This window comes from Bufo gargarizans, chromosome 2 (genome assembly GCF_014858855.1).
Source record: "Bufo gargarizans isolate SCDJY-AF-19 chromosome 2, ASM1485885v1, whole genome shotgun sequence".
Classification (NCBI taxonomy): Eukaryota; Metazoa; Chordata; class Amphibia; order Anura; family Bufonidae; genus Bufo; species Bufo gargarizans.
Window position 1 is genome coordinate 523,454,473 of NC_058081.1, and position 60,948 is coordinate 523,515,420.

The 60,948-nt window shown below is 44.0% G+C and overlaps 1 protein-coding gene and 2 long non-coding RNA genes across 3 annotated transcripts; all 3 read right to left on the reverse strand.

Annotated features, from left to right (window-relative positions):
* Positions 1-2,773: 2,773 nt before the first annotated feature.
* Positions 2,774-26,178, reverse strand: LOC122926106. Its single transcript, XM_044277492.1, has 11 exons — positions 26,118-26,178; positions 25,881-26,000; positions 22,207-22,404; positions 21,408-21,502; positions 19,324-19,434; positions 19,209-19,241; positions 9,197-9,305; positions 8,003-8,045; positions 6,280-6,405; positions 3,447-3,472; positions 2,774-2,841 (listed from the first exon to the last, which is right to left on the reverse strand). The coding sequence occupies exons 1-11, from the start codon at positions 26,176-26,178 to the stop codon at positions 2,774-2,776; spliced, it is 990 nt and encodes a 329-aa protein (XP_044133427.1).
* Positions 26,179-33,560: 7,382 nt separating this feature from the next.
* On the reverse strand, positions 33,561-49,959 carry LOC122926595. Its single transcript, XR_006387687.1, has 3 exons — positions 49,813-49,959; positions 49,515-49,709; positions 33,561-33,688 (listed from the first exon to the last, which is right to left on the reverse strand). It is a non-coding gene; the product is annotated as an uncharacterized LOC122926595 (long non-coding RNA).
* Positions 49,960-51,177: 1,218 nt separating this feature from the next.
* LOC122926596 lies at positions 51,178-51,825 on the reverse strand. The gene is made up of 3 exons (XR_006387688.1): positions 51,687-51,825; positions 51,409-51,583; positions 51,178-51,305 (listed from the first exon to the last, which is right to left on the reverse strand). It is a non-coding gene; the product is annotated as an uncharacterized LOC122926596 (long non-coding RNA).
* Between the last annotated feature and the right edge of the window lie 9,123 nt (positions 51,826-60,948).

The following is a 60,948-nucleotide window of genomic DNA, read 5'->3' on the forward strand; positions in this document are numbered from 1 at the left end:
TCCTTACGTCCCTGCTGTCCTGGTCGGCCTCCGCGGGCTTCTCTTCCCCTGCCTCGAAAGGGCTGTTGGGGAAGGCTCTTCCCCTTTTTGTCTGATAGACCCTCCATAATGGTGTCTAGCTCAGATCCGAATAGACGATTCGGTTCAAAGGGGAGCCCACAGAGGTTGTATTTGGACGCGTTATCCGCGTTCCACGGTTTGAGCCACAGAGGTCTCCTGGCGGCAGACACTAAAGCCATAGTCTTGGCCGCCAACTTTAATTGGAGTTGGGCTGTGTCACAGAGAAAATCCATGGCTAGGTTGACGGACTTAAAGGCAGCGAGGATATCATCCCGAGAGACACTCTGGTCAACATCCGTCTGGATCTGGTTCAGCTTGGTTCTGAGGAAGGAGGAGACCTCTGTGGCAGCAATAGAAGTCGAGGCCGAGGCTGCGGCCGCCGAGTAACCTCTTCTGAGGGTGCACTCTGCCCTCCTGTCTAGGGGGTCCTGCAGGCTAGACCCATCATCTGCAGGGACCAGAGTGCGCCTGGACAACTTGGCAATCGCCATGTCCACCTTAGGAATGGAACCCCATGATTCCACTAAGGGTATAGCCATAGGAAACATTAGTTTGAACTTCCTGGTAAGGACTGGGCCTTTTTCTGGCTTTTTCCACTCCGTGCGCATCACAGAGAGAAGGGTCTCATCTGCCCTAAAGACCCGCTGGGTCCGGCAGGCGGGATCGGAAGACTCCCCTACGTCAACATCATGGTCCCCCGACCTGATGGACCTTAGAAGCTTCTGGGTCTTTTCCGGCGGAAAGAAGCCAGAAGTCGCCTCTTCCTCATCCGAGGAAGATGACTCCACAGAAAGGGGCATAGGCCTATCGGTGGGGGCGGGCACCTCCATAGGTATATGGGAGGGAACGGGTAGTCTCTCGTTAAGGAGACTTACGACCCCCTTGATGGAGTCGTCGACATAAGTCTTAGCCCACTGGTACATATCCTGCATTGAAGGCTCAGTAGCAGTGGCGGAACGACAGCTGTTACATCTGGAAAATGGGCAGCTGTCCTCAAGAGGCGTATTGCAATCATAGCAAGCCAGGTGTCTCCTCTTGGTGGCTGATTTCCGTGGCGGATCGGGCTCTACAGGAGAGGCCATAGCTACAAGGAAACAAAAGGAGAGGAATTTTAAACATCATAAAAAAATGGAAATAAAGAAAAAAACCCTCAAGATTAGCACGAACCAGAGGAGAGAGCAAAGATAGCTGTTAAAGCAAAAAAGACCGGTCTGAAGGCAATGTCTCACAAATGACAGGAGACTCTGGAGCTAGCTTGTTAAAGCAGCGCAACCAGAGACCGACTGAGGGAATCAGGGAGCTTAAATAGGATAGCTCCGCCCAGGGGAGTGGTGAAGCTCAGGGCTAAACCTCCCCCTGAAAACAGCCATACGAACACAGCCTTCCCTTGTTAAAAAGGGGAAAAGAAGGCCTAAGCCTAAGTGAGAGTGTCCCCCACATCCCTATTCCCCCCTGCGCAAGAAAAACAACAGCCGAAAAACCCGTTCGGCAGACGCCGGGGAAACCGGAAGTGACGTCGCGGCTAGGGCCGCGTCACTTCCGGTTATGGCGGCGCCCAGGCAAACTTTCTCAGCGGAGCGCTGCCGGCTATCGCAGGGGAGAAGACGGAGGGACGACATGTGAGCATGGAAACCACACTGCAATGGGGCGCAAAAAAATAAGCGCATCCCCCATAAGGGACTAAAGGAGACCTTCTCAGGTCACACGGTAACGTCCCAAAACACCCTGTCTAAAATAAATAAACCAGGGAGAGACTCGCCAGTCCACCTGTCCAAAGGACAGAAAAAAACACGGTGGGCTGGGGGATGAACCCCTCCCTTTAAGGGAGCTGGAGTTCTTTTATTGGTTTAGGTCTTTGGGCTCATTAAAAATTCCGCCGGTCCTACCAGTCCACGGGGGGCAGTTAACCCCCATCTGTGCTGCTGGTAGGACGTAAGGGAATGGCCTTGTCCCAACTTTTTGGGGATTTGTTGACACCATGAAATTCTGATTCAACATATTTTTCCCTTAAAATGGTACATTTTCTCAGTTTAAACTTTTGTTCCGTGATTTATGTTCTATTCTGAATAAAATATTAGAAGTTGGCACCTCCACATCATTGCATTCAGTTTTTATTCACTATTTGTATAGCGTCCCAACTTTTTTGGAATCCGTTTGTATATCTATATGATAAAGGACATATAATATCATCTAAATCCTCACCAGGGGAGCAGAGATAAGAACATGTGGACAAACTGTATCAATGGATATATGTAATCAGGGGCTTAAGTACCATAGCTGCAGACCATACGAGTGCTATCGGGCCCAGGGCAAGAAGAGGCCCAGTCTTAGTTGGGGTTATCCCCTCTTCTACTGGAGATGAAAACTTGGTCAGGACTCTACCCTCTAAAGGAACAACTTTTAGCAAATGAGGCAGTGGAACAATAGCCCAAGGGTCATTGAAAAGGGTTTAGGCGGAAACCCTTTTGTCCTGTGTGAGGGCCTGGTTGGATCCTTGCTATGGGGCCCTTACTTCTCTATGTACACCCCTATATGTAATATCCCTTTATTGTGTTACATGTTTTCATTAGTAACCTGGAAATGAAATGTATCACATCACTAAGTGTGCCATGGATCATTTTCTATGAATATTAGCTTTCCACAGAGCACCTTCAACCTATTGTGTGGTACTATTACTTCTAGAACTGTCCCCTTCTCCCGTCTATCTTCTACATTAGTAGAGTCCCAGGGTCCTGAGCATCATCCTCTCCACGCCAGTCATCTGATATCCGTTCTTGTTAGCTGGAAAAATAAAACATATTCTGTTGAAATGTGGAACTGTATAAATCCGGAGTAAAACTCAGATATCTCTATCTTGGAAAGCTGGGTACAGAACCATAGGGTCACCCCTCCGGCTCATACAGACGTTCCCAGACTGCACAGAAGCATAGATAACCCCAGGCAGGGCCCCATACACTTGTGTGCTGTCATGGGAAGGCCGAGCTTGAGCCATAGATATGGTGATAGAAATAGCCTATATGTCAATGAATGCAGGGCTCATGCACACCAAGGTATTTTATTTCTGTGTCCGTTCTTTTTTTGCAGGCTCTATCGGAACCATTCACTTCAATGGGTCCACAAAAAAACGGAAATTACGTGTGCATTTCATTTCTGTATGTCCACATGGCCGTTCAGCAAAAAAAGATAGAACATGCCCTATTCTTGTCTGTTTTGCGGACAAGGGTAGGCATTGTTACAATGGATCCGCAGAAAATACAAAAAACATGCAATACGGACGGCATCCGTATATTTTGCGGACCACAACAAATATACGGTCGTGTGCATGAGCCCGTCCAGAAGCCGTCCTAAACTCTAATAGATGTAAGGATGTAAGATTAATGTCTTACCATATGAAAGGCTGCTGAATCCCCACCTGTAGAGGGCGATAAGGATGCAGGATTACTAATAGGCATATCTTGAAATTGACCGACTGTATCACACATGATAGGATTAGATATAGCAGCTCACAGACAGTATCACACATGATAGAATTAGATACCTTAGCTCCTCAGACAGTACCACATATGATAGGATTAGATACACAACTCAGCACATAGTATCACACATGATAGGGTTATATACATGGCTCAGAAGACAGTATCACATATGATAGGATTAGATACACAACTCAGCACATAGTATCACACATGATAGGGTTATATACATGGCTCAGAAGACAGTATCACATATGATAGGATTAGATACACAACTCAGCACATAGTATCACACATGATAGGATTGTATACATGGCTCTGACTAGAGTATCACAAGGCTTGACACACCGGTCAGCCGACACATGAAAGGCCAAGATACATTGGTTCAGCAGGTGGCCTCACACATGGTAGGCTTAGATACAACAGATTGGCAGACAGTATCGCACATGATCAGTAGAGGTGCAGAAGAATTCGATGGGGTCCTCCACAGCTCCAAGTTTTGCTAATATTTTTATAGGTATGATAAAGAACTGATTTATTTTTTCATGCCCTTACATGAGCCGTGTGGTGAAATGGCTGAGATTTTTTGGCCTGGGGTGGAACTACAGAGGAAGAACTCGTTGGATTTGTCGACTAATTAAGTCAGTGTCATGAATGTATCAAGTTTAATCCCAAGTGGGACAAAAACACAGTAAGGGGCATATATCAATGACTTTACGCCACTATTTTGGCATTAAAAACTAACAAATTATGGTGCATATTCGCTCCGTAACTTGCAACTTTTTCAGCTTCTTGCCACATTAGAAAAGGGAGCAGTGCTTAGTGTGCGAGGGAGGACCCTTTCCTGATTCTTATGATTATTTATTAATAAATTAGGTGCATCTCATTCCAGAACACAGGGGATCAAGACCAGCGTATGGGAATGCCAATCTTGATAAACGTCCCCCAGTATCTTTTTAAGATGTAAAAGATTTGAAACTACTCTGTATGTAAAAAGTATATATCGAAATAATCTGCTTTGTTTTTCAAGTTATTATTCACTTCATGTTTATAAGCTTATCGAGGAGTTAATTTGCTAGGATAAAAAGAGTATCTGGTACCCATAAGTATTCCGAGGAGAGTAAGGAGAAAATATGTAAGACGTTTATAAGAGTACCCTAGACATAAAACTCAAATGAAAATAGAAAGTGATAGGAAAGAAGTGGTTAAAAGTATCACTAAAAAGGTTAAAAAAAAAAAAAAAGATTAAGAAAAAAGGTAGATTAGAATATTAAAGGGGTTGTCCGGGTTCAGAGCTGAACCCGGGCATCCCTCCATTTTCACCCCGGCAGCCCCCCTGACATGAGCATCGGAGCAGTTCATGCTCCGATGCTCTCCTTTGCCCTGCGCTAAATCGCGCAGGGCAAAGGCATTTTTATGAGTTCCGGTGATGTACCGGGGCTCTCCATGGGTCTGACAGGAACCCTGGTGACGTCACCGGCACTGAAGGGCGGGATTTAGCTCTGCCCTAGCCAGTAAAATGGCTAGGGCAGAGCTAAAGCCCACCCCTCAGAGCCGGTGACGTCACTGAACACACTGCCGGGCGGAAGTTACCGCCCAGCAGTGTGTTATTGAAAACAAAAGGGCCCGCGCCCTGCGCGATTTAGATGCTCCGATGCTAGGCTCAGAGATGCTGCCGGGGTGAAAATAAGGGTATGTCCGGGTTCAGCTCTGAACCTGGACAACCCCTTTAAGACAATTATGAGTCAAATATGGCTTTTTTTTTTAAATCTGATTTGAGGTGACAAATATTAGAACAAACCCATACTTTTGGCTCTGGGGGAGTTTATTCAAGGAAGTTGTTACAGAAGGAGGTCTTTTGGATCCAGCACCTTGAGGTGCTGGCTCCAACGGGGGCTAATGAGATGTGTAATTTTGGAGTATTTCTGTAGTATGTTAGGATATTAATGTTTTATTATCTCTGTTGTCGTTGCTGATGACCTATTCTCTGTCATCAGTGTCTGATCAGTGGGGGTCCAACACCTGGGACCCCACCCGATCAACTGTTTGAGAAGGCACCCGCAATTTCACTAGCTCTGCAGCCTTCTCTCGGCTCACGAAGCACAGCGCCGTACATTGTATAGCGGCTGTTCTTGGTATTGTGCTCAGCCCCATTCACTTCAATGGGGTTGAGCTGCGCGTAATCCATGTGACCAATGAACATGACGTCACATGGCCTAAGGAAAACTGAGAGAATCAAGTGGCATTATTGCAAGCGCCAGTATCTTCCTAAACAGTTGATTGGTGGGGTCCCGGGTGTTAGACCCCCACGATCAGATACTCTTGACCTTTCCAGAAGAGAAGTCATCAGTATTAAAATCTCAGAAAACCACTTGAATCATGTTTTTACTATATTGTTCACAATTGATAAATGGTTTAAATGTGGAGATAGTGTGATGATAGCATGCTCTTGACAAAGGTGCGTGTTGACTGTGCTTATGGACAAGATGGCGGACGGGAGTGCAGGAAGCGAGAGAGTGCGATAAATGATAAATCTTCAATTGAGTATGGACATAACGACGTGGATGTAAGGTTATTATAACATTTTCTACTCTAAATGGTAATTTGCAGATGATAAGCTCATTAATAAAGTGGAGGTAAGACATATGCTAGATTGTGAATTGGATTTAAAGAAGAGCTCAGTAGACAGTATCACAAGTAACAGGCTTAGTTACAGCAGTCCAGAAGTTGCAGGTCCTATACTGACCAGTCCCAGCATCCATTGGGGTTAGACAAGTTGGATTTTGCCTGAGGATACAGGATGATGAAGTTATTCAGATCAGCCACCTGGTTGTATCCGGTATTTCTTGCATATTTGTCACCAAGTTTTTCCCTAAAAAACAAAAAGAAATGTAACTTAGTTGCCACGCAGTGATGAGAGTGCCCACCCTAGTTCACTTGGGGTACACCCTGTACTTTGGAGCCTTCTCCAGGTGGTGGCAGGGGTGCCTTTGATGTTAGGTGATCAGCAGGAGAACAGGGTGATAAGGCCCAGTGGATGGATGGTAGAATCAATGAACAGGCCCATTTGGTTATAACAAATAAAGTGTCTCTTTACTGAGTAGATGATGGCAGTTGTAGTACAAGTATATGCAGTAGGGGCAGTTCTGAGGTATATCACACAGTATGCTTTTGCAAAAGGCCGTATAGGCCGCAGTAGAAATGATGGTAGTAATCTTCCCTGAGTCTGTCTCTAGATACACTTTACAATCTTCCCAAATAACAACAGGCGTGCAATTTCATTATCATTAACACTTTCTGCAATGCCAATCTTTTGGGGTGTAGTCTTTAGATCCTGATGGCCAGGCCATCTGAGAATTGTGACGGGTGCCAGAGGGAATTAACTTTTTCCACATGCGGTAAAGTCCGTTGCCATAAACTAGTGTTTGACTTACTGTCTGTCCAGCTTGAATTACAGTTTTCTTTCTCTCAGGGCTAGTCTTTTGGTTTGGTTGCTTTTCTGGGAGCTTCCAGTCTCGGGGATGAAGGTTCCCTGGACTATGGGGTGTTGCCAATACTCATAGAAGCTCCGTTCTCTCTCCTCTGGCCGCACCACAATCATGTTGATTGACAGGGCCAGGCAGGATGATGTGAAATTTCAATCAACATGATGAGGATATGGCCAGAGGAGGGAGAACAGAGCCGTGAATAGGGGCAACACCCCATTGAACCTAGAGGCTCATTTTCATAAAATAAAAGTTACATTTTCACAAAGACAGAGGCACATAGAAAGAAGTTTATTTACAGATGCCTATGCAAGCGTTGAACCTATCTTGTCCCAGGTGAAAATTTAATACTTCACTTTTATTATTATTTGGGTTAAAATACGTGCTTTATACTTTTATTTAATTTTACTTAATGAACCAAATAATAGAAAAAGATAAAAAAAATGATGGTCAAATGATGCTCAGTGAATCAGGAGGGAGAGCACGTGCACTATCTCTCACCCCTGTCACTTATAGGCAGTTGGCTGCCTTCATGTCGCTTGCAGTGACACCTTCATCTAGGCTAAGTTGTTGGAGCTCAACTCACTCTTCTCACATCTAATACAGCACATGGATGATACCATATGTTAGCTGACCTCTGTCTATCCCTTTGGTGGTGCACACTGCGTACATAACATTCACGGTTTGAATACCGTATCACACTGCTAAACTACTCTAGCTTTGATAAGTAGGCCAGCTGGACTACTGCTAACTAAATGACAGTGGAGTGGATCGCTGATTTAAAAGCTAAATCTGCCCCCCCAACATGTTTCACCAGATAACTGGCTTCTTCAGGGGATTTGGGCAGCAAAGAAAGAAGGGACAACAATTTTTAGCTCCAGCTGGCATTAGCGACATGTCTAAAGTCAGCCAGTTTAATAACCATGTCCCTGATGACAGAAGCCCTTTATGAAGGTGCAGCAATAGTGTCTGTCTGGTTCTCACCTTGCTTGCAGGCAGCCATGGAAGACGATATGAAGTCTGCACTCTAAAAAGGATGGCAATATAATAATTAAAAAAAACATTAGTTTAGGTATAGCTCATCTAAAGATAATCCATAACATTCCAGTACGGCCCATGGTAAGAGTAGGAGTAAAGAGTAGTGTTGACCGAACTTATGTTCCGTGGTAGCTAAATCTATAACGGAATTCTTAGATAACCTGAACCCGGATATTATATGCCGAACTTGAAACACAAGTTTGCTTATTCCTAGTATAAAGTATTATCCCTTTCCTCACCCAGGCTTGTGTCTGAGGATCTTGAGCACAGGTGGGGGTCTCTAGCCCTAAGAAATTAGGCCCTGGGCAATTGCCATTTTAAGATTTTCTCTTTGACATATTGACATATAGGACACAGAAACTAAGATGCATATTTACTACCAAGAACACTAGATACTACCAGGATCACTAAATATTATCAGGGATGTCTAGTTCTGTTCAGACTACCAGATACCCCCAGGACCACCAGATACTACCAAGGCCACTAGATACTGCCAGGATTACTAAATATTGCCAGAACCAGCAAAAACCACAGACTACCATGTATATAACACTAGGGCCATAAGATAAATTTAAGAGTATCACATAGTACCAGAACCATTGAATACTGCAGAGCATAGAAACTTCCAAGACCACCTGATTCCTTTAGTGTCATGAAAAAAAACAAAGGTCATTGAATACTTCCAGGACAATCAAATACAACAAGAACTGTGAGATAATAAAAAGACCATCAAATATGACAAGGATCACTAGAAACTGCTGGTGGCAAATGATAATGCCAAGACTGCCAGATACATCCAGGGCCACCAGATGCAGCTAGTTCCACCAAATACTATCTGGACCATGAAATAATATGAAGCCCATTAGATACTACAAGTACCACCACATATGGCCAGGGGTACCTGCTACTGCTAAAACTACCAGACATGATCAGGGCCATGAGTTAAAACCTAGACCGCAAGATACTACTTAAATGCTGGGGCACCTAATATTGCTAGGATCATCAGACACTATTGGAATCACCAGATTATACAAGGATCAACGCAGAGTAACGCCAAACAATGTCAGGGTCAAAACAGGACATAGCCAAGCTACTGCACAACAAAACCACCAAACATTACCGCTATAGCCAATCACTTACTTGCTCCACTCTGGCATGAAGAAGGGACGTAGATATATCCAGCAGTGTCCATCCCATAAGTTGAAGGAAGAGCCAGTTTAAAGAATTCACTCTGGTCAAACAAGATCAGCTGAAAGACAAAAGACAATACAAGATCCCTTCATATAAATGTGCAGTGAGGCAGGAGGAGATAAAAGTTCAGCTAACCCATTACATAGGCAGATTAATATTAAGATGATCGCTAATGAGAATTCGTAGTAATGCTCATTAGCGATCATCTGGCAGTGTAATACTGCCGCTGATTACCAGATGAATGAGCAAACACTTATTCATAGGGCAATTGTTAACACTCTTAAAAATCATTGTTTGCCAGTGGCAGTTCTTGCAGTCAAATTACAATCTGCTGCCGATAAACCACTAGACAGCATGGGAAGAAGCGATGGCATAGTGATCACTCCTCCCTATGTTGCGGAGGAGATAACTGCATGTAATAGCAGGGGTCTCCCCCTCTAGTCAGCAGGCGATTGCTGGGAGGGAAGGCTTCCTTCCAAACAATCGCTTGCTCAATCGGCCTTTGTAATGCCAGCTTTACTGCCTAAAAAACAAACTTCAGAAGTTGATCTTAAAGTGGGTTTTACAGAAAGACAAGACAGCTTTATTCTAGAAACAGTGCCACACTTGTTCATTGATTGTGCTTGGCATTGGAGCTCAACTCTAATGAAGTGGATTTGGTTGTGCTGCAATACCACATGCAACCTGTGGACGGATGTGGCACTCTTACTGGAAGAAAGTGTAACACGCCAGAGTTGTGTTACTACACGCCTCTACCCCGCTACTGTCTTCTAAGAGCCTTTGTATTGTCATCTGCTGTAATTTATATTATGGCTTCACAAATGTGCATCTAAAACCATGTTAAATGTAATTGTTTCCTGTTATTTTCCATGTTCACCAGCAGGTGGCAGCATCTCCATTGGCAAGGTACTAGTCCTAGTTTAGTATATGTAGGCTGGAATGGATCATTCCAGCTTAGCTACCCCTTTGTGGAGGTGTGGACTGTTCCCACATCCTGCACCATGGGTGGAGAAGGAAGTTAGAGTTAGTGTGCCAGCCACCCCTGTTGGGGAAGGCTGTGTGATAGTGTTTGTTCAGGAGATCCCCTGCATAGGGAAGACAGCAAGGATCTTGTCTCGGCTGAGACCTGATCAAATATCCAGTCTGAGCACCTGTAGCCTCAGCTGGATGAAAAAGAAAGCAGAGAACCACATACAACCTCCAGAGTTCCAGGAAGAAAGCATCCCCTGAGAAATTATCTGTGAATTAAGTCCAGAGACCTAGGAGAAGACATTCCTCCTCAGCTAGTCTGTCCCCACAAAGCAGAAGTTATAGAAAAGTGCAGAAGATTAATTCCTGCCACAATTACAGAGCTATCAAGCAGACGACTTATCCTGCAAGCTCACATTTAAAGAGCAGAAGCACTAATTTCCTGCCGATCTTTGCTAAAACCTGCTGGGACCAGAGACCAAAGCTGTATACTGCTTGGATACAAGTTATCTTCAATAAAGAAACGTTTGAACTTTATCTAAAGGTCTGGACATCATTTCTGCTGCAAAATTCCTCTATTACTCCTACTATCACTACACTCAAATTTATTGCAAGTCAGCCAGGAGTCCAGCCATACCCAGGTAGGAGACACCGTGACACAATTATCACCACCCTATAGGGACTTTACATAAAATACAGTTATTAGCATAAAATCCCTTTAAAGCAGCTCTGTCACCCGGATCAACCCTACCCTACCAGGCATATAGCCTGCTAGGGTGGATGATGCTGATTAAAACGATACCTGTCTTATGTCTGTCGGTGGTATAATTGCGGAGAAAAGTAAAGTTTTAAAATTCTGCAAATGAACTATTCGAGCACCAGTAGGCGGGCTTAATGCAGTTCAAGCACCGCTTCAGCGACGCCCCTGGTGCTCCATAATGACTCCCTCTGCTTTTCATCACGCCCCCCCCTGCCTTTAGATTGACAGTGCTAGACCCAACTTATGTTGAAAGCGGCATCCAAAACAATCTGGGCAAGCGCAATATATATACAGGGAGTGCAGAATTATTAGGCAAGTTGTATTTTTGAGGATTAATTTTATTATTGAACAACAACCATGTTCTCAATGAACCCAAAAAACTCATTAATATCAAAGCTGAATATTTTTGGAAGTAGTTTTTAGTTTGGTTTTAGTTTTAGCTATTTTAGGGGGATATCTGTGTGTGCAGGTGACTATTACTGTGCATAATTATTAGGCAACTTAACAAAAAACAAATATATACCCATTTCAATTATTTATTTTTACCAGTGAAACCAATATAACATCTCAACATTCACAAATATACATTTCTGACATTCAAAAACAAAACAAAAACAAATCAGTGACCAATATAGCCACCTTTCTTTGCAAGGACACTCAAAAGCCTGCCATCCATGGATTCTGTCAGTGTTTTGATCTGTTCACCATCAACATTGCGTGCAGCAGCAACCACAGCCTCCCAGACACTGTTCAGATAGGTGTACTGTTTTCCCTCCTTGTAAATCTCACATTTGATGATGGGCCACAGGTTCTCAATGGGGTTCAGATCAGGTGAACAAGGAAGCCATGTCATTAGATTTTCTTCTTTTATACCCTTTCTTGCCAGCCACGCTGTGGAGTACTTGGACGCGTGTGATGGAGCATTGTCCTGCATGAAAATCATGTTTTTCTTGAAGGATGCAGACTTCTTCCTGTACCACTGCTTGAGGAAGGTGTCTTCCAGAAACTGGCAATAGCACTGGGAGTTGAGCTTGACTACATCCTCAACCCGAAAAGGCCCCACAAGCTCATCTTTGATGATACCAGCCCAAACTAGTACTCCACCTCCACCTTGCTGGCGTCTGAGTCGGACTGGAGCTCTCTGCCCTTTACCAATCCAGCCACGGGCCCATCCATCTGGCCCATCAAGACTCACTCTCATTTCATCAGTCCATAAAACCTTAGAAAAATCAAGTCTTGAGATATTTCTTGGCCCAGTCTTGACGTTTCAGCTTGTGTGTCTTGTTCAGTGGTGGTCGTCTTTCAGCCTTTCTTACCTTGGCCATGTCTCTGAGTATTGCACACCTTGTGCTTTTGGGCACTCCAGTGATGTTGCAGCTCTGAAATATGGCCAAACTGGTGGCAAGTGGCATCTTGGCAGCTGCACGCTTGACTTTTCTCAGTTCATGGGCAGTTATTTTGCGCCTTGGTTTTTCCACACGCTTCTTGCGACCCTGTTGACTATTTTGAATGAAACGCTTGATTGTTCGATGATCACGCTTCAGAAGCTTTGCAATTTTAAGAGTGCTGCATCCCTCTGCAAGATATCTCACTATTTTTGACTTTTCTGAGCCTGTCAAGTCCTTCTTTTGACCCATTTTGCCAAAGGAAAGGAAGTTGCCTAATAATTATGCACACCTGATATAGGGTGTTGATGTCATTAGACCACACCCCTTCTCATTACAGAGATGCACATCACCTAATATGCTTAAGTGGTAGTAGGCTTTCGAGCCTATACAGCTTGGAGTAAGACAACATGCATAAAGAGGATGATGTGGTCAAAATACTCATTTGCCTAATAATTCTGCACTCCCTGTATATATATATATATATATATATATATATAGGGGAGGGGGTAACCCAGCGGCCGAGGCCTACCATTGTCAAATACCTCAACTATGCGGAGAAAGAGTCTCTTCTAATCAAATACAGACGGGTCGCTAAAGGTGAGGGGCCACAAAATCTTACTTTTTGGTGATTATTCAGCGGAGGTGACCAGGGACCGATGAGCTTTCTCCACCATATGCACACAGCTGGTACAGAACAAAGTCAAGTTTGCTTTGATATACCCCGCCGTCCTGCGAGTCTTCAGACCGGGAGGTGTTATAGACACATACCTATCCCCCTGGGGATGCCCTAGCAGCCATGGAGAGAGACTATCTGCAGTGGCAACAGAGGGGAGTCAACATTGCCAAGGACTATCCTGCATCAAGGGGAAGAGTAAGATAAGGGGTATGTTTTGTATATAATTAAGATCCGCCTGAAGTCAGACACAGGGGCGGACACAGACAGCAGAGCGCCCCTGTGCAAAGAATGTACCTGGGCCCCTCCAACCCCCCCATACTAAATTTTCAACCTAACCTATTCCCTCCTAATATTACATACAGCAATACAAAACATACAAGGTAAGGCTACTTTCACACCCACGGCACTACGATCTGTCTGGACACAAACCACAGCATGCAGTGGTTTATGTCCAGTTGATTCTCTGCACTTTTGCCAGATTGTGGCCGGATCTCTACCGTACCCCATTATAGTTAATGGGGCCGGCGGGCATTCCGTCTGCATCCAGCAGTGCCAGATCCAGTGAATTCCAGCAGGCTGTTCTCAGCTGGAACAGCCTGCCAGAATCACTAACGCAGATGTGAAAGTAGCCTAATACAGCGCCACATACCTTGAACATCCAGTTACGTCTTCTTAGATCTTTTCTTTCCTCAACTTCTCCTTTCAGACCAGACCACCATGATGATTCCTTTAAGCTGTCTCTTCTCGCTGCAGAGTTTGACAGACAGACAACCTTATGAACACCACATTCTGTGCCCTCTGTGCTCCCCAATACTATACTGCAGAAACAGATAACCCCCCTTAAAATACTAGTGCCACTTCAATAATTATTGGCATACAGTGCCCTAAAAAATAACTGCGCCCAGCAAATAGTGTCCCTGACACTAATAAACATAATGTCCCCCAAAAATAATTATACAAAAAATGCCCTGTGTGGCAGTAAAAAAAATACCTCCACTTAGTGCCCCTAGTAGAGCCAATGTTCTTATAGTGCCCTCATAATGTGTGCTAATGCCCCCTACTGTGTGCCCCAAAAAAGCCCTCTTAGTTCCCCCAGTTGAGTAATGTCCCCATAGTGCCCCATAATTTTGCACCAGTATAAAATACTCCCCCCGTTCCATGGTGCCTGACATAATGTGCCAGTATAAAATGCCCCTATAAATTTCCCCGATAATGTTCCTCTTCCCCCTTCCCCATAGTGCCCATATAATGTATGGCAGTAAAAAAAAAAGCCACTAGGGTACTCATCCCCACTCCCATATTGCACATATAGTTTGTGCCAGTAAAAAATGCCCCTATATAATGCCCCCCAGCAGATGCCCCCATAGCGCTCTGTCCCCCACTTCTCCATAGTGCACCCCATGTGTAACAGTGTATAATGCCAATATATAGGGCCCCCAGTACATGCTCTCATATGGCTCCTCTCCCCCCATAGTGCTCCTCCCTCCCATGTGTGCCAGTAAATAATGCCCCCTTGTAGATGTCCCCATAGTGCTCCCTCCCATCTGTGCCAGTAAATATTGCCCCCTAGTAGATGCCTCCATAGTGCTCCTCTCCCCCCATGTGTGCCAGTATAATGCCCCCTAGTAGTTCCTCCATAGTGCTCCTCTCCCCATGTGTGCCAGTATAAAGCCCTAGTAGATGCCCCCATAGTGCTCCTCTCCCTCATGTGTGCCAGTATAATGCCCCCTAGTAGTTGCCCCATAGTGCTCCTCTCCCCCCATGTGTGCCAGTATAATGTTCTCTAGTAGATGCCCCCATAGTGCTCCTCTCCCCCCATGTGTGCCAGTATAATGCCCCCTAGTAGATGCCCCATAGTGCTCCTCTCCCCCCATGTGTGCCAGTATAATGCTCTCTAGTAGATGCCCCCATAGTGCTCCTCTCCCCCCATGTGTGCCAGTATAATGCCCCCTAGTAGATGCCCCATAGTGCTCCTCTCCCCCCTTTCCTATTCTGGGCAACAGCATAGTGTTGAACTCACATACTTACCTCCATGACACTCTCAGTGAAGCGGTGAAGGCCTCTTCCGGCCTGTGGTCCATGCTGTACGGCTCAGGCGGCGCGATGACGTCATTGCGCCGCCTGCACCGGCCTCTGATAGGGAGATCAGAGGAATGGGTAAGGGAAACACCTCTCCCCTGCCCCGCTGCAGCATCCATCTGTATCGCTGTCCTGAGGACAGCGATACAGATGAATATAGAGATGAACACTTCCACAATGGTAGCGCTCATCTCTCCCTTCCCTGCCACGGAACCTCTCACGGGCCCCTCTACCTCACTGGGCCCTTGTGCAGCTGAAGCGGCTGGACAGGTGGTATGTCCGCCCCTGGTCAGGCACATACATATGTTAAAACATTAAAGTAGTGACGTGGAATATAAAAGGTTTGAGGTCCCCGCAAAAATGAATAATGGTTCTCTGTCATCTCAGGAGGTTAAATGCAGACATCGCAGTACTACAGGAGACACACCTGGAGGAGACTGACTTTTGGCGCATGGGACGCCTTTGGGTGGGATCGGTACTGGGCTCTCCCTCGTAGGGTAGAAAGACAGGAGTCCTAAAGCTAATTCACAAAAGATTTTGCCATAATGTCATCTTAACAGACCGGGATGGAAAGGGTCGTATGCTGAGGGTAAAATTAGAAACTGACGCTGGTCCGTTCACTATATTTAATGTGTATGGGCCTAACTCCACTCAGGCGACTTTCTTTAGGGATTTGGAGATAAATATTCTACAGGAGGATGCTGGACAGGTATTAGTAGCAGGGAAACTCAATGTTGTGCATGACTCACAGGAGGATTGTCGCCATCATAGAGAAGGCCCCCACATTAGGCCCTCAGGAATATATACCCTCCATCCCTTTTTGGGCTCTACAGGTCTAATAGATGTATGGAGAGTCTATAACCCAACAGAAAGGGAATATACACACTACTCCCATGCCCAGCAGTCCTGGTCGAGGCTGAACTATGTCTTGGCCTCACCACTACTCGTGCGGAGAACGGACTTGGTGGAGATATTGGATTTGGTCATATCAGACCATGCTTCTGTGGTCATATCCATAGCCGAGAATAAGCAAAGGCGGTACTAAGAGGGAATATATTCTCATACACGATTCAGGCTCGCTATAATCAGGCCACCGTACAAAGTTCGAGCCACGTATACGACCTTCTTAGCGAACCCAACGGACTGTATTAAAACCAACTGGGTGACAGCCAAACATAATTATGATTATTATTTGGAGCAGAAAACAAAGCTATTTTTGGACCAGAAGCCAGCAGATTTGTTTAAATTTGGCAACAAAGCAGGTAAAATGTAAACCAATCTAACAAGAACTCAAAGCTCGTTCCCCCAGGTTAGGCTACTTTCACACCTGCGTTCGATCAGATCAGTTCTGAACGGATCCGCTCATATAATGCAGACGGTGGCTCCGTTCAGAACGGATCCGTCTGCATTATAACTCAGAAAAATTTTCTAAGTCTGAAAGTAGCCTGAGCGGATCCGTTCAGACTTTATATTAAAAGTCAATGGGGGACGGATCCGCTTGCAGATTGAGCCATATGGTGTCATCTTCAAGCGGATCCGTCCCCATTGACTTACATTGTAAGTCGGAACGGATCCGCTCGCCTCCGCACGGCCAGGCGGACACCCGAACGTTGCTTGCAGCGTTCAGGTGTCCGCTCACTGAGCGGAGCGGAGGCTGAGCGCTGGCAGGCGGATGCATTCTCAGTGGATCCGCCTCCACTGAGAATGCATTAGGGCCAGACGGCTGCGTTCAGGGCTGCTCGTGAGCCCCTTCAAACGGAGCTCACGAGCGGACACCTGAACGCAGGTGTGAAAGGAGCCTTAATGGGTCAGGGGAAAAATTGACTGACCCGAAAAGCATCACAGATTGCTTTGGGCGTTATTATGCAAGGCTGTACCAGCAGGATCGGAACAGTATTGCCAGAGTAGGGGGAACTGCTGACCGGGGTACGATTGCCACAGGCCTCAGTGGAAATGTTGAGTCATTTTAATGCCCAGATTACAGCTGAAGAGGTGGAGAAAACCATTAAATCGCTGTACAATGGGAAAGCACCGGGGCCCGATGGCTACCCGGCTGAGTTCTTTAAAGCGCTCAGTGGAGAGGTGACTCCGACCCTGGTGTCTCTGTTTAACTCATGCCTACAAGGTGGGGAAATAATGTCCTCAGGAAATATGGCCCATATAAAAAGTCACCCCAAAGCCTGGCAAGGACTTGTCCGTAGCTAGCTCTTATAGGCCAATTTTGCTTATTAATCAGATAATGTCATACTGAAAAGCACAGGCAAACACACTAGGGGATCCTGAAAAACTGTCTTGGTTTGGGAGGAGGAGATGGGCTCCTTATCGGATCTCTATGGGAAAATCCAGAATACATATTCTATCCCACTAGGAGACAGAGTATTTAGAAAATGGGGGCGTGATGACGTAATCTCACACCACGTGAGATTTCATGGTAGATCGTCAAGCAAGATGGCAGTGGCCGGACCATCACAAGCAAATGGAGGGGGTATGTTTGATTTTTTTTAAAATGTCATTGTTAATTTTACACTGTTTTTACACTCCGATGCCGCGATTGTGTATGAACGCGGCATCTGAGGGGTACAATGATGGGGGAGGCGCTATCGCAGCTCCCTGTCATTGCACCCAAATGGCGATTCTTCTAATGTGATAGGTATACAGGGGATACATCTTTTATCGCTAGCTGTTAAAAAGAACATACTGAGGCACTGGTTATACCCTACCTCTCCGGTATTCCAGGAAGTGATCAGTACCATGAAATATCTTTTATACATGGACAGATTAGACACAGAAAAACATAAGAAAAAGGCGACCAAGTATTTTTTCTATAAGTGGAGGAAATCCATGACGTATTCTTTAACAGAGGAAGCATTACTGGAATTGATGGTCCCGTTTCGTGACACCACGTGGTATTTTGAGGCACAGACTAAGGGCACTTTAGTAGGATTAATCCCGAGAGGTGAAAGGGACCAATAACAGAAGATAGGGAAAGTCTTGAGGAATTTAAAGACGACCTTTCATCTGTTTAGCCCTAGTCTAATTAGCGTCTTACCTTATAGGGCGGCCCCACTGATGCTCATTCTCCCTGGCTATGAGCGGTGCGCTCTGATTGGATGCGCTAACAGCCAGGGAGAAGAGAACAGCTCCAGTCTCCGCCTAGTATAACCAAGTCGGCTAGTTAGTATATAAGGCGCCGAAATCAACAGAGGACAACAGCGGACGAACGGGGGGTCTTTAAAAAAAAAAAAAAAGATGACATCAGTGGGGGCCGCCCTATAAGGTAAGACCCTAATTAGACTAGGGTTAAACAGATGAAAGGTCCTCTTTAAGGTTTGGGATAACCCAAGGAGCAGAGTATGTTTTTGGTTTGGTTTGATAATTTTGGGAAGTTTATGGGGGTAATAATAAAAATGGGGAGTGGAGGGTAATTATCACTACTCTTTAAACACTGTGGATTGTTTTTATTGAAAAAATGTGATAAGAAAGATTCCGATATAATTGTGATTTCATTGAATATGTCAATTTGAAGTCTTATTATGTGCCAATTTGTATCCCTCTGCTTTTTCCTCTATAAAATATGTTTAAAAAAAAACTAACAAAAAAAACAGGGATTAAAGGGACACTGACAGGCCGAATAAGCATAATTAGCTGTATATATGTATGCACAGGTCTTCTATTGTGTAATAAAAACATATAAGTCTAACCCCTGTCCACCTTATGAAGACTGTAAAATGATGTTTTATAACCTGATAGAATTGCTCGTCTTTCTGCCCAAGGGGCGGCGTTTCAGCTTTACTTCTGCCCAGGCAGCCACCCCCCAACCGCCGTTTTGAAGTGCCGCCCCTTGGGCAGAAAGACGAGCAATTCTATCAGGTTATAAAACATCATTTTACAGTCTTCATAAGGTGGACAGGGGTTAGACTTATATGTTTTTATTACACAATAGAAGACCTGTGCATGCATATATACAGCTAATTATGCTTATTCGGCCTGTCAGTGTCCCTTTAATTATAGAAGGGATAGGGGAGCTAAATCTTTTGGGGGAAGATGCCCTAGAATTTAGTTATATACAATACATTATATACAACTGACCTGTCCAGTGAGTGCAGCACCGCTGCTTGGCCTCTGTAAGTGAAGGAATAAATGTATTACAACCTTGTCTTAATGTTTTAATTCAGATTTTACAAAGATTGAATACCTCACTCACCTGCAGGTTCCCATAAATGTGATTGAGAGCTTCATAGGCCCCATTGTAGTTACAGTTGTTGATGTATTCAAGGTTGGTTAACCCGCAGCCTCCTCCATAGTAGTCTGTGGGCTGTAAGGAACCACAAATACCATAGGTCAATACTTACATTACTCATCCAGGGATGATGATGACAACAGAAGACTGCTATTCTCACGTTGAGAGGAGAATATGAAGAATGCTAACTACAGTGACCCATGGCATTCTCCCAAATACCACCACAAGGATAAACAGTGCATTCAGAAAGTCTTCAGACACTTTCATTTTTTTATGTTGCAGCCTTGTGCTAAAATAAAAAAATCTAATTTTTTTTGCCCATCATTTTGCATTCAATATCCCATAATAGTAATGTGAAAACAGAATGTTCAAGATCATTGCTAATTTATTGAAAAGGAAAAAGTTACAGCCTCCAGTCTTCTTGGGTATGATACCACAAGGTTTGCACACCTTGATTTGGGGATTTTCTGTCATTCTTTGCACATCCTATCAAACTTTGTCAAGTTGGATGGGGAGCATTGTTGGTCAGCCATTTTTAGGTCTCTCCAGAAATGTTCTCAAGTCAGGGCTCTGGCTCGACCACTCAAGGACATTCATAGAGTTGTTCCTAAGCCACTGTGTTGTCTTGGCTATGTGCTTAGGGTCATTTTCTTATTGGAAGATGAACCTTTGGCCCAGACTGAGCTCCAGGGCACTCTGGATGAGGTTTTCAATAAAGGGAATGTCAGCTCAAAAACACCCTCCAGACTAAAATAAGTGCGATGTAAGTGATGCTAAGTTCGTTTATGCAATTTTTATCTTCATACTCACTTGCATTCTGATGCTGTACTCCGACAAACTAGCAGTAAAATGCATTGAGAGGACTCACATTCTCCCACACATAATGAAGTGGACTCAAAGAGGAGTCCTGTCAATTAATTTTACTGCTGGTTTGCGGAAGCACAGTGTTGGAATGCAAGTGATTATGAAGATAAATTACATAATACACTATACACCACTTATTTTAGTTTGGGGTGTTTTGGAGCTGACAGATTCCCTTTAAGAATATATCTGTACATTGCTCTATTACCTTCAACTCTGACTAGTCTCCCTGTCCCAGGCATTGAAAAACACCCCACAGCATGATGCTGCCACCACCATGTTTCATTGTAGGGATGGTATCAGGTAGGTGATGAGCAATGCCTGGTTTCCTCCAGACATAAGGCTTAGAATTGAGGTCACAAAATTCAATCTTGGTTTCATCAGACCAAAGACTGTTGTTTCTCCCAGTCTGAGAGTCCTTTAGGTGCCCTTTTGCAACACTAGGGGGGCTTTTATATATCTCTTACTGGAGAGAGCTTCTTTTTTTTTTCTGGCCACACTGCCATAAAGCCCAAATTGGTGGACTATTGTAGTGATGGTTAACTCTCTGGATGTTTTTCCCATCTGTACAAAGGATCATCGAAGCTCAGCCATTGGGTTCTTGGTAACTTCTCTTAACAAGGCCCTTCTCTCCTCAATTACTTAGTTTTGTGGGGCATCCAGCTCTAGGTAGAGTTCTGGTTGTTCCAAACTTCTTCCAGTTAAGAAATATGGAGGCCGCTGTGCTTTTTTGGAACTTTTAGTGCAGCAGATTTTTTTTATACCCCTCTCCAGATCTGTGCCTCCACAGGATCATGTCTCTGGGCTTTAAAGGGCAAATATTTCCTCCCCATGGCTTGGTTTCTGGTATCTTTGCAAATCATGTCTAATGAACTGAATTTACCACAGGTGGACTCCAATCAAGGTGTAGAAACATCTCAAAGATGATCACGAGAAATGGTGAAAGTGTCATAGCAAAAGGTCTTTATACTTATATCCATGCCAAGTTTTAGTTTTTCCTTTTTAATAAATTTGCAAACATTTCTACAATTTTGTTTTCACTGTGTTATTATGAGGTGTTGAGTGCAGAATGATTGTGAAAACAATTTGTTTTTATTTTAGCACAAGGCCTCAACATATCAAAATGCGAAAAAAGTGAAAGGGCCTGAATACTTTCCAAATGCTTTATAGGTAAATACAACTCTCACCATTCCATGCTCAGCTGGAACATCATACACAGTCTTGATAGCTCCGGGACTCGTTATGTAGGATGTATAATAGTCTTCCTGCTTTTTCACCACACCTAAAATGGACAGCAGTCTGGTTGGACAATAAGTGGGACCCACACAAAGCAATGGACACTTCTTGCTTTCAGTCAGCATCATGTGATGCCTCAGCATTATATGAGATTCCTTTGGCTAGAACCTATTTATCAAACATATCTTGACGTTCAAATTTATGATAGACCACTGAGATGGACATCATATAGTCTGTGCTCTGAACCTCTGTAAAAAAAAAAAAAAAAAAAAAAAAAAATTAACCTGCCCTGATGTTTTATCGGCGTAAGTCTATATAGAGGCCACCCTAGGACAGTCCTCCCAAGCTGGTTACTATTAGGGTAGTGGTCACTGTGAGCCCTGCAGCTCATGAAGCCCATCTCTAATATAAATAACTCATAATAAAGGTCAGGGTAAATCAGTGATCACTGTAGAGGAAGAAAACTCACAAATGCTGGTGGTCATTTGCCAGGATTTGCTATATGGCCCCATGGATTTTTGTTAAGCCCTTGAGTCCTCCATGCAGAGCTGGAAGTCAGCTAGTAGGGCAAAGCCAGAGTGTCTTGTAGCTAATAGGCCTGTAGGATAATCCATTACACTACATGTAAAAGATGGAACTCAATGGTGTACCTGAGCAACAGATATTCTAGTGCAGACTCTTCCCTGGTAAAGTTGGCCCTACGTGGTAAGATCCTACGTGTGAGAATTGTGTCTGTATTATTTGACTCACCTGGAACGACAACAGAGTCACGAGTTCCAGAAAAAATGAACACTCTGCTGTTGGCAAGGTTGGATAAGGGATCGACTAGTAAACTGTTGGCATAACTCTGAGTCTGAGATTTCAGTGAGGCGACATTAATGCTTGTGGGGAGTTTCATACAAGCATTAGTTGCAGTCATCATGCTTCCTTGGGCACAGTAGTAAGGTCCTGTTGGGGCATTGAAAGAGAATGTATCATTGGAAAATAACTTGACCTCATTGTATTATAAATGGTTAACAACTGTATTTTTAAATTTAGAGGTAGATAACACACGAGATGATGGATGTTACTCCCATCCTCCTCGCTCTTCTTCCACAAGTCATAATGCATCCTCACTACATTCTCCCATAGAAGTCAATGAGTTTTTTTCGGAGTACTTTTTAAAGGAGTTGTCCCACCATCGAATGGTATTTTAATATAATTCAGCAGGAAAAACTATCGGTAGTTACTTTTGTAATTTACTTTCTGTTACAATGATTTTAATAATTTAAAAATAATCTGTTTCTGTTACCTTTATACGGTATAGTTAACATTTTAAACATATGAATAACAATGTATATGAAATGGTTAGTGGCCAGGGTGGAAAGAGTTACAGAAACAGCCAAGCGGCAGGTGCTCCGCTGTTTCAGTAACTTCCAATGCAGTGAATGGGAGTTACGTAAACAGCGTAGCACTGCGAGTAAAGTTGGGGCAGATTTGCTAATACTGTTGCACTTTCCAATTTATAAGAATGCAAGTAAGTTTAGACAAATTTGCAATTCAGGTGCATGGACCTTTATAAATTTGGGGTATGTTAAACATTATGCCAGAATTCTGTCTGTGCGCTGTGCCGCCAGCACACCGCTGCTCTGCATGGGGATAAGTGATGGCATAGCCTCAGAGCCACAGAGGACATCGCTGCATGTAATAGCAGTGTTGTACTCTGCTAGTTATATGACGATTGCCGGGAGGGAACGCTTCCCCCCAAAAAATCGTTTACGGCATCGGGGATCCTAATGCACCCTTAACTTGATCTTAAACTGTGCTGGATTTATCACAATGGCTGATGCTGGCTGATAAATCCAATACATGGGCGCATGGAGGTGCATTTAGGCCACTCTCCTTTCCTGTAAAGCCATGCCCCCCCCCCCTTTATTGATGCCATGTCCCCTTGTAGGAGAAGACATCAATAGGTTAGAAAAGTGTGTAAAGCAGTTCATAAATATGGTGAAAAGCGTATACGCCAATATTTCTGCACGTTTTGAATTGTTAAACTGCTCCGCTGTGTCTGTAACGAGGGAGTTACGGAAACAGAATAGCGCTTAGTCACCTCTATGGGAGTTACCGAAACAGTGTAGCTCAGGCGACTCAGCTGTTTCTGTAACTAGGCTTAGCCCTGGCCACCACCTACTAGAATTGTTCTTATCTCAGCCATTTAAGCTATCTAATGTATAACTAAATAAAACCAAACTTGCTCAAGTTTCATGAAAATCATTTATTTAATTATATAAAGCAGTAAATAAGTTAAAAAAATTAAACCACTTCACCCCTAGAGGGTTTTTTGTTTTTGCTTTTAGATTTTTCACTCCCTGCCTTTCTGGGGCCATAACTTTTGTATTTTTCCGTTCACATAGTCGTATGAGGGCGTGTTTTTTTTGCTGGACAAGTTGTGCTTTGTAATGGCACCATTTAATATTGCAGATGATGTAGTGGGGAGCTGGAATTCCAAATGGGGTGGAATTGTAAATAAAAAAACGCAATTCCATCACAGTTTTATGGGGTGTGTTTTTACGCGTTCCCTATGCTGTAAAACTGGTGTATTACTTTCCTTCTCCGAGTCAGTATGATCATGGCGATACCACAGTATAGTTTTTCTTGTGTTTTAATACTGAAAAAAAATGTAAACTTTTTTGTAGTTATGTGTACAGAGCGGTGTGAGGGGTCATTTTCTGCATTGGATCTGTACTTTTCAACTTTGGGGTGTGTATGACTTTTCGATCACTTTCTATTACATTTTTAGTGGGAGGTGAAGCAATCAAAAAACAGCATATCAGCCATTTTGACATTTTTTTTCCGTTTAGCCATTTGCTGTATGGCATAAATATTTTTAGACTTTAATAGTACGGGCGTTTTCGCATGCTGTGATGTCCATTTTTATTTTATTTTTTATTGTTTATCCATTTTGATTTTTTTAAAAGGGAATAATTGGATTTGTTATATTTTAAAATTTTCTTATACAGTATTTAAAACTTTTTTTTAAAACTTTTTTTTATAGTTTCCATGGGGAACTTGAGCAAGTAATCATCAGATTGCTTCTCTTATGGAACCTGTGTGCGGCAGCTACAGATCATTCAGGAGGACCAAGGCTTCCGCACACACTATCCGGCTCCCCTGATCTGCGCTAGGGGGAGCCAGTGCACACCTGGGAGCTCAAGCTGCCAGCTTTTTGCCACCGCCTCTGAGTGGTTAAATGTGTGTGATCGATGTTATCTTTAATTGTATTCACAAGCCCCGGGTGTCTGCAATCATTACATTGCTTGTCCCATAGACTGCAATGAATTACCATTGCAGCCTATGGTACATTCAGTACCTTTACAGGGCTCGTGACCTCAAGGATCTGAGGGGTTAAATGTCTGTAAGTGGCGTTATTGATGATCACAGACAAAGGTTCCAGCTGTCTGCCGTTTTAAACAGCTGCAACCCAGCAGCAATGGCTCCTGCTTGGCACCATTTGTAAAGACCTGACTTCTGCCATCAGGGTCGGATTGGCCATACACCTTACAGGGAAATTTCCCAGTTGGTCGATGCCTTAGGGGGCCGCCCAGGTCCTCCTCTCTGCCGCTGGACAGGTACATAATGAGCTTTCAGCAGTAATTCATGCTGGGAGAATCAAGTACTCAAGTACCCAGCCAGTGACCACACATGTCTTCCTGAATTGAACTATGTCCAACATCTCACTTCTTAGGCCCCCTGCTCCTATATCTTAATCAGAGACAACTGAAGGAGGAGGAGAACAAAAAATGGCATCTATTGATGGCCAACACAGAGGGAGAGCTTTTGGGGCAATATACTGTGCTGCACTGTGGTATATGGTATTTTGCGCTATAGTATTGCTGACCCCTCCTACTTATGTTGCCCTGCCTCCTGTCAATTTAGACCCTCCTAAAACATGGGGCCACTTCTAGGTTTTTTTGTCCAGGGCCACTTCAAGTTTCCAATCTGCCCCTATCTGCGATACATGTACGACGGATGTTGGGAAGAGGTTAAACATATTTCAAAAAATATTTGGAGATATTTTCTTTTTATCATGACATTTTAGTCAGTAAACCTAATAAATAGGCTGAGACTTCTGTTCTGTAGAGGTCACTTTTCAGTAGTCATTTCATTATCACAGGCAGTAGTACAATAAAAGTTTACACCTATATATAGGTATATAATACATGATGGAAACCGCTCACCTCCTCCCCCTCTATACACAGTGACCTCTGCACAGGTCACAGGGCATGCCCACTACACTCTGCCATAGAAGTCAAAGCACAACTCCTGTCTACAGGTTCCTATGATCCATGTGGCTCCTGTAAAGTGCATCTCTGAATGCTGTCATCGGCCTAGGCAAGATGGCTGGCCACAATATCATCTGTTTACCACTCAATCATTCTGTTTACCTCCAGCAAAAAGGCCAGCTCCGATTACCCTCTTAGATTGGGCAATATGAAACTGGCTAGCCATGTATGATCCTGAGGACAGTCCAGAGACAGACACATCACTTTCAAGATTGTACTTGCCTATAAGGAAGAAAAATTGAATTCAGCATAAATTCAGCAATAGATGCATTGCAATTATGGCATTGAAATCCACAATGGATCATTCCTTTTCTCTAAATATGAAGAACTTTATCTCACCAAGCTTTGACTGTCCATAGCATAAACCAACCAAGAAGAGCAAGATGAAAAAAGCCTTCATGTTTCCTTTAAGAGCTTTAGGATTCTATGAGGAGATTATCCTGACTAGCCAAAAGGTATAGGGGTTTATATAATGGTAAACACAAGCTTCAACCTTGACTTGATAGAAGCGTGATTTGTAGGCCTTGAAAAACATCTGTGTGAACAGTTTTAGCTTTAAATATAGCTTAATTCTGATTATTAAAATAAGATTGAGGAAAGTGAACAAACAGTCCATACTCATTAAAGGTGCATTAATCTTCTCTGACAGATGGTTGATAAATCAAGTCAGTGAAAGGTGGAACTGAGAAATTCTACTTTTGCCATGCAAAGTTGAATTAGTCTATGTAACTTCTCTGAATTTCTTTAGCAGTTCCCTCTAAGCTACAGGTTGTAGCTTCTTAATCACAATAAAAACCCATTAAGACACCATAATGGCTTCCAGAAATTTGTGTTTATTCATAATCATTAGATAGAGACTTGTTATTAGGATACATCATACTCACAAAGTAGCCAGATTTGTTATTTGGCTCTGTGATGAGTTAGCGGACTTCTTAATTCATCTTTTGTATCATTTTGTAGATATAGCAGTAATGGCATAAGGTTTGATCCCATTGCGGTCCCCTTTTAGCACAGTGTGATATACTCATGTCATCTGTAGGGAAGTTCTAATTACATCCAATCAAATTTAATCAAACCTGTAACCACATGCATTGCACATAGCATATATTATGCCTTGAAGCATTGATTATATTTATAATACTATCTCTGTGACACAATATACTTTTGTAATCACATTTGGTCTGAGTATTAAAATTCTGTTATGGTCATTGGTATATTGCTATTTGTAATATATAATATCCTCAATCATAACAGTGATAAAAAAAAAAATTAACTCTAAAATGTTTTATCCACCGTAAAGAGATTGTTCCGTTCCTGAAAGTCATTGTTTTTTCAATTATGTTCATATACTTTATGCACATAAAAAGACTTCAGTCATGAACACAATGCCACTAGTCAGGATTGATTAATGTTCTTCACCGTTGAGCTTCCCTTCTTTGTCTGCTCTTACATATAGGGCTTGTAAAGCCCCATTTTATGCTAATTGATTGAACTAAGTAGCTATACAACAAAGTCCATTAATAGCTGCACAACCTTGGGTCTAAAAATACAACACATATATAGTGCATTATATGCTTAACATACAGTAGTTATTGACATAATGGGGACAAATATTTATTTTGTTACAGTTTAACTGGTCCTTCTGCTGCACAGATAATTGTCTGATCTCTGTAATCCTTAAATACCCATGATATACATGATTTGAGCACCAAGCAGATTTGAATTGGGGCTAATCCTAAGGCCTCTTTCACACGGGCGTCAGTTTTTTTGCCCGGATAAGAGGCGGGTGCGTTGCGGGAAAATGCACGATTTTTCCGTGCGAGTGCAAAACATTGTAATGCGTTTTGCACTCGCGTGAGAAAAATCGTGCATGTTTGGTACCCAAACCCAATCTTCTTCACAGAAGTTTGGGTCTGGGATTAGTGTTCTGTAGATTGTATTATTTTCCCTTATAACATGGTTATAAGGGAAAATAATAGCATTCTGAATACAGAATGCATAGTAAAACAGCGCTGGAGGGGTTAAAAAAAATATAAAATAATTTAACTCACCTTAGTCCACTTGATCGCAAAGCCCGGCATCTCCTTGTGTCTCCTTTGTTGACTAGGACCTGTGGTGAGCATTAAATAGAGGTAAAGGACCTTTGATGACGTCACTCCGGTCATCACATGGTCTTCACCATAGTAAAAGATCATGTGACACCATGTGATGACCGGAGTGACGTCATCAAAGGTCCTTTACCTCTATTTAATGCTCACCACAGGTCCTAGTCAACAAAGGAGACACAAGGAGATGCCGGGCTTTGCGATCAAGTGGACTAAGGTGAGTTAAATTATTTTATATTTTTTTTAACCCCTCCAGCGCTGTTTTACTATGCATTCTGTATTCAGAATGCTATTATTTTCCCTTATAACCATGTTATAAGGAAAAATAATACAGTGAATAGACTGTCACCTAGCAACCATGCGTGAAAATCGCACCGCATCCGCACTTGCTTGCGGATGCTATGCGATTTTCACGCAACCCATTCACTTCTATGGGGCCTGCGTCACATGAAAATCGCACAATATAGAGCATTATGCGATTTTCACTCAACGCACAAGTGATGCGTGAAAATCACCGCTCATGTGCACAGCCCCATAGAAATGAATGGGTCAGGATTCAGTGCGGGTGCAATACGTTCACCGCACGCATCGCACCCGCACGGAAAACTCGCCCGTGTGAAAGGGGCCTAAGGCTAGGTCTACACGACGACATTTGTAGCGCGACAAAAAGTCGCGCGACAGATAGGGCGCAACAGTTGTCGCGCGACATTTTGTTGCACCAATGTCGCGCGACAATTTTTATAATGGCAGTCTATGGTGTCGCACTGCAACATGCGACATGTTGCGACTGCGACTGCGACGCGACAGTCGCAGAAAAATCCATCTTGAATGGATTTTTTGCGACTGTCGCGTCGCAGTCGCAGCATGTCGCATGTTGCAGTGCGACACCATAGACTGCCATTATAAAAATTGTCGCGCGACATTGGTGCAACAAAATGTCGCGCGACAAATGTCGTCGTGTAGACCTAGCCTAAGGGTGGACGTTGAGCTCTGTGTATGAAATGTTCTCTCCAAAGGGATATTGATTGGGCCAGATAGGGTTTTGTTAGGGGCCCTTGTGGTGTATGGCATGAACTTCTTGAAATCCCCGGGTGGTTCGCAGTTTCAGATATTCGATGGCAGATATTCGAAGTGGAGGAAATAACCCCACAGAGAATGAAGAAGCTACAACAAATCCCTGCACAGGAGAGGCCCTGGCCGATTTGGGACAAGAAGGTCCAAAGGGAACCGAAGCTCTGAGATACTGCCCTTGTGATAGAGAACTGAATCGACTCTATTGAGCAAACCAAGGCAAATGGTGAGGGTGCTAGTCATTAAAAAGGGGGCAGTGTAAGAGATGGAACAAAGTGCACCCTTAAAAAGCAAACTTGGATCCTTTCTGTTAAACTTGTTTCTATAGGTGTCTGTTGACCCTGTTGCTATGTCTACTTCATCTAGATGGACAGCTGGACTATAATGTGACTATATCTTCATGTGCTTGCTGTTTAAATGCTGCTTTATTTTTTACATTCATGTTCACATGCTAAATTGGAAATGTAATGTAGTATGTTACATATGTAAACTAAATAATAGCGGCGGGCACTCATTATCTACAACCACCTGGGGACAACAAGTCAAAAAGTACAAAAGTACAATAAAATTATACATATATTTACTTCCTATTGTGGTTCTGTATTGTATCTGTATTCACTTCCTGCTGTATCTATTTTCACTTCCTGCTGTGGTCCAGATATATATTAGATTGATCACATAGACAGCGATATCAAGATATCAAGAAATCTACCAAAAAGATAGTAACATGGAAAAATGTTGACTATCCTTTTGGTAGATTTCTTGATATCACTGTTTCTGTGATCAATGTAATATATATCTGGACCATGGCAGGAAGTGAATATAGATACAGCAGGAAGTGAATATAGATACAGCAGGAAGTGAATATAGATACAGCAGGAAGTGAATACAGATACTATACTTTAACCATAGGAAGTAAATACTGTATGTATCATTTTATTGTACTTTTGTACTTTTATATTTTGAGTGTTTTTATTGGTTTTTATCAGATTGATGTGGTAATAAATGTGAATCTTTTTGACCTGTTGCCGCTATTAATTTAATTGACATTTATTCAATTTATTGATTGGGTGAATAAATTAGGTCAAGTGTACCATATCCATATTAACAGACAGGTGAGCCTCTATATCAGGGATGCTCAACCTGCGGCCCTCCAGCTGTTGTAAAACTACAACTCCCAGCATGCCTGGACAGCCCACAGCTATCAGCCTACAGCAGGGCATGCTGGGAGTTGTAGTATTACAACAGCTGGAGGGCCCCAGGTTCAGCATCCCTGCTCTATATTATTATTTATTTATGTTACATATGTGCTGCGTGTGTCATATACTGCTGGAAAACGCCAGCAGGAGAAGATACTGCACTAAAGAGAGTAAAACGCCCTGAACATAGCTGTAAAATGGTAGGGAATGTCACAGGTAGTTAGTGATGACATATCACCACTCTGAAGAACTCGAACATCTTGGCAAAAATGCGATGGGCATTGTAGATGAGCCGCACTGGTGTAATGCACTGTAAATGTGGATACACTGCCCTGTGATATACTGTGAAGTATGTGTGTAACACTGAGGTTATGTTGCCATAGACTGACTAATTGTATCATTACTTTAGATAATATGTGTGGGTGCAAAAACCTTTTGAGCATGTAACTTAACATCTTTAACGGTCATATTTATTTATTTATTTTGCTAATGTGTAGGGACACGGAAAGGGAACATTTTTCTAATATACTTTATTTAGGGAAAACCTTTATTTATATTAGAAAACCTGGGCTGAAATGTCCCTTAGCAGCAATCTTTTTCACAGACTCTGCTAAAGGACATCTGCACTGACTAGGAAGACAGGCTGGGAGCTAGCGGACATCTGCCTGCAATGCTCCCTCATATAGTGGTGACAATACAGTTATAATACATAAAATATACATTAATATATAAATAAATATATAGTTTGTTATTGCTCACTGATCAGCGTGGCTTGTACTCCCAGTGCATGTAATGAACCAGCTGCCGGGAGCAATGTATGAGTGAGCGGTAAGCGCTCACTACAGGCAATGCAGGGAGAAGCTCCTCTACCGTATATAGGGACAGTTATAGTATAACTGTTTCCTTCACACAATCGTCCATTTAAATTATAAAGTTCTGTCTGCTTGCTGCCACCAATAGAGGGAGCTCTCACTATAGGGATTTATACCACTGCTATTGAGCTCAGTAATAAATTAATATGCAGTGAGCTCAACCAAGTGACAATAAAAAAAATGTTTCCATGTAACTAATGTTTTATACTGACTTTTCATAGGGAAAAAGGAGATTTCCAGGTCCTATGAACCATTTTTAGGCTTGTCAATGGCATGTATACAATCTTTACTAATTTATTAAAAAAGGCAATACTAAAATATTGCATTGCCATAATTATTCAGACCCTTTACTCAGGACTTCGTTGAAGCACCTTTGACAGCATCTACAGCCTCCAGACTTCTTGGGTATGATACCAAAAGTTTTTTTGTACCGGGGTTTGGGAATTTTCTGTTATTCTTCTCTGCAGATCCTCTCAAGCTCTGTCAGGTTGGATGGGGACCGTCAGTGGACAGCCATTTTCACGTCTCTCCAGAGATGTTCTATTGGGTTCAAGTCAGGGCTCTGGCTGGACCACACAAGAACATTTACAGAGTTGTCCCTAGGCCATGCCAGTGTTGTCTTGGCTATGAGCTTAGAGTCATTGTTTTGTTGGAAGGTGAACCTTCGGCACAGTCTGAGATCCAGAGCAGGTTTTCACTAAGAATATCTGTACTTTGCTTTATTCAAATTTCCCTCAATCCTGACCAGTCTCCCTGTCCCAGTCACTGAAAAACACTGCCACAGCAAGTTGCTGCCACCACCATGCTTTACTGTAGGGAAGGTATTGGGCAGGTCATGAGCAGTAGTGTCTGGTTTGTTACAGATATGACGCTTACAATTGAGTTCAATGTTAGTTTTATCAGACCAGAGAATCTTGTTTCTCACAGTCTGAGAGTTCTTTAGGTGCTTTTTTGCAAACTTCAGGCAAGCTTGTGTGTGTCTGTTACTGGGGAGAGGCTTTTTTTTTCTTGCCAATCTTACTTAAAACCCAGACTGGAGGAATTGCTGCAGTGATGGCTGACCTTCTAGAAGTTTCTCCAATCTACATGCAGGATCTTTAGAGCTCAGCCAGAGTGACCACAGGGGTCTTGGTCACCTCTCTTACCAAGGTGATTCTCCCATGATTACTACGTTTGGTGATCTAGGAAGAGTCCTGGTTATTCCAAACTACTTCCAGAATTTTTTGTACCCTTCTCCAGATCTGTGCCTCCACAAGATCATGTCTCTGGGCTCTAAAGGGCAATTATTTCCTCCCCATGGCTTGGTTTTTGCTCTGATATGTATTGTCAGCTGTGAGACCTATACAAAGGCAGGGGCAGATTGGCCATAGACCTTACAGGGAAATTTCCTAGTAGGCCGATGCCCAGAGGGCCGCCTGGGACCTCCCCACAGCCGGCCAGTGGAAGTTTTTGGGGATGTACTTTGTGCTGCTGGTGGCAGTGTTATGTGAAGGACTGTTGTATTTGGCTCTGTTGGGGTGGTATAATGTGCTGCAATATGGTATTGCTGGTCCTGCGTTTCATTAATTTGGAGCCAACTACTAAACGGGGCCACTTTTAGTATTTTTTCCAGGGCCAATTTAAGTTCCCAGTCCGCCTCTGTACACAGGGCTGTGTGTTTCCAAATCATGTCAAATAAACTGAATTTACCACAAGTGGACTCCAGTCAAAGTGTAAAAATATCTGAAAGATGATTAAGAGAAATAGGAGGCCCTCAGGGCAAAAATTTAAGTGTCATAGCAAAGGTTCTGAATACTTATGTGAACGCAAAAATGTTAGTTTTTCCTTTTAGATACATTTTCACTCTGTCTTAATGGGGTATTAAGTAAAGAATGAAGGAGAACATTTTATTTTATTTTTTTATTCAGGCACAAGACCACAACATAACAAAATGTGAATAAAGTGAACTTCATCTCAGAGCCTGGACATCAGTCACAGTAGAGGATAAGTCATTTAAATCTTACAGATTAAACAGGGAATGTTATTGTTCAAGATTCACAATGTTTGCTTTTTCAAATCTCTATAAAAAGATATTCCCATGTGAACGATTCCATAGAGAAGCAAATAACGAGCAGGTGTAACAAGGCCACCATACATTTAACATTATCCGCAAGTTCAGCCTTGATGACTTTGTAAATAAGCAACTAACTACACAAACAGGAGCTAAAGTTGTTTGGGTTTCTATATTCTGTTATGTTTTCCCCAACTTCAAGTTAAAAGGGAAGGATAGGAAATATTTCCATATGGATATGTTGTCAATGTCTAAGGATGCTGGTGAGGGCATTCATGGAACTAGCTGTATTGAGCAGAGATGCTCACAGATTGACTATGATTCAATTGTCAAGTCAAACACACCTTGAGGCCTTGTCAAAAACATTCCAAATGAAAGTCCTATCCTTAAAACTGATCCATCTATCCCCTCTATAATTGGTTAAAACATTATAGAAATGTTAGAAGGGACAATAAATGTAACATTTTAGGAATGCCATCACCAGTAATTCATGTCACTGCTGCAGCTGCTTGTGGGTGGATCATCTGCTTGTTTCTTCACTGAACTGGATAATAGGATATCCTTACTCATACGCAAGTCATTGTGATTTCTCTTTGATCCTAAAGTTTAACCCCTTTGAGACAAGTGGTAAATTTGAGTCAATATGTTTTCTCTTTATCTATAAACAAAATCTAAAATTTACAGAAAATTTTGAAAAATGTGCTATTTTCTAAATTAGAATTTCTCTGCTTTTAAGACATAGTAATAACTTATAAAATAACTATTAATTAACATTCACCATTTGTCCACTTTATGATGGCATCATTCTTTAAATATGCTTTATAGTGGAACGCTCACCAGATGCAAACACACTGGAGCACTGCCGGCCTTCTACCTCTAAGCACTAAAACAAATAAATGCAAATAAATATATACGGCTGCAACTTTGACTGAGCACATTGAAAAACTTTTCCAAGACACTCCAAGTGAACGAAGCATCTTCCTAAGTCCGGCGTGGGTAAGATCCTAATGCGCATGCTCAAAGATATCGCGGCCGGTGAATTGAAGTGATCGCGATAAGCGCAGGAAGATTGTCAAGTCTGGTAAGAGAAATCCAGCTTATCCTAATAATATCACACGAACAGTACAGTCTGGAATATAGGACATTAACACACAAATAACACGATTTGTTATGGGACACAATATCTGACGCCATTGTAGCGCAACGCCCTGAGTGAATCTGTCTGATAATAAAAAGACTGCAGTGCCTTCCACACTAACACAAGTGTGAACTATTACAATATAAAGGAGATGATATATCTCTGGAAATTTGGAAATATACTAAATATTTTAATTGATATAAAGTGTAAAATCACAGTCCAAAATAAGTCATAAAAGCCGCCATCTGTGATAATACATGCATGAACGCCGCATACAAATATTAAAGGGACTGAGATTGTATTAATGTGATTTTAAGATTTTATAAAGTGTACGTATTTTAAACCTATATTAAATGTATTGATGTTACTGTGAGCCAGCCGTATATATTTATTTGTAATCATTCTATAAATGTAATTTTTTTTATTTAGTACGTTTATAAGGCGTCCAATTTTAGAAGCAATTTCTTGAAATTAGGAAAATGTCCAAATCCCACTTTTTTAAGGACAGGACAGTTCTGAAGTGAGTTTGAAGGGCTTACAGAAACCACCCATAAATGACTCCATTTTAGAAACTACACCCCTCAAATTATTAAAAACTGACTTTAGAAACTTAGTTCACCCTTAAGCTGTTCCACAGAACTTAAAGAAAAATAGAGGTGAAATGTAACTTTTTTTTTGCAGATTTTCTACTTGAATTAATTTCTTCCTGTAACAAAGCAAAGATTAACATCCAAGCAAACGTCTATATTTATTACCCTGATTCTGATGTATGGCACACTGCAGTGCTCAGAATGGAAGGAGCGCGCTATATGGTTTTTGCAGGGCACATTTTGCTGGAATGTTTTGTTGAGTGCCATGTCGCATATGAAGAGACCCAGAGGTACCCTTAGAATGGACTTAAAGAGACTCCATTTTGCAAACTACATCTCTCAAGGAATTTGTCGAGGGATATACTGAGTGCTTTGACTCCACAGGCATTTCATGGAATTTAGAAACACTTTGCTGTTATATAGTTAATACAGTTGAAAAAAATCCCTTCAAGTTCAGCAAAGGGATAGGTGGGGACGAGAATTTTATAAAAGGGGAGTGAGACCCAGACTTTCATAAGCATTAATGTGCCCCCCTTAGACGCCTCTTCTCATGATGAATAAAATAAAATTAATAAATTTCTTCCAATAAAATGTTGTTTTTGCCCCCAAACAGGTGTGGGATTCAGCTGTTTCTGTCCGATTCTCCCAATCCGATTGATAAAATTTCAACCAGATCGCGAAGACGGCTTTATGACTACCTGCTCCAGGATGCAGGAAATGCAGGGGCAGGCTAGAAGAGGCTTGTAGTGTCAGTGAAGTGAGTATTTTTTTTCTTGCCACAGAGGAGCATTATAACTATTACGAGCACTATGTGGTGGGGTGATTATAGGTACTTGGCCGCTATAGGAGGCATTATAAGTACTGGAGATATTATGGGGGCATTATACCTCTTAGGGGCATTATGGGGGGATTATAAGTACTGGACAACTATAGGAAATATTATAGGTACTGGGGACACTATGAATTATTAATAACTATTAGGAGCAGTATGAGATGGGGGAGTATAGGTACTTGGGAACTATAGGGGATATTATCTAAATACCAGGGGCACTATGGGAGCATTAATAACTATTAGGAGCACTATGAGGTTGGAGATTATAGGTACTTGGCCACTGTAGGGGACATTTTATGTACTGGTGGCACTATAAGAACTTGGACACTAAAGGGGGCATTATAAGTATTAGCTGCACTTTTGGGGCATTATAATTATTACGGGCACTATAACTACTGGAGGCACTATAGGGGAGCATTGTCACTATTAATATGCTAATAATGAGGGCACTCTGGGAGAGAATTATAACTATTGGCGGAACTTTTGGGTTTGCTATTGCATGTATTATGGGGTGGGACTCTCTGTATAGCACTATTATTTCTGTAGTATAGTATTTGGGGTATTGGGGGAGCATAGCGGGCAGGATATTAGAGGCAGTAGGATATGGGTACCAGGAGGGGGAGGACGATGGAAAAGTGAAGAACCTAAGAGGTTGGTGTGGCAAGCTTTGCACAGATGAGATGTGCCTGAGAGAAGTCATCATGACGCTCTGGTCTGAATAGAGAAGATAAGGAAGGAAAATCTGTATAATTAGAGGAGACATTACTGAATGTAATAGGTATGTGGTGCTGCATTTTTAAGAATTAATCTAAGACTTTTTTTAAACAATCAACTGTTCCTGCTGTTGACACGTCCCAAGGTAGACTAAAGAAGTAAAGAAGCCTTGATGTTTCTGGAGACTGAACTTTTTCTTCTCCAGATGGAGTCAGTGCCCAGCTTTTCTCCATATTGTTTGTGCAGCCTGTTGAGGAAGGGTTGAAATATATGTGTGTGTGTGTATATATATATATATATATATATATATATATATGTATATATATATATATATATATATACAGTACAGACCAAAAGTTTGGACACACCTTCTCATTCAAAGAGTTTTCTTTATTTTCATGACTATGAAAATTGTAGATTCACACTGAAGGCATCAAAACTATGAATTAACACATGTGGAATTATATACATAACAAAAAAGTGTGAAACAACTGAAAATATGTCATATTCTAGGTTCTTCAAAGTAGCCACCTTTTGCTTTGATTACTGCTTTGCACACTCTTGGCATTCTCTTGATGAGCTTCAAGAGGTAGTCACCTGAAATGGTCTTCCAACAGTCTTGAAGGAGTTCCCAGAGATGCTTAGCACTTGTTGGCCCTTTTGCCTTCACTCTGCGGTCCAGCTCACCCCAAACCATCTCGATTGGGTTCTGGTCCGGTGACTGTGGAGGCCAGGTCATCTGGCGCAGCACCCCATCACTCTCCTTCATGGTCAAATAGCCCTTACACAGCCTGGAGGTGTGTTTGGGGTCATCGTCCTGTTGAAAAATAAATGATGGTCCAACTAAACGCAAACCGGATGGAATAGCATGCCGCTGCAAGATGCTGTGGTAGCCATGCTGGTTCAGTATGCCTTCAATTTTGAATAAATCCCCAACAGTGTCACCAGCAAAGCACCCCCACACCATCACACCTCTTCCTCCATGCTTCACGGTGGGAACCAGGCATGTAGAGTCCATCCGTTCACCTTTTCTGCGTCACACAAAGACACGGTGGTTGGAACCAAAGATCTCAAATTTGGACTCATCAGACCAAAGCACAGATTTCCACTGGTCTAATGTCCATTCCTTGTGTTCTTTAGCCCAAACAAGTCTCTTCTGCTTGTTGCCTGTCCTTAGCAGTGGTTTCCTAGCAGATATTCTACCATGAAGGCCTGATTCACACAGTCTCCTTTTAACAGTTGTTCTAGAGATGTGTCTGCTGCTAGAACTCTGTGTGGCATTGACCTGGTCTCTAATCTGAGCTGCTGTTAACCTGCGATTTCTGAGGCTGGTGACTCGGATGAACTTATCCTCCACAGCAGAGGTGACTCTTGGTCTTCCTTTCCTAGGGCGGTCCGCATGTGAGCCAGTTTCTTTGTAGCGCTTGATTGTTTTTGTGACTGCACTTGGGGACACTTTCAAAGTTTTCCCAATTTTTCGGACTGACTGACCTTCATTTCTTAAAGTAATGATGGCCACTCGTTTTTCTTTACTTAGCTGCTTTTTTCTTGCCATAATATAAATTCTAACAGTCTATTCAGTAGGACTATCAGCTGTGTATCCACCTGTCTTCTCCACAACGCAACTGATGGTCCCAACCCCATTTATAAGGCAAGAAATCCTACTTATTAAACCTGACAGGGCACACCTATGATATACACTCACCTAAAGAATTATTAGGAACACCATACTAATACAGTGTTGGACCCCCTTTTGCCTTCAGAACTGCCTTAATTCTACGTGGCATTGATTTAACAAGGTGCTGATTGTCATGGTCTTACCTTCTTGCTGTTCTCCTTCGTTTGACATGTGCTGGCGGCCATCTTGGTTTCTGGGTTTCTTGTAGCCTCCCACCCTGCGGCTTCTCCTTCCCACTGGGAGGAGCTGGATGCCTAGCTCATATATATAGGAGGTCTGTGGCTTCAGTTCCTTGCTTGGTCCTCCTGTGTTCACATGCTTCTAAGACTGCTGCTGCTTCTGGTTCCTGATCCTGGCTTCGTCTGACTACCCTGCTGGTTCCTGATCCAGGCTTCGTCTGACTACCCTGCTGGTTCCTGATCCAGGCTTCGTCTGACTACCCTTCTGGTTCCTGACCTCTGGCTTCGCAAGACCCTGCTTCGGTTTAGCCATCCGTTTGGACTTTTGCCTTACAGCTTGATTTTCAATAAAGCCTTCTTATTTCCACTTATCTCTTGTTGTACGTCTGGTTCATGGTTCCATGACATTAGGACCAAGCCATGAATTCTGACGGTACAGGGCCATCCTCGCTACCTACGCTGGTTGCCAGACTTGATCAGCAGGATCACCTGTTGGGTCGGTTCGCTGTGGCGTTGCAAACCCTGCTTGAACGCACGGCTCATTTAGCTTCCGTTGCCGATGGGTCGGTTGTCGCTCCTGGGCCCGCTCCTACTGCCGCTCCGGTTGTTGCGCTAGAGTCTACCCCGACACCTGTTGCTGCGCCTGCGGTGTTTCGGGGTATGACCGGTTCTGCCCCCCTTCCACAGCGCTTTGGGGGAGAGCCAACTCAGTGCCGAGGTTTCCTTAACCAGGTGGGCATTTATTTCGAGTTGCTGCCACATGCCTTTCCTACTGAGAGATCAAAGGTGGGCTTCTTGATCTCGCTGCTCTCGGACAAGGCCTTGGCCTGGGCCAGCCCTTTATGGGAGAACAACAATCCGGTGGTTGCCGAGTTTTCCGGTTTTGTTGCTTCTCTTCGGAAGGTATTCGATGTGCCGGCTCATGCTGCCTCTGCTGCGAAGCTCCTTATGTCCATCAGACAGGGTTCACGATCCGTAGCTGAATACGCCATTGAGTTTCGTACCCTGGCAGCAGAGGTGGGCTGGAATAATGAGGCTCTGGTCGCTGCTTTCTCTCATGGTCTCTCGGATGCCTTGAAGGATGAGGTTGCAGCTAAGGACCTACCAGTGGAGCTCGAGTCTCTTATTTCTTTCCTGATTTTGATTGACACCAGACTCAGGGAGAGACCTTCCTTTAAGGAGAGCCTGCGGAGGTCTTCTAACAGATTGGCGCCTACGTTTGCTGTCCCACCCGTGCCTCCCTCTCCTCCCACGCCTCCTGGGGATGACTTGTCTGGGGGTGAACCCATGCAGCTGGGGTTTGCTCGCCTGTCCGAGGGGGAGAGGGTACTCCGGAGACGCGAGGGCCGTTGCATGTACTGTGGTCTCGGTGGGCATTTTCGGTTGGCATGCCCGAACCGTCCGGGAAACGCTCGCACCTGAGATCCTGTCGGGGGCAGATCTTGGGTGGAGTCTCCTCGTACCCGGTTTCCCGTGTTGACAAACCACTGATTACTGTTGTCCTCTCCTGGGTCGGGGGCTCGGTGACGACCCAGGCGTTGGTGGACTCTGGTGCTGATGGTTTGTTCATTGATAGTGTGTTCGCTGCCGCCAATTCCATTCCTCTGCAGCCTCGAGGTTCCCCACTGGCTCTTGAGGCGATAGACGGCAGACCCCTTCTGCCGCCACACGTGACTCAGGAGACCCTTCCAGTGGGGATGGCCATTGGTGCCGTTCACAGAGAGTCGGTCTGTCTCCAGGTTATTTCGTCTCCACACTACTCGGTGGTCTTGGGGTACCCCTGGCTCCAGAAGCATAATCCGACTTTCGATTGGAGATCGGCCGAGATCCTCTCGTGGTCACCGCAGTGTGGGGCTAGTTGCATCCATGGGCCTGTCAAGTTGCTGTGTACTTCCTCGGACTCTCTGTTGCCTCCTGAATACGAGGAGTACCGGGATGTATTCGATAAGGTGCGTGCGGTTGCCCTACCTCTGCACCGCCCATACGATTGTGCCATAGAGTTACAATCTGGTGCCGTTCCTCCTCATGGCAAAGTCTATCCACTGTCGGTAGCGGAGAATGAGGCCATGGAGGAGTACGTGAGGGAGGCGCTTTCACGCGGACACATTCGCAAATCCTCGTCCCCGGCAGGGGCTGGATTTTTCTTTGTGAAAAAGAAGGGCGGTGAGTTGAGGCCTTGCATCGATTACAGGGGTCTCAATCGCATCACGATCAAGAACGCTTACCCGATACCCTTGATTTCCGAGCTGTTCGATCGCCTCAAAGGGGCCACGGTCTTTACCAAACTCGACCTGAGGGCGGCATATAACCTGGTAAGGATCAAGGCGGGCGATGAGTGGAAGACCGCGTTTAACACCAGGACCGGTCATTATGAATCCTTGGTTATGCCCTTTGGGTTGTGCAATGCGCCCGCAGTCTTCCAGGAATTCATCAACGATGTTTTCCGTAACCTGTTGCAGCAATGTGTGGTGGTCTATTTGGATGACATCTTGGTATATTCTGAATCCATGGAGGCCCACATTCTGGATGTCAGACGAGTGTTGCAACGGTTACGAGAGAACAAGCTGTTCAGTAAGCTTGAGAAATGCGAATTTCACCGATCCCAGGTAACCTTCTTAGGTTACATCATTTCCGCTGAGGGGTTCTCCATGGATCCTGAGAAGGTTTCGGCTGTCTTACAGTGGCCCCAGCCCAGTGGTCTTCGTGCCCTGCAGCGCTTTTTGGGCTTCGCCAATTATTAACGGAAGTTCATCAGGGACTTTTCCATGCTAGCCAAGCCTCTCACGGATCTGACCAGGAAGGGCAGTAATCCCCAGGTCTGGCCGCTCGAGGCCATCCGAGCTTTTGAGGCTCTAAAGTGCAACTATCAGATTGGTGACAGGGAGTTATTGGCCATCGTGCAGGCACTTAAAGAATGGAGGCACTTGCTCGAGGGCTCGGTGGTTCCGGTTCTCATCCTGACGGACCACAAGAATCTGACCTACCTCTCTGAGGCCAAGAGATTGACACCACGTCAGGCCAGATGGGCTCTGTTCTTGTCACGTTTTAATTACGTGGTCTCCTACCTACCCGGTTCCAAGAACATCAGAGTGGATGCCTTATCACGGCAGTACTCCGAGCTGTCCGGGGAGGAGTCGATTCCGACTTCGGTCATACCTCCGAATCAGATCCTGGCCGCCATTCGCACCAGCCTGACCTCTCCCCTGGGTGAGCAGATTTTGGCGGCTCAATCTGGTGCTCCCTCTGGGAGACCCAACGGCAGATGTTTTGTGCCTGAGGAGTTGCGCACTCGGTTGTTGCGAACCTACCATAACTCCAAGGCTGCGGGGCATCCTGGAAAGAATCAGCTGTCCTGGGCTGTTTCACGTCTGTTCTGGTGGCCTTCTCTACGTTCCGACATCGCCGCATATGTAGCGGCATGCTCCGTTTGTGCCCAGAGTAAGTCCCCTCGGCACCTTCCGTTGGGCCTTTTGCAACCCATAGCCACCGGGGAGCGTCCATGGTCACACCTGGGGATGGATTTCATTGTGGACCTCCCTGCATCCCGAGGCCATACGGTCATTCTCATGATTGTGGATCGGTTTTCCAAAATGTGCCACTGTGTTCCTCTCAAGAAGTTACCCTCTGCACAAGAGTTGGCCTCGATTTTTGCCAGGGAGGTCTTCCGGTTGCACGGTTTGCCCAAGGAGATTGTGTCGGATCGGGGGAGTCAGTTTGTGTCCAGGTTCTGGCGCGCCTTTTGCTCCCAGTTGGGGATTCATCTCTCTTTCTCCTCGGCCTACCACCCTCAGTCCAATGGGGCCGCAGAACGAGCCAATCAGGCCTTGGAGCAATTCCTTCGTTGCTATGTCTCCGATCACCAAGACAATTGGGTTGACCTCCTGCCTTGGGCTGAGTTTGCCAGGAACACGGCGGTGAACTCTTCCTCTGGGACGTCTCCCTTCATGGCCAATTATGGGTTCCAACCTGCCGTGTTACCGGAGGTATTCTCTCCCCAGGATATTCCGGCTGTGGAGGATCACCTTTCCGTCCTACGTGCTTCTTGGGTACAGATCCAGAGGTCCCTTGAGGTCTCTGCGCAGCGCCAGAGACTCCAGGCTGATCGCAGACGAGCGCCCGCTCCTTCCTACCAGGTCGGAGACCGCGTATGGTTGTCCACCCGCAACCTCAACCTTCGAGTGCCCACTCCCAAGCTGGCGCCTCGCTTTGTTGGTCCCTTCCGAGTGCTTCGCAGGGTAAACTCGGTAGCCTATGCCCTTGCGCTTCCTCCTGGCATGCGGATCTCCAACGTGTTTCATGTCTCCCTGTTGAAGCCACTGGTGTGTAATCGTTTCACTTCCTCGGTTCCTCGGCCTCGTCCGGTCCAAGTGGGCAATCGTGAGGAGTATGAGGTGAGCAATATCCTGGACTCACGCCTGGTCCGCGGTCGGGTGCAGTTTTTGGTCCATTGGCGTGGTTATGGTCCAGAGGAGCGTTCCTGGGTTCCCTCCGCAGGTGTCCATGCTCCTGCCTTGCTCCGAGCCTTCCACGCACGCTTCCCTCAGAAACCGTTCTTTACTCCGCGGAGGAGGGGCCCTTGAGGGGGAGGTACTGTCATGGTCTTACCTTCTTGCTGTTCTCCTTCGTTTGACATGTGCTGGCGGCCATCTTGGTTTCTGGGTTTCTTGTAGCCTCCCACCCTGCGGCTTCTCCTTCCCACTGGGAGGAGCTGGATGCCTAGCTCATATATATAGGAGGTCTGTGGCTTCAGTTCCTTGCTTGGTCCTCCTGTGTTCACATGCTTCTAAGACTGCTGCTGCTTCTGGTTCCTGATCCTGGCTTCGTCTGACTACCCTGCTGGTTCCTGATCCAGGCTTCGTCTGACTACCCTGCTGGTTCCTGATCCAGGCTTCGTCTGACTACCCTTCTGGTTCCTGACCTCTGGCTTCGCAAGACCCTGCTTCGGTTTAGCCATCCGTTTGGACTTTTGCCTTACAGCTTGATTTTCAATAAAGCCTTCTTATTTCCACTTATCTCTTGTTGTACGTCTGGTTCATGGTTCCATGACACTGATAGCATTCTTTAGAAATGTTGGCCCATATTGATAGGATAGCATCTTGCAGTTGATGGAGATTTCAGGGATGCATTTACAGGGCACAAAGCTCCCATTCCACCACATCCCAAAGATGCTCTATCTGGTTGAGATCTGGTGACTGTGGGGGCCATTTTAGTACAGTGAACTCATTGTCATGTTCAAGAAACCATTTTTCAAGTCTTCAACAGTCCAATTTTGGTGAGCTTGTGCAAATTGTAGCCTCTTTTTCCTATTTGTCGTGGAGATGAGTGCTACCCGGTGGGGTCTTCTGCTGTTGTAGCCCATCCGCCTCAAGGTTGTGCGTGTTGTGGCTTCACAAATGCTTTGCTGCATTCCTCGGTTGTAACGAGTGGTTATTTCAGTCAACGTTGCTCTTCTATCAGCTTGAATCAGTCGGCCCATTCTCCTCTGACCTCTAGCATCAACAAGGCATTTTCGCCCACAGGACTGCCGCATACTGGATTTTCACACCATTCTTTGTAAACCCTAGAAATGGTTGTGCGTGAAAATCCCAGTAACTGAGCAGATTGTGAAATACTCAGGCCGGCCCGTCTGGCACCAACAACCATGCCACGCTCAAAATTGCTTAAATCACCTTTCTTTCCCATTCTGACATTCAGTTTGGAGTTCAGGAGATTGTCTTGACCAGGACCACAACCCTACATGCATTGAAGCAACTGCCATGTGATTGGTTGACTAGATAATCACATTAATGAGAAATAGAACAGGTGTTCCTAATAATTCTTTAGGTGAGTGTATATATATACATACATAGATAGGCACATTGTGGGATGATGTGCGCAGATGTGCCCAACATCTGCGCACATCTGTCCTTAATATTCCACAGGGGCTCATTGTGGCCCCTGTGGGGAATACGTGCCCCCTTATACATGTGCCCCCATATATGTGTCCCCTTATAAATCATATAGCCCCCATATCCATAGGCCCCATTGATGTCCCCTGATTCACCTGAAACCAGAAGTATCAGTGTGAATGTGCCCCAAGCACAAGAGTCCGGTCATCCTGCATACTTCAAAGAACTTTGATTCAATAGAGATGGAGATAATTATGCATGATAGAAGGAAGGGAGAAACCTCCCCTCCTTCTATTATGCACATTCCGGCAGCGCGATTACCATCGCGATGCCCGCAATGCAAATCCTACAGGCGGGAGATCTAAGGCTTCTCCCACCTGTCAGCAAGTGGCACGGCCCCGATGCGCTCGTGCGGGGATGCGCGGGCTGGCGTAGTGACGTTATCTCACTGCGCCGGCCCACGTGTCTCCAATGGTGGCGCGTGCCCGCGCACCACAGTATGGGCGGGGCAGCAGGGCGGTCCGCTGGACAAAAATGTCTGGCAGGCCCTGCACTAAGGCAGGAGAGCCGAGCCGCCCCCCTCAAGAGGATCGCCCCTGGACAAAGAGCAATCCCTGGAGGGCTGAGTATTGCCCCCTATCCCGCCCACCAACAATATATATTAACCCCTACTTGCCCATATTCCCTATCCCACCAACGATATTATATTAACCCCTACTTGCCCATATTCCCTATCCCACCAACGATATTCACCCCTACTCCCATATTCCGCATCTAATCAACCCACCTCCCCATATTTAACCCCTGGAGGGCTGAGTCATTAACCCTATACCACCAACGATTCCCTATCCCATTGCCACCTGCCCTTATTTCCCTATCCCACCAACGATCCAGCCCCTACCTACCCCTATTAATCCCTGAACCACCAATTCATCCCTGCTCTAACCCCTGCTATACCCCTGCCTGCATTTACCCCTAGAACCCTGTGTCTGTGGCCTGCATTCACCCCTGCAGTGCCACCGTTTACCCTTCGTTATTCCCTTAGGGATAGTTTTAGAGCCAGGTGGGGTGGGCTGCTATTGTGTGTGTGTGTGTGTGTGTGTGTATTAGTTAGTTTGTGGGTGGAACTTGGGATTGAACAGTGTATTTAGTGCTGTAATTTTGGTGCTGTATTGTATGTATTGTGTACTGTAGGTGATAATAAATATCTTGTATTATTTGTATTATACCTACTGTGTAACGTGTGGTTATTGGCGGTAGTTAGCTCAGTTAGGCACTTGCAGCTAGTTTAGCGGGTAGTGTGAAGCAAAGGAATAGTGTGTTATTATTATAAAGCTATAAATAGGCGGCGTCATATGAATATTAATTATTGATATGTACTTAAATATTGGTAATTAATATTCCCCCTTTACACAGCTATTTATATATAAGTACAAGTTAATAATGTCCCCCCTTAGACGCCTCTTCTCAAGATAAATAAAATGGTTTATATATGATGAAAATGTTTTTATGTGCGGTGTCTTTGCAAATATGTGTAGGTATGTTGCACGTCTGCCGTTCTCTGTAGAGTAGGGAACCTGTTGTTAAACATTTTAGTCCCTTCCAAGCCTCATGGTCTCTTCAAATGCGGCATGTTACCGGAAAACCATTCCACCAAAATCTGCTCTCCAAATACTATATGTCACTCCTTCCCTTCTGAGCTATGCCTTGTGCTTCTGTAAACTGTAGAATCAGGGTTAATCTCTATTGTTGTTTATTTTGCTGTTAACCCCTGCCTTGATATATGAAAAAAACTAATCCAAATGGAAATTCTGCAAACATTTAAAAATTTCACCTCTACTTAACTTTAATTAATTAATAAATAATCAAAAGGGTTAAAAGTTCAGTTTTGAATAATTTGGGGGTATAGTCTCTATGGGTGGTTTCCAGTAAATGATGCAAACATAAACCACAGTATTTTTCAGACTATAAATTTTTTTTGAAAACATGGCGTGCTCACTACCCAGCTCATAACATGTTCTCATTAACGCCCTCATGTGGTAGTGGAGCCAGGGGAGAGAGAAGCGGGAGTGAGAGCTGAGGGAGAGTGCTGGAAGTTATCCTGTGCGGCCGGCATGCACACTTCGCTTGATGATGCCATTACCTGTAATCTGCACGGGCGCAGACTACAGTGTGTAGTGCGCACGCAAGGAATTTCAAACAGGCTCAGGAATTACGTCAGCGCATCGGCTCCTGAATATATTATATTAGAGGCGGCGCTGGACTCAGGAAGGCAGCGCTGGGCACCGGACCGAGGGGTGCGGCTGGGCACCAAGTTAGGAAAGGACATCACCTTGGGCACCTTATGTAAGTCATTAGCATATCACTAAAATCGATTTTATAAAGAAATAAATCAAGACTATTAGTTAATAAGGGCATCATTTAATACAGCTCAGGGAGACCTACAAGTAGCTATGTTTTACTGTAGGGGGTAAAATGTGGTGACAGAATTCCTTTAAAAGGTATCAGTCAGGTACAAAAGAATTTCCAAGGCATTAGATATACCATGGAACACAGTGAAGACAGTCATCATCAAGTGGAGAAAATATGGCACAACAGTGACATTACCAAGAACTGGACGTCCCTCCAAAATTGATGAAAAGACGAGAAGAAAACTGGTCTGGGAGGCTACCAAGAGGCCTACAGCAACATTAAAGGAGCTGCAGGAATATCTGGCAAATACTGGCTGTGTGGTACATGTGACAACAATCTCCCGTATTCTTCATATGTCTGGGCTATGGGGTAAAGTGGCAAGACGAAAGCCTTTTCTTACGAAGAAAAACATCCAAGCCAGGCTACATTTTGCAAAAACACATCTGAAGTCTCCCAAAAACATGTGGGAAAAGATGTTATGGTCTGATGAAACTAAGGTTGAACTTTTTGGCCATAATTCCAAAAGATATGTTTGACGCAAAAACGACACTGCACATCACCAAAAGAACACCAAACCCACAGTGAAGCATGGTTGTGGCAGCATCATGCTTTGGGGCTGTTTTTCTTCTGCTGGAACTGGGGCCTTAGTTAAGCTAGAGGGAATTATGAACAGTTCCAAATACCAGTCAATATTGGCACAAAACCTTCAGGCTTCTGCTAGAAAGCTGAACATGAAGAGGAACTTCATCTTTCAGCATGACAACGACCCAAAGCATACATCCAAATCAACAAAGGAATGGCTTAACCAGAAGAAGATTAAAGTTTTAGAATTGCCCAACCAGAGCCCAGACCTGAATCCGATTGAAAATCTGTGAGGTGATCTGAAGAGGGCTGTGCACAGGAAATGCCCTCGCAATCTGACAGATTTGGAGTGTTTTTGCAAAGAAGAGAGGGCAAATCTTGCCAAGTCAAAATGTGCCATGCTGATAGACTCATACCCAAAAAGACTGAGTGCTGTAATAAAACCAAAAGGTGCTTCAACAAAGTATTAGTTTAAGGGTGTGCACACTTATGCAACCATATTATTTTATTTTTATTTTTATTTTTCTTCCCTCTACCTAAAAGATTTCAGTTTGCTTTTTAATTATGATGTACAGTTTCTAGGTCACATTAAAGGTGGAAAAAGATCTGAAATAATTTATCTTTGTCTCTTTTTTTTTTTTACATCACAGAAACCTGACATTTTAACAGGGGTGTGTAGACGTTTTATATCCACTGTATATATTTTAGGGTGTTTCATTTTTTAATGGAAAAAATAAAATGCGCCTAGTCTCAGTGATGTAAAATATATATCTGTCAAATTTTAAGAAGATTGGATAATATTTAGAGGTTGCACACTTTGATCAGTTTTGTAGAAGTAGGCAAAAAAATAGATTTTTTTAATGTTAATTACTTTTATTGGGAAAACTAGAATAGGTATGAAGCCGGCGTGTGCACATTATCCATTCTTTCTTTATCAATTCAGAGTTACTGCCGGCTGCACCACATATAACCCAATCATCGCCCCCCCCCCCCCCCCCCCCTCCAGGTGAAGCCGGTGTGTGCATAGATTGACCAAAAAAAACTACTTAACTACTTTTAAATACTTCTTCCGCTCCGTACTTGCGGGCTGCCCAGGCGTGAGTTCTTTACGCAATCCCATCGGCACATGCTCCCGCGAGACCCGCCACAGGAGTTCACAGGTCTCGCGGGATTGTGCAACGAACTCACTACTGGGCAGCCTGCAAGTACGGAGCGGAAGAAGTAGTTAGAGGTACTGTAGTTAAGTAGGTTTGTTGACTTTGAGCGCTGCGCAGCCATTCTTAAGATATAGGGAGGGCCCGTGTTTAACGTTACTACAAGTCTAGACTCCATTTATTTTACTTATTCATCATCCAAGTTCAACTACCCTTTTTGCACTTGCTTCGGACTACACCACGTCTGGGATCCAAGGATATCCAGGTAAGAACACCGTGACACGTGTATACAACATCTACAGAGATTGTAGGCCACTCTACACCACTCTGGCAATCCTACCCTGGGTACCAACATTACCATCTATAAAGGGGACTCCATGTCCTCGTTGCTTAACTGCAACTTGCGTCACATTAACTTGCTCTATAAGAGGGATATATTTTGTAGAAGACTCCTAAGGGGCAAGGGATCCCCCAGACGCTGGCAGTGGGCCGCTGCATGTGCGCTTGGCAGCTAAAAGTACCTGTGTTGGTCCCATGTTCATATGTGCCCTCATTGCTGAGAAAATTGATGTTTTAATATATGCAAATAAGCGTCTTGGAGCAATGGGGCTCGTCTATATTGTGGCTCATGCTATAAACACTTCTGGACAAGCCTGCACCTGTGGAACTCTGTGCATGCCAACTGTATCACAAAAAAATAGTGGAGCAGGGAACTACTGGTATGTCATGTAAGTGGAGCAATGACATAATTGCGCCAAATGTAACCTTTCACATATGCAGGTCTGACCAGAAGAGGCCAGACTGGCATCTGCAGACTGTTGTAGCTGTGGCAAAGAGAACCAATGATTCTCTTATTCCAATGGCGCTGAGGCCAATGCATGCCTGTCTGCCATCTTTTGAAAAGCCCAAAAGAGGGACCCTTACTTCCCGTTCACAGTAGTTACACCCCTTTAGTGTTTCCTTAGAGTAGTTATGGTCCCTTAGGCCCCCATACAGTAGTTATGTCCCCTTATTGCCCCTGAACAGTGGTTATACCCACTTAGTGCCCACACAGCAGTTATTCCACCACACAGTAGTTATGTCTCCTTAGAGCCGCCACCAGTGTTCCCTCTAAGCTTTGGCAGTTGCTGAGTGGGGTCGGCTTAGAGATGGGCAATGCTTAGTCAAAGGTGGGCGATAGGACAATCAAACAAGAGATCATTGCCGACATATTGGCAAAACAATAAATCTAGCCTACTAAGTAAGACAAGATAAAACAGTTACTCTGCTTACCATAGAAAGTAAAACTTTTTATTCTTCTCATGTCATAAAATGTCAGTCATCTGCCAATTTCCATTTGGAAGTATATCATGTAGGCAACACCGAACAATCAATATATAGCATCTGAAATATCACCATCTTCAAAGAACATGCTTGGAACTAAGCCAATCCTATCAACTTCTTCCTTTTAACCTTGGATAAGTACACCTAGTGGAAGACAAGAGGTACATATGTGATAGAAATCCACTACTAGTACAGACAAAACCAGCCAGCCAAACATCAAGGAGCTATAGCCTCTCAATCTACTTACCTTTCCACATGAAGCACCCATCTTGTATTATTTCTTTCAGGTCATAAAACTTCAGTCATCTGTCAATTTCCTTTGGAAAGTGTAGGCAACACCAAACAACCAAGATAAAGCATGAAATGTGGAACTAAGCCAATCCTAGCAACGTCTTCTTCCTTTAAACCTAGTGGAAGACAAGAGGTACATATGTGATAGAAATCCACTACTAGTACAGACAAAACCAGCCAGCCAAACATCAAGGAGCTATAGCCTCTCAATCTACTTACCTTTCCACATGAAGCACCCATCTTGTATTATTTCTTTCAGGTCATTAAACTTCAATCATCTGTCAATTTCCTTTGGAAAGTGTAGGCAACACCAAACAACCAAGATAAAGCATGAAATGTGGAACTATGCCAATCCTAGCAACGTCTTCTTCCTTTTAACCTTGGATAAGTAAACCTAGTGGAAGACAAGAGGTACATATGTGATAGAAATCCACTACTAGTACAGACAAAACCAGCCAGCCAAACATCAAGAAGCTATAGCCTCTCAATCTCCTTACCTTTCCACATGAAGCCCCCTTCTTGTATTATTTCTTTCAGGTCATTAAACTTCAGTCATCTGATCTGTCAATTTCCTTTGGAAAGTGTAGGCAACACCAAACAACCAAGATAAAGCATGAAATGTGGAACTAAGCCAATCCTAGCAACGTCTTCTTCCTTTTAACCTTGGATAAGTAAACCTAGTGGAAGACAAGAGGTACATATGTGATAGAAATCCACTACTAGTACAGACAAAACCAGCCAGCCAAACATCAAGAAGCTATAGCCTCTCAATCTACTTACCTTTCCACATGAAGCACCCATCTTGTATTATTTCTTTCAGGTCATTAAAGGGGTTGTCCGGGTTCAGAGCTGAACCCGGACATACCCTTATTTTCACCCCGGCAGCCCCCCTGAGCCTAGCATCGGAGCATCTCATGCTCCGATGCGCTCCCGTGCCCTGCGCTAGATCGCGCAGGGCACAGGCTCTTGTGTTTTCAATAACACACTGCCGGGCGGTAACTTCCGCCCAGCAGTGTGTTCGGTGACGTAACCGGCTCTGAGGGGCGGGCTTTAGCTCTGCCCTAGCCGTTTTACTGGCTAGGGCAGAGCCAAATCCCGCCCATCAGTGCCGGTGACGTCACCGGGCTGCCTGTCAGCCCCATAGAGAGCCCGATATGTCACCGGAACTCAGAAATATGCCTTTGCCCTGCGCGATTTAGCGCAGGGCAAAGGAGAGCATCGGAGCATGAACTGCTCCGATGCTCATGTCAGGGGGGCTGCCGGGGTGAAAATAGAGGGATGTCCAGGTTCAGCTCTGAACCTGGACAACCCCTTTAAACTTCAGTCATCTCATCTGTCAATTTCCTTTGGAAAGTGTAGGCAACACCAAACAACCAAGATAAAGCATGAATTTTGGAACTAAGCCAATCCTAGCAACGTCTTCTTCCTTTTAACCTTGGATAAGTAAACCTAGTGGAAGACAAGAGGTACATATGTGATAGAAATCCACTACTAGTACAGACAAAACCAGCCAGCCAAACATCAAGGAGCTATAGCCTCTCAATCTACTTACCTTTCCACATGAAGCACCCATCTTGTATTATTTCTTTCAGGTCATTAAACTTCAGTCATCTGTCAATTTCCTTTGGAAAGTGTAGGCAACACCAAACAACCAAGATAAAGCATGAAATGTGGAACTAAGTCAATCCTAGCAACGTCTTCTTCCTTTTAACCTTGGATAAGTAAACCTAGTGGAAGACAAGAGGTACATATGTGATAGAAATCCACTACTAGTACAGACAAAACCAGCCAGCCAAACATCAAGGAGCTATAGCCTCTCAATCTACTTACCTTTCCACATGAAGCACCCATCTTGTATTATTTCTTTCAGGTCATTAAACTTCAGTCATCTGTCAATTTCCTTTGGAAAGTGTAGGCAACACCAAACAACCAAGATAAAGCATGAAATGTGGAACTATGCCAATCCTAGCAACATCTTCTTCCTTTTAACCTTGGATAAGTAAACCTAGTGGAAGACAAGAGGTACATATGTGATAGAAATCAACTAGTGGAGTCAAATAATACAGTAAAACTTACTGTACTTACCAAAACATGTGAAGCAACAAACTTCAACTGTTCAAACTTTGCAACGTCTATCTTTTGATGTGACCCATTTGGAATAGACTTTGTCTAGGTCAATCCTTTGTCCAGAATTCAGGAAGAATTTGATCCTCATGAGCATTTCCAAGTGTGGCACTTCCAAACGATTGCGACTTTTTGTCTTGATCATATTTATTAGACTGAAACCACGTTCACAGTCACAACTGGAGGCAAGGAAAGTTCCACAGATATCTGCTAGGGATGCAACAGCTTTAAATTGCTCCTCTTTTAACACAAATTGCACAAGATCCTGAAAGGACTGCATCAAGCCACATTTTGTTTTCTCGGCTATAACAAATCTTAAATCCTGGTATTGTTCTGTTACTGTATTCAGTATATCTTGGTCATCATCTTTGTATGGCAAACAATCTCCAGAGTATCTTGAAACAAGTGTTGCTATTTCCTGACAACCTTGTTGATAATGTAACGTACCACTGAATGTAGACATATCGAAAATTCTCCACTCCATCAGCTCATTTTCTGGAAAACGACATTCCAAATGTAGACATAAGCTCTCCACAAACCTAATAATCGGAGCCATATTGACTTCGTTTTCATTATCTTCCATTATTTTACACACTTGCTCACTCCAATGTACTGTCTCACCAAGGAACTGTGAACGTAGCTTACTTATTTTAGCCCTAACATATTGGTATGCATCGAGAGTAGTAAGATTGTTTTTTTGTAAAATCTTACTTAACTCTGCCAGCTGGCCGACAACGTCGGAAAAAACATGCAGAGCAGCAGAAAACTGTGGGTCCAACATTTTTTTCTGACAGTATTTAGCAATTGGATCGTTGTTTTTTTTTACTTGTTTGTTGCAATACGCAAGTAACACATCCAGATTTCTCCTTACTGCCCGTAAAGCCATGTGTCTAGATAACCAACGAACTTCATTTAATGCCTTAAAAGAGAGCGTCTCACATTCCAGAACGTCTGAGAGTTCTTTAAACTCTGCTTTCTTGACAGATGACCTACTAAACATAGTATAAACTGTTCTAAGAAACATCTCAATGTCGCCCATAAGTGAAACTTTCTTACATGCATCCTCAATTCCCAAATCCTCTCGATGAGCTACACAATGTAGTTCAAGCAAATGAGGTATGTCATTACGAAGACGAGCAGCAACACCATTTTGCTTTCCAAGCATAACAGAGGCTCCATCAGATGTGAACATCACCATTTTCTGCAAATCCAAGTGATTATCAGAATAAAACTGCTTAATGGCATCTGTCACTGAACTGCTATCACAGCTGGTTAATTTTGTAATGCCTGCAAAAATTGTCTTGTAAACATCAGTGTTAAAAGGACGGAATTTTGCATATAAAATAAGCATTTTGCTTACTGATATATATCGGTGCTCTCATCAACTACAAGTGTATGAAAAGCGGCACTTCGTAATTCAGCCATCATTTCAGCTTGAACTGTCTCATTAATACATTCTACAAATTCAAATGTATAGTTTTTTCCCACGCCAAGACTGTGGAATTGCTAGATACTTTGCCATGTGATCATGTATGTCTTGGACAGAATGCATGGATGCATTCATATTAATAGCCAATAAAACATTATCAATCAATAATTTTATTTGGTCGCGACCAACAGCTTTGCGAAGTGCTATTTCTGCATTATTTTGTCTTTCCTCTGCAGTTTGAGCCAACATCTGTAATAAACCTCCTGAATTCTGTCGTCTAATTTTTGCAACTGTCTCAACGTGGATTTTCTGTTTTATATGTCTCTTCAAGTAATCGAGCTTCCAACTGTCCTCCCACCGTTTTCCTGTAGTAAAGTCACCATTTATTCCTGCTTTCACGCAGATATTGCAAATAACAGCATTTTGGCTGTCCTGAAATGTGAAAACGTCACCTAATTTCACCTTCTGTTTTATAGCAGAGTTTGGCATTTCAGTTTCTATGATCTCACATAGCCATTCTTTTTTAAAATGACTGCTGGACTTTTTTGCAGTAGAACTTGAAGCCCTAGATAGAGGGGGTGTATTAACTAAAGATCGTTTTGCCATTTTTTGTCTGCAGTGTGGAATTTCAATCTGCATCAAATTCACCAAATATCTATCTGGAAGGCCGGCCCGGGGGGAGGGGGGGAGAGAGAGAGAGAGAAAAATTGTATAAATATGAAATATTAAGTATCGTTCTGTATATCTGTTCTAGAATTTGGAGATGTATATTTAGGAGTTAGGTTAGGACCAAGGGTAGGATCCTATTCCTATGAGTAGGAAAGCATCTCTCAAAGGGTGGAATTCATCATCAAAGCCAGTTTTTCTTCAGTGAGAGCAGCTCTGTAGCAACAAGCTCCCTCTCTACTACAATGTTGACGGTATATTTACTTAGTTGCTCAATGTGCAATCTATTGTAAATCTAGCCAGTGTGTGATATGATGTAGTGCATTAGGCAGTCCTACAGTGATGGCACATGTGCTTCTTACCAGGCTCCTGGTGGGCAGCGCTTAGCGGTCAATCTAGCATGCATGTGATGTGGTACATCCTGGATATATGAATTGGGAAATTCAAGGTTCGTAGAATCGTAGGTAGGACATCTGGCTTCGCTGTACTTTAATCCGTACAGAATATAATCCAGTGGACCTTGGTCTGAATAAAAATAAATACAATTTCCTTAGAGGTAATGTGATTTGGAATATTCGATTTTTTGCTCAGTTACAGACTAGAACTGTTCCAGTCTATAGAGCAATATACACAGAAAAAAACAAAACATTTTGGCGTTTACTCCTCTCCTTCCTAATATGCTATTTTCCTAATTCCACTGTCACTCCATACCACAACAATGAATATGATTTGAATAGAAGATCCACACTTACCTGCACTTGTACTGTGATATATTCAATTTGATGTTCATGCAGAAAGCACTATTTTGGAAGGACTTTAAGAGACTTTAAAAAAAGAGAATGTAAGAATACATCTATCAGGTCATGAGAAGCACACTATCACAACATTTCAAAAATATTCACAAGTACATTCACTTGAAGTGACCCAACAGAACTTACCTTTGTAGCACTGTCTTTCCTCTGCCCCAGGCTCTTCTGTCTGGCTTGCTGCCTTGGTGGGAACGGACAGTGGAGTGGATGGACAGTGGAGACAGAACCGCACACAAAATGTCTCCTGCGGAGTGAAGAAAGACCTTGCTAAGTGCTAACCCAACACTGTGGTTAGGCCACCTGACTGACCAGCAGTGACGACCTTACCCAGTGCTGTTGGGCCACATTTAGCACACCAATACCTTTGCCTCCCAGTCCCTGGCCCCTTCATTTAACTTACACATTCTTGACACCCTCCTCTCTCTCTCTTTATTTTTTTGTTGTCGGCCCAGCAGCAGCACTCTGTCTTTCCTCTGCCCCAGGCTCTTCTGTCTGGCTTGCTGCCTTGGTGGGAACGGAAGTGGAGAACGACTAGTGGACGGACAGTGGAGTGGATGGACGGTGGAGACAGAACCGCACACAAAATGTCTCCTGCGGAGTGAAGAAAGACCTTGCTAAGTGCTAACCTGACACTGGCTAGGACGCCTAACATATACTTCTTCTTGTATATAGTATTAGTGATATGGAGCACGCTGGTATAACCTGGGCATCTCCTGTATATAATTATATATGTACAGCTGGTAGTGGTATAAGTTATACATCTTCTTGTATACAGTGATATGGAACATGCTGTTATAACCTGGGTATCTCCTGGTACATATATATATATATATATATATATATATATAAAGCAAAAAAAAGCAAAAAAAGGGCCACAGCAGCACAAGACCAATGAAGTGGGTGCAAGAAATCCTCACAGCCGCAGGCTCACACGACTATCGTAAGTATAGCATCAAAGGATGAGGCAGCACTCCAAATGAGGTGAAAAAATGGTGGATCTTTTATTCCCCTTGCAATGTTTCAACCGCTCAATGCAGTCTTTCTCAAGCATTGCTTGAGAAAGACCGCATTGAGCGGTTGAAACGTTGCAAGGGGAATAAAAGATCCACCATTTTTTCACCCCATTTGGAGTGCTGCCTCATCCTTTGATGCTATATATATATATATATATATATATATATATATATAGTTACTTTTTTCCACCATTTTCCTTGGCTTAGACTGTCTGTGAGACAAGCAACATTGCCAATGCAAAACCTGAAGGGAATGCAAAACTGTTCCAGAGAGACTCACTTTAGCCTCCCTGGCTATCTCTTATCACGATCAGGCTAGGCCAGAGAGACTCATTCACTTCACTCACTCTCACCTATAGGATTGGTTGCTGAACTGGTCTCTCCTGGTATTTCTAGAGTGTTAACTCGTGACAAGAAGTGGAGAACAGTGGGGGTCAATAGTGGCACTAGTAGTCTACTAGTGCCACTATTGTCCCCTGCCCACAGCCCCCATCACCACACTAACCCCCTGATCGGGCACAGTGCTCTTGATTTGCTCAGTCCAATAATACTGAGAACTGAGCAGCAGCTGATCAGTGCAAGGAGGAAACAGATAATTAAAGCCCAGGCAATGCCATAGTTTGGAGAGGTAAGTAACCACTGGACCCCAGGAATGCAGCATTAACCTTTCCACAGCCCTCCACCAGGGTTGTTAACATTAACCCTTTTATTGTCCTAAGTTACCAGGGAGATGTTGTCTCATTAAAACAACTTATTCTCTATCCACAATTGTAGGTAGCCTATAAGAGAAACTGACTCACTCTAGTGTGTACCTCAGGCTCTGGCCTGGCTCTAAGATGGCGGCGCCGCCGACACTACCGCACCTTACTGCCTGCTGCTGCTGCTCGGTCCTCCTCTTCCTGCAAAAAGAAGGAGGAGGCAGAAATAGCGCGGCAATACGTGGTAGCTGGTAGGCGGCGCCAGCTCCCCGCTGTGTTGAGCCGCACAAGACTACGTCGGCGCCGTCACCAGATGAGTCTGACGAGTGACGACAAGTGCTGGCATTTTGCCAGCAGCGTTAGCAAACGCGCTGTAGGCTGAGTGAGCGGGCATTATAAAATTGTGAGCGGGGCCACAATAATTGCTGCGCGGCCGCCCACCCGCGCAGCTTAGAGGGAACACTGGCCGCCACACAGTAGTTAGGGTCCCTTGGTGCCCCCACACATTAGTTGTGCCCCTTAGTGCCACCACACAGTAGTCATGCCCTTCTAGTGCCTCACACAGTTGGTATTCCCCCTTAGTGCCCCAACACAGTAGTTATGCTAATTTAGTGCACCCAAAGAGTAAATTGTCTTCTTAGTGTCGCTACACAGTAAAATGCTCCCGTAGTGCCCCATTCAGTAGTACAGCCCATTCAATTCCCCTATCCAGTAGTGCGGGCCCTCTTGATGAATGAAGAACATCCATCACTCTCCAGCAGCAGGCAGACTGTGCACTACTTCTACACTGTCATTGTGCCTGCTGTTGAAGAGCACAGGCTGGTTTAGGGTAATACTCCGATGACCATGTGCCTTATGTTATTGTATAACCTTTATTTCATGTATTAATAAAGCTACATATATTTTATATGAGTGGTTTCCTCATCTTTTTGGGGGTTATTGGTTTGGTTCTTTTGGTCTTAGTTATTTACGCTAGACCCCAGTGTATTGTATGCACTTTGTTGGAGTTCTCTGATTGGTCGGTCTAATCAAACTCTCAGGATTTATGGACTACAAAAATCGCAATGTTGCGCAGATATCCAAATTGGGTTCCATATTCTGTGAAGGCACTACTGCTGACTCGGAAACACTTAATGTAAAAGACTTGAAGCTTAAAATTAGGGATCTTTTTTAAAAAAGTATTAAGCTTTGGTGGAACAAGGCGCTTTGGAAAGCTATTTGAGTAAAAATATTATCCCCAGGGGTCTGCGGATCCAGGTTTTTCCTACCTTGGAAACAACGGATTCTGTGTTCACTAGTAGATGGGAAGATTAATATCTGATTGAGACTATTGGTGGAAACAGTCCCACTGATATTTCAAGGTTAACAAAGCTCTGAGTGGCCCACAATATAAGAATTGTGGGGAAATATCCTTATTTAAAAATTAGCTTTTATACGATATACATTAAAATATACACCTAAGGATGTATCACAAAACAAAACATGTAATCAAGGGGTTCTATGGTGTCGACCCCACTGCTGGCAGAAAAGAAAAGGTACTCGTTTACACTAATGCACCTGTGAGTGCACTAAAGTGTTACCCAGCTAACACACACAAACGACAATGTATTGAGGTTCAATGGTAGGTACCCCACTTCTGGTTGAACAAGAATAAATGTTACTGCTGCGCCACTATGGACGCAAGCAGTCTTACCTTACCCACCAGGTAACAAGGATCAGCGCAGCAATGGACCAGGCCTGATGGAGGGGAGTGTAGACAGGAGATGTAGTCATGAAAATATCAGTTCTGTGCCCTATAACACCCTATATTCTTGGTAGGAGTGGGGGCCTATTTTCATGCTACCTGTCTATACAGAGCACTCGCCCTAAGAAGGGCGACCCCGTCCGGATGCCTGTCCCTAGTTCGGACCTGAACCCTATAATACAAAGCAAAACAAAAAATAGATACTGTAGTGACTACAAGCCTCCCGACGTGGCACGTTTCTGTCGTGTCGACTCCTCAGGGGGATTTAGAACATGTAGAGACAAAAAAGCAAAAAACCGGGCTATGACCACAGGTAACAGGTGAGTATACACTGCGGTTATGCGGTTATATGAAATACTAGACTAACACAATATTGATAGAGGTCAAAGTCTAGGGGCAGGCATCCGTGGTGCTGGATCGCCATGCTGCAGAGGAATAGATGCTTCTCCGCTTCTTAGTGTGCGAGGATATGGTGGTCCTCAGTACGGTGGTGTCCCTATCATTAAGGGGGTTCCTCAACCTATACCAGCCACCCTGACACATACCTTAGTGGGATTTAAATACATCCCCAGCGCGCCTCTTCTTGTGAGACCGCCCTGTCAGCACCTGCGTCGGCGTGTGACGTCACGCGCATGCGCCACGACGCACAACACGCCGCTGCCTATGCCACATGATTACGGCGGCCAATCAGATCCGGAGGCGGAACGGGATGGCGGTTACCTAGGAGAGTATGTCAACAGGAAGTAACCTCACAGTACGTCCCCTGATGGAGGCGTCCGTGACAGCGCTGCGATATAAAGTCGCAACAAAGTAAGACCGATATTTCTTGCACAATACCAGTGACATGAATACAACACAGAGAACTGGACACGAAACAAAGCATTTTATAAGTAGTTTTGGAGTGGAAAAACGTCTCATATATTAGCATATTATCCAAGGGGAGAAAATGCCATCAATGATGTAGGCACAGACTCCAGTGGAGGAGAATATAGATTGCCATCACCACTGTGGGAATAATCACTATTGTTGGAAGAATATTCCACACATTTATATAAAGCACCCAAAATCCAGCCTTTCATTTAGGCCTAAGGGTGCAGATGTTTTGAGTTGGAAAATCCATCGAGATTCCTGTTGCAGCAGGCACCTGTCCCAATTGCCCCCTCTCACAGGCGGTTTGACCAGGTCAAAACCCAAAAATTTCAAGGAGGCTTTACCATTGTGTACAGTATGTACATGTTTCGAGATTGGGGTATCTCGTTTATGAGAGATATCCCCCAAATGCTCCCCTATCCGCCTCCTGAATTCACGTATTGTTTTACCAACATATTCAATCCCACATTCACACCGGATCCGATAGATGACCCCTCTAGATTTGCAATTAATGAAATGTGGGATTGAATATGTTTTGTTGGTGACATTGCTCACAAACGTCTTGGTGACGTCTATACGTTTGCATGCAATACAGTTTCCACATCTATAGCATCCCACACTCCTAGATCGCAACCAGGTGGTGTTGGTGCGACCCGGTGCGTAGTGACTATGTACTAACTTATCGCGTATGTTCGATCCTCTACGGTAAGTGATTTGTGGTTGGTCACCCAGGACGTCTTGTAGGTCAGGATCCATTTTGAGAATTTGCCAATGGCGTCCTAAAATCTGTCTCACTTGTTTGGACCCCCTATCGAAATTGGCAATCATTCTCATGACCCTAGTTGGTGGAACAGAGGTTTGATTAGGAGTGAGCAATGGGCCTCTTGGTCGGGACAGGGCTGTCTGATATGCCGATCTCAAAACATGGTCAGGGTATCCCCTGGACAAGAATCTACTCCTCATATCCGCTGCTTGAATGACAAAATCACGTTTATCAGAGCAATTTCGTCTAAGACGCAGGTATTGGCCTCTAGGAATTCCTGTCCTGAGTGGGAGAGGGTGGTTGCTCTCCCATCTCAGGAGGGAATTCGTAGAGGTGGCCTTCCTGTAAATAGAGGTGTCTAGCTCCCCCCTCCCGTTCTTAGAGATTTTTATATCAAGGAATGGTAGAGTGGTGGGGTGGGACTCACTAGTGAAGCACATACCAATATTGTTACGATTGAGATGCTGGACAAAGGCTTCAAAAGTCCCCCGATCACCATTCCAAAGAATGAAAATGTCGTCGATGTATCGCGCCCACAGACCAATCTCGTAGGTGTCCAGAGCTTCATCCTCCTTAAATACGATGGTCTCCTCCCACCAGCCCAGGAATAGGTTAGCATACGATGGGGCACAAGGGCTCCCCATCGCTGTACCCCTGAGCTGGTGGTAGGTCCTCCCATCGAAGGTGAAAAAATTACGTGTGAGCGTAAACTCAAGTAGACGCAGGACAAATTGGCTGTGGGCGCGATACTGACAACCCCGTGATCGGAGAAAGTGTTCAACTGCGTTGAGACCCAAATTGTGTGGTATAGATGAATAGAGGGCCTCAACGTCAATACTGGACAAGAGACATGTCTCCTCCAATGTCAGCCCCTCAATACGCTTGAGGAGATCAGTGGTATCTCTGACATGGGAGGGGAGAGCCGTGACAAACGGTGCCAATACCCGGTCAATATAAATTCCCAGATTCTGGTTAA

Coding starts and splice junctions, on each gene's coding strand:
- LOC122926106 (XM_044277492.1), bottom strand. CDS start 26,178: ATGAAGGCTTTTTTCATCTTGCTCTTCTTGGTTGGTTTATGCTATGGA. Junction 9,306..19,208: donor GTGCTGCACTCACTGGACAG/GTCAGTTGTATA, acceptor TTTGTCTTTCAG/CTGATCTTGTTTGACCAGAG. Junction 8,046..9,196: donor TTCATGCCAGAGTGGAGCAA/GTAAGTGATTGG, acceptor CATCCTTTTTAG/AGTGCAGACTTCATATCGTC.